The sequence below is a fragment of the Salmo salar genome, chromosome ssa11 (genome assembly GCF_905237065.1).
Source record: "Salmo salar chromosome ssa11, Ssal_v3.1, whole genome shotgun sequence".
In the NCBI taxonomy this organism is placed as follows: Eukaryota; Metazoa; Chordata; class Actinopteri; order Salmoniformes; family Salmonidae; genus Salmo; species Salmo salar.
In genome coordinates, this window is record NC_059452.1 from 93,932,269 (window position 1) to 94,004,357 (window position 72,089).

Consider the following 72,089-nt stretch of genomic DNA (forward strand, 5'->3'; position numbering starts at 1 on the left):
CAGACAGACACCCCAACACTATCAGACAGATACCACAACGCTATCAGACAGACAGCCCAACACTATCAGACAGACACCCCAACACTATCAGACAGACACCCCAACACTATCAGACAGACACCCCAACACTACCAGACAGACTCCTCAACACTATCAGACAGACACCCCAACACTATCAGACAGACATCCGAACACTATCAGACAGACACCCCAACAGTACCAGACAGACACCTCAACACTATCAGACAGACACCCAACACTACCAGACAGACACCCCAACACTACCAGACAGACACCCCAACACTATCAGACAGACACCCCAACACTACCAGACAGACACCCCAACACGACCAGACAGACACCCCAACACGACCATACAGACACCCCAACACTATCAGACAGACACCCCAACACTATCAGACAGACACCCCAACACATCCAGACAGACACCCCAACACTATCAGACAGACACCCCAACACTACCAGACAGACACCCCAACACTATCAGACAGCCACCCCAACACGACCAGACAGACACCCCAACACTATCAGACAGACACCCCAACACGACCAGACAGACATCCCAACACTACCAGACAGATACCCAAACACGACCAGACAGACACCCCAACACTATCAGACAGACACCCCAAAACTACCAGACAGACACCTCAACATGACCAGACAGATACCCCAACACTATCAGACAGACACCCCAACACTAACAGACAGACACCCCAACACTACCAGACAGACACCTCAACACTATCAGACAGACACCCCAACACTAAAAGACAGACTCCTCAACACTATCAGACAGACACCCCAACACTATCAGACAGACATCCGAACACTATCAGACAGACACACCAACAGTACCAGACAGACACCTCAACACTATCAGACAGACACCCAACACTACCAGACAGACACCCCAACACGACCAGACAGACACCCCAACACTATCAGACAGACACCCCAACACTACCAGACAGACACCCCAACACGACCAGACAGATACCCCAACACGACCATACAGACAGCCCAACACTATCAGACAGACACACCAACACTATCAGACAGACACCCCAACACTATCAGACAGACACCCCAACACTACCAGACAGACACCTCAACACTATCAGACAGACACCCCAACACTATCAGACAGACACCCCAACACATCCAGACAGACACCCCAACACTATCAGACAGACACCCCAACACTACCAGACAGACACCCCAACACTATCAGACAGCCACCCCAACACTACCAGACAGTCACCCCAACACTATTAGACAGACACCCCAACACTACCAGACAGACACCCCAACACTACCAGACAGACACCCCAACACTACCAGACAGACACCCCAACACTATCAGACAGACACCCCAACACTACCAGACAGACACCCCAACACTATCAGACAGACACCACAACACTATCAGACAGACACCCCAACACTATCAGACAGACACCCCAACACTATCAGACAGACACCCCAACACTATCAGACAGACACCCCAACACTATCAGACAGACACCCCAACACTATCAGACAGACACCCCAACACTACCAGACAGACACCCCAACACTACCAGACAGACACCCCAACACGACCAGACAGATACCCCAACACGACCAGACAGATACCCCAACACTATCAGACAGACACCCCAACACTATCAGACAGACACCCCAACACTATCAGACAGACACCCAACACTACCAGACAGACACACCAACACAACCAGACAGACACCCCAACACTATCAGACAGACACCCCAACACTACCAGACAGACACCCCAACACGACCAGACAGATACCACAACACGACCAGACAGACAGCCCAACACTATCAGACAGACACCCCAACACTATCAGACAGACACCCCAACACTACCAGACAGACACCTCAACACTATCAGACTGACACTCCAACACTACCAGACAGACACCCCAACACTACCAGACAGATACCCCAACACTACCAGACAGACACCCCAACACTATCAGACAGACACCCCAACACTATCAGACAGACACCCCAACACTACCAGACAGACACCTCAACACTATCAGACAGACACCCCAACACTACCAGACAGACACCACAACACTATCAGACAGACACACCAACACTACCAGACAGACACCCCAACACTACCAGACAGACACCTCAACACTATCAGACAGACACCCAACACTACCAGACAGACACACCAACACGACCAGACAGACACCCCAACACTATCAGACAGACACCCCAACACTACCAGACAGACACCCCAACACGACCAGACAGATACCCCAACACTATCAGACAGACACCCCAACACTATCAGACAGACACCCCAACACTACCAGACAGACACCCCAACACTATCAGACAGACACCCCAACACTACCAGACAGACACACCAACACGACCAGACAGACACCCCAACACTATCAGACAGACACCCAAAACTACCAGACAGACACCCCAACACGACCAGACAGATACCCCAACACTACCAGACAGACACCCCAACACTATCAGACAGACACCCCAACACTATCAGACAGACACCCCAACACGACCAGACAGACACCCCAACACTAACAGACAGACACCCCAACACTACCAGACAGACTCCCCAACACTATCAGACAGACACCCCAACACTACCAGACAGACACCCCAACACTACCAGACAGACACCCCAACACTATCAGACAGACACCCCAACACTACCAGACAGACACCCCAACACGACCAGACAGACACCCCAACACTATCAGACAGACACCTCAACACTACCAGACAGACACCTCAACACGACCAGACAGATACCCCAACACTATCAGACAGACACCCCAACACTATCAGACAGACACCCCAACACGACCAGACAGACACCCCAACACTATCAGACAGACACCCCAACACTATCAGACAGACACCCCAACACTACCAGACAGACACCCCAACACTATCAGACAGCCACCCCAACACGACCAGACAGACACCCCAACACTATTAGACAGACACCCCAACACGACCAGACAGACATCCCAACACTACCGGACAGATACCCCACCACTATCAGACAGACACCCCAACACTATCAGACAGACACCCCAACACTATCAGACAGACACCCCAACACTATCAGACAGACACCCCAACTCTATCAGACAGACACCCCAACACTACCAGACAGACACCCCAACACTATCAGACAGACACCCCAACACTCCCAGACAGACACCCCAACACGACAAGACAGATACCCCAACACTACTAAACAGACACCCCAACACTATCAGACAGACACCCCAACACTACCAGACAGACACCCCAACACTATCAGACAGACACCCAACACTACCAGACATACACACAAACACTACCAGACAGACACCCCAACACTATCAGACAGACACCCCAACACTACCAGACAGACACCCCAACACGACCAGACAGATACCCCAACACGACCAGACAGACAGCCCAACACTATCAGACAGACACCCCAACACTATCAGACAGACACCCCAACACTACCAGACAGACACCCCAACACTACCAGACAGACTCCCCAACACTATCAGACAGACACCCCAACACTATCAGACAGACACCCCAACACTACCAGACAGACACCCCAACACTACCAGACAGACACCCCAACACTATCAGACAGACACCCAACACTACCAGACAGACACACCAACACGACCAGACAGACACCCCAACACTATCAGACAGACACCCCAACACTACCAGACAGACACCCCAACACTATCAGACAGATACCCCAACACTACCAGACAGACACCCCAACACTATCAGACAGACACCCCAACACTACCAGACAGACACCCCAACACTATCAGACAGACACCCCAACACTACCAGACAGACACCTCAACACTATCAGACAGACACCCCAACACTATCAGACAGACTCCCCAACACTATCAGACAGACACCCCAACACTACCAGACAGACACCCCAACACTATCCAGACAGACACCCCAACACTATCAGACAGACACCCCAACACGACCAGACAGACACCCCAACACTATCAGACAGACACCCCAACACTACCAGACAGACACCCCAACACGACCAGACAGATACCCCAACACGACCATACAGACAGCCCAACACTATCAGACAGACACACCAACACTATCAGACAGACACCCCAACACTATCAGACAGACACCCCAACACTACCAGACAGACACCTCAACACTATCAGACAGACACCCCAACACTAACAGACAGACACCCCACACTACCAGACAGACACGCCAAAACGACCAGACAGACACCCCAACACTATCAGACAGACACCCCAACACTACCAGACAGACACCTCAACACTATCAGACAGACACCCAACACTACCAGACAGACACCCCAACACGACCAGACAAACACCCCAACACTATCAGACAGACACCCCAACACTACTAGACAGACACCCCAACACTACCAGACAGACACCCCAACACTATCAGACAGCCACCCCAACACGACCAGACAGACACCCCAACACTATTAGACAGACACCCCAACACTATCAGACAGACACCCCAACACTATCAGACAGACACCCCAACACTACCAGACAGACACCCCAACACTATCAGACAGACACCCCAACACTATCAGACAGACACCCCAACACTACCAGACAGACACCCCAACACTACCAGACAGACACCCCAACACTACCAGACAGATACCCCAACACTACCAGACAGACACCCCAACACTATCAGACAGACACCCCAACACTACCAGACAGACACCTCAACACTATCAGACAGACACCCAACACTACCAGACAGACACACCAACACTACCAGACAGACACCCCAACACTACCAGACAGACACCCCAACACTACCAGACAGACACTACCACTACCAGACAGATACCCCAACACGACCAGACAGACAGCCCAACACTATCAGACAGACACCCCAACACTATCAGACAGACACCCCAACACTACCAGACAGACACCCCAACACTACCAGACAGACTCCTCAACACTTTCAGACAGACACCCCAACACTATCAGACAGACACCCCAACACTATCAGACAGACACCCCAACACTACCAGACAGACACCTCAACACTATCAGACAGACACCCAACACTACCAGACAGACACCCCAACACAACCAGACAGACACCCCAACACTATCAGACAGACACCCCAACACTACCAGACAGACACCCCAACACGACCAGACAGATACCCCAACACGACCAGACAGACAGCCCAACACTATCAGACAGACACACCAACACTATCAGACAGACACCCCAACACTATCAGACAGACACCCCAACACTACCAGACAGACACCTCAACACTATCAGACAGACACCCCAACACTACCAGACAGACTCCTCAACACTATCAGACAGACACCCCAACACTATCAGACAGACACCCCAACACATCCAGACAGACACCCCAACACTACCAGACAGATATGTCCCCAACTGACTGTCTGGCTTTTGGTGAGACAGACACGCCAACACTATCAGAGGCAGACACCCCATTTACTATCTACCAGACAGACTCCCCAACACTATCATACAAATACATCCAACAAGATGCTGGACCAGACTCAAGGCACCCCAACTACTACCAGTACAAACACCTCAACACTATCAGACAGACACCCCAACACTACCCAGACAGACACCCCAACACGACCAGACAGTTACACCCCAACACTACCATACAGCTACACCCCAACACTACCAGCCACGGAGACACCTCCAACACGACCAGACAGATTACCCCAATTAAGCACTTTGTCAAATCAAAGGCAGACAGTTCCTCCCCACAATTGCCACTATCAGACAGACACCCCGGCCTATGAGAGAGTGGTTTGAGGTTTATTTGATCGAATAGAAGTTTCGTAATGTTTAGGCTGTTACAAATGTACTGATATAAGTGGATGCACGTGGCATTCTGTCAACTTTGAGAAAAAATACTTAGTTGTGCCTGTTGTTCACAAGTTTATCTGCCCTCTCATTGTCTAGAATGGTCCCACCTGATCTCGCATGCCTTCCATCGTTGAGGCAGACACCCCAACACTATCAGACAGACACCCCAACACGACCAGTATGTCCATTGTTAGAGCGGTCACTCGGCTATCTTGTCAAAATAATAGATCATCTTTGGTCAAACGAAGGAATCTGTAATTATTACAACATTCCTATTCTAAACTGGTTTACTGTTATTTGCATACAAGTTTGATTTTAAGGCACATGACAGTTCATACGTTTGTGAAGGCATTTCTGCCAAAAACACATTTTGATATAAAACTTTTTTTTTTACGTTCAAACAGCTCTCCTGTGAAGTCGTGACTTGCTACATAAGCCTTGTTTCCTGAATCGGGTCACATTTGAAAATGACTTCATTATCGTATGTCTAAACTGAAAGACACATCTTGGAGAATCTCTGTGTGTGTGTGTTTGTACAGTTGATTCATTGTGTGCTCAGTGTTGTCTGAATGGCTAATGGACTCTCTCTGTGTGTGTGTGTGTGTGTCAGAGGAGGAAGGTGGGAGGAGCATGTATGTGTATATGTGTGTGTACTGTACATGTGTGTGCATGTGTGATCTGGCTGTGTGTAGTCTTTGTTCCCAGGATACAGATAAATGTGTGATCTGGCTGTGTGTGGTCTTTGTTCCCAGGATACAGATAAATGTGTGATCTGGCTGTGTGTGGTCTTTGTTCCCAGGATACAGATAAATGTGTGATCTGGCTGTGTGTGGTCTTTGTTCCCAGGATACAGATAAATGTGTGATCTGGCTGTGTGTGGTCTTTGTTCCCAGGATACAGATAAATGTGTGATCTGGCTGTGTGTGGTCTTTGTTCCCAGGATACAGATAAATGTGTGATCTGGCTGTGTGTGGTCTTTGTTCCCAGGATACAGATAAATGTCTTCCTGCTGTGTCCTCTTCCATAAAGAGGCTAGAATGGTCTGCATTGGCGTGACCGGGCTCTCTCTCCGTCGCCTGGGGATGGGCCACAGTTACACAAACCCTCTGAGTTCCTCACATATTTCCTCACATATAGTTGGTGAGGACTGAAATCAGCACAACCCTGACCTGAGCTCCATGCTCTGGACTGACATGCTTAATGAACTTGATTGGCAATCTTCACTCGCTCTCACTCACTCTAACAACCTAACACGCAGCCATCACTGGCAGAGCTCATTTCCTAGCAACATGGACACTCTCCCTTACTCCACCTCTTCCCCCTCCCCCCTTACTCCCCCTCCTCCCCCTGTAACTGTGGCCATCCCAGAACGCCAAACCGAACACCCCACAGGCAATAACAGCCATCATGTGCTTGCAACATCTACGGTATCCTGGCAACCACAATGATTGGAGTGGTCACAGCTCACAGAGGCCATGTTGGCTGAGCCAGCCAATTGACGCAGCTGCAGGTGTTGTTGGTGCTGATGGTGCCCCCTAGAGACACTACACCCTCCAACACTGTCTAGGAAACTACCCATATATCTTGAGCTGCTTGTTTTCCTGTCACATGGGCTCCTAGACAGTGTGGAGTAGAGTCCCATCCCTGTTCCACATTAGACCCTCAGCATGGCAACACTAGACCCAACGCCTGTCTCCTAGCAACGATGATCGCGTCCCCTGACTGCGTCCCCTGCCCCAGGAGGAATCTGGTGGTCTGTACACTACCACTCACATGGTGCAGTTCTTGGAGGGCAAGTCAAACCCCCACCCCCCTGTCACCCACATCCCCCCTCCCCTTCTCTCCCCCCCTCTCTCTCCGTGACTCTCTCTCTCCCTTCCTCTCTCTCTCTGCTTCCCTCTCTCCCCCTCTCCCTCACGCTGGTCTACTCCAACTGGCTCCTACGCCAGGATTTGGAAGTACTCTCTCACACAGTCCTCTGCATGCATGCAATAACAAGGCCACAACAATGTCCCTCCCTGCCTCACAGAGCCTCACAGAGCCTCAGAGGGCCTCACAGAGCCTCAGAGGGCCTCACAGGTTCTCACAGAGCCTCAGAGGGCCTCACAGAGCCTCACAGAGTCTCAGAGGGCCTCACAGAGCCTCAGAGTGTCTCACAGAGCCTCACAGAGCCTCAGAGGGTCTCACAGAGCCTCACAGAGCCTCAGAGGGCCTCACAGAGCCTCAGAGAGACTCACAGAGCCCCAGAGGGCCTCACAGAGCCCCACAGAGCCTCAGAGGGCCTCACAGAGCCTCACAGAGCCTCAGAGGGCCTCACAGAGCCTCACAGAGCCTCAGAGGGCCTCACTGAGCCTCAGAGGGCCTCACAGAGCCTCACAGAGCCTCACATAGCCCTCCTTCTTCTGGTTGGACATGCAGTAACGATGATGTACCGTCTCTCCAACACAGTTGGTCTCTCAGGATCACTGGATAATGACCCTCCCAGATGACTCTGCTGAGAATCACAATATCAGTTTAGTCTTCCAATTTTCAATCCTATATTAGACCACAATGAGGAAGAATACTATTTCACCCTGATTCAGGACTGTTTTGTCTTCCTTTTAATTTCTGCTATGTTTTGTACCATGTTTTGTAAAGAGTGACAGGATTGGTATCTTTCCAGGGGTAAATTAAGGTCTGTGTTCATTATTTATAAGGTAATTTTGAGGGTTTGATAATGTAAAAAGAGAAAATGTTTTCCCTGACCCTGCCTGACCCTTTGTTGTTCTTATATTTGGGTGAAAAGGAGAGTAAAAAACAAAGGCAAACAGATCAACTCTAGCGAGCACCCCATGGAACAGGGGCTAGCTCATTAAAGCTGTCTCCACACCTCTCTCCATGCGTGTGAGTCTACCCCCCCACCACCAAATCGCTATTCCCAGAGAATTCCCTGGACTCTTGGCTGCTCCCCCTCTCTTCTCTCGGAGGGCCCAGCTTTCCCACTCGGCAGAGGGGCTGCCTGCGTCGGCGATCCGCTCAAGCCCACCTTCCGCACATCTGAGAACCTCTGTGAAATCCTAATCCCCAGAGCGGGGTGAAGCGCAGGCCCAGCTTGCCTGACCTCTCCGGTTGCCATGGATACAGCGCACTATAAATAAAACCAATTTTTTTCCTTGAGCAGTTTGGCAGGGCTGTACGGCCTGCTCGCTGGTGGGGCTTATTTTCTCTCTCCCTCCCTCTCCACCTCTCTCTGTCTACTCTCTCCCCCCTTCTCTCCTCTTGATCATGAGGTGTCCATCAGTTTCCCTTATTCTCCCTTTTGCACTTGACTCTCCTCTTACACTTTTTAGACCGAGACACTAACCGTGACACTACCAACTTTTTGACACAACATTGTAAAAATCCTGGTAACCTAAAGCACGGTGTGAGAGAGTGAGAGAAAAAGTGAAAGGGGAGAGGGAGTATGGACCTTGTGAGAGGGGAGTTGTTTTGTGTGGAGGCCCTTTCTAAAAAAAAAGGACGCCTATTTTCTTCAAAGTGGCGGCAGAGAGGCGTTGACAGACGAGGGAGGCTGCGTGTTTGTGCACTGAATCAGGACTGTGCTGAAGATTTTTGTCTGGCGAGGCGAATCTCGGGAGGCTAGAAAATAATTTGGTCACGGCTGTGGGAGGTTGCTGGGGGCAGGCGGGCGGGGTGGGGGGGGGGTGAGGGTGGTGGAGGGACGGCTGGGAGGAGGCGGGGTTTAGACCGTCTCACTGCGGTGAGAACACGCTTGACACTTCATTCCTTTCCAGTTAATGCGGAGCGGACTGCAGGATGTTAACCCTATCCCTGCCTGCCTCCCTGGCTGGCTGCCTGGTCACTGGCCTTGTGCTGTGCTAAGCACCTCAACCAACCTGAAGACACCTTAACACCAGGCCTGGACATCACCATAATGAACCAGTGGCCAAATATAGGACACTGTATGTAAGAATGTGATTATTTGTATTGTGTGTGTATTGTGTGTGTGTCATGTCAAGTTGGTGAAGATCTGAGTCACTTTTTAAGACAACATTATGTTGCCTCGGTGCTGAGTGTCTGTCATTGGGATTTGACCATGACATAACTGGAGCCCCCTGTCTGAGAGATAAGGAGCAGTATGACACATCTCTCTGTCTGCCTCAGGTGAATTAGACAGAAAAACACCCTCACGAGGAGATGATGGTCACAGAGCTGGAGGCCAATCACATGGTCCCTCTGAGGTTCCTATCCACGTCATAGTATCAGTATATAGTCCTGTCCAGCCCATAGATAGGCTTTCATTAGCTTCTTTATTCTATTCTTTATTCTATTCTTTATTCTCCCAGGCATGTCTAAGGCCATGCCTGGGAGCCCATTCTGTAGGTAGAAACAACAGTACCAGTGTCATTGGATATACTGTATGTTGCTCCGTGAGTGACTTTGGGGGACTTGTGCCTCTAGGCTGGCTTAAGAAAAGCTACAGTACAGCAGGACACCAGAGGAGCTGAATGTGAGACTCTATACAGGGGAATCCACCTACATTAGTCTACAGCTATACTCCGAGGTGTGAGATCCTGTGATTGTTTAGGTGTACATCGCCGCGTCTGTGCCAGTGTGTGATGTGTGCCAGTGTGTGCTATGTGCCAGTGTGTGCTATGTGCCAGTGTGTGCTATGTGCCAGTGTGTGCTGTGTGCCGGTGTGTGCTGTGTGCCGGTGTGTGCTGTGTGCCGGTGTGTGCTGTGTGCCGGTGTGTGCTGTGTGCCGGTGTGTGCTGTGTGCCAGTGTGTGCTGTGTGCCGGTGTGTGCTGTGTGCCAGTGTGTGCTGTGTGCCAGTGTGTGCTGTGTGCCAGTGTGTGCTGTGTGCCAGTGTGTGCTCTGTGCCAGTGTGTGCTGTGTGCCAGTGTGTGCTGTGTGCCAGTGTGTGCTGTGTGCCACTGTGTGCTGTGTGCCAGTGCTGTGTGCCAGTGTGTGCTGTGTGCTAGTGTGTGCTGTGTGCCAGTGTGTGCTGTGTGCTAGTGTGAGCGAGTGTGAGGACATGGTTAGCAGGGAGTTAACCAGGCAGGCAGGGCTGTGTCAGTCCTCCTGCCCCTCAGACAGATTAATCATGCAAGAGAGACATAGCAGGCCCCTGCTCGCTCTGCCTCGGGGTGAAGCCGTATCACATGGCCCCGGCCCCCCACTCTTTCCATGCTCTGCTCCACTCCTCCGGGCTGGGGTGCTGGGAATGGGGCTGGTGGGGGAAGAGGGGGGTGGCGGGGAAGAGAGGTGGTGGTGGATGGGCTGGTAGGGGAAGAGAGGTGGTGGTGGATGGGCTGGTAGGGGAAGAGGTGGTGGTGGTGGATGGGCTGGTAGGGGAAGAGAGGTGGTGGTGGATGGGCTGGTAGGGGAAGAGAGGTGGTGGTGGATGGGCTGGTAGGGGAAAAGAGGTGGTGGGGGGTGGGCTGGTAGGGGAAGAGAGGTGGTGGTGGATGAGCTGGTAGGGGAAGAGAGGTGGTGGTGGATGGGCTGGTAGGGGAAGAGAGGTGGTGGTGGATGGGCTGGTAGGGGAAGAGAGGTGGTGGTGGATGGGCTGGTAGGGGAAGAGAGGTGGTGGTGGATGGGCTGGTAGGGGAAGAGAGGTGGTGGTGGATGGGCTGGTAGGGGAAGAGAGGTGGTGGTGGATGGGCTGGTAGGGGAAGAGAGGTGGTGGTGGATGGGCTGGTAGGGGAAGAGAGGTGGTGGTGGATGGGCTGGTAGGGGAAGAGAGGTGGTGGTGGATGGGCTGGTAGGGGAAGAGAGGTGGTGGGGGGTGGTAGAGGTCAGTGGAACGCCTCATAACACAGTGCTTTTCTTCCTCGCCTTTTAATCTTTAACTTCTCATTCTGTGGGCATCAGGAGATAGAGGCAGAGAGAAGGAGGAAAACAGAGGCGTCCATCTCTCCTGTCAACAACAACAGTCCCTTTTTATCTCTCATCGAGGGCCCTGATGGTGGGGGGAGGGATGAGAAGTGGGGGGTGTGGGGGTGAGGAGAGAGGAGAGGTGGGGGGGCCTCCTGCACTCGCCTGGAAATTGCTCAGCGACATCTCTGTGCGTCAGAGAACAGCCATTGTTGCGCACACAGGGAGAGAGATCTAGTTAGGCGCCGTCTCATAGTTGTGTGTATCACTGTGTGTCTCTCTGTGTGTGAGTGTCTGCATCCATGGCTGTGTCAGTATGTGTGTGTGTTTCAGTGTGAGTGTCCGTGTGTGCACAAGCGTGTTTTGATATGTGAATGTGTGTGTGCGTGGGATGTGTGAAAATTCTCCACAAGGCTGATGTGCGGACTTCCAAAGAGTCTCATCCCCCTGACTGTGTTGAGATAAAACCTTGCGTGACATCACAAGGCCGTGCTGCCTCCTCGTAAAAATTTACATCACTCCTCCTCATCCTCCCTAACAATAGAACTACCTCCACTCTGTCTGGATGAGTAATCAAACACATGGGTCCGAAGAAGACATATTTACCACACTGAGGTTACAGGCTATTGTTTGTTTATGTAGCTGGCCATGTACTTACAAAACTCTAATGCAAAAAAATATTTGTTGAATACAATGCAAAATAAATGATTATTTTTGTGGTTTGGGAAACTGATTATAACATTAATGATCAACAGGGTGCTAAACGCTTCCTGTCATCTCAAATGTTTCATAGCTTGTCACAATATGTGTAGGGCTGATCAGAACTGCTTCACTCTCTCGCCGTGTCCCTCTCCTCCTCTCTGTCCTAAAGCTACTCTCCTCCTCTCTGTCCTAAAGCTACTCTCCTCCTCTCTGTCCTAAAGCTACTCTCCTCCTCTCTGTCCTAAAGCTACTCTCCTCCTCTCTGTCCTAAAGCTACTCTCCTCCTCTCTGTCCTGAAGCTACTCTCCTCCCCTCGGTTGGTGTCCCTCTCCTCCTCTCTGTCCTGAAGCTACTCTCCTCCTCTCTGTCCTAAAGCTACTCTCCTCCTCTCTGTCCTAAAGCTACTCTCCTCCTCTCTGTCCTAAAGCTACTCTCCTCCTCTCTGTCCTAAAGCTACTCTCCTCCTCTCTGTCCTGAAGCTACTCTCCTCCTCTCTGTCCTGAAGCTACTCTCCTCCTCTCTGTCCTAAAGCTACTCTCCTCCTCTCTGTCCTAAAGCTACTCTCCTCCTCTCTGTCCTAAAGCTACTCTCCTCCTCTCTGTCCTAAAGCTACTCTCCTCCTCTCTGTCCTAAAGCTACTCTCCTCCTCTCTGTCCTAAAGCTACTCTCCTCCTCTCTGTCCTGAAGCTACTCTCCTCCCCTCTGTGTCCGCTACTCTCCTCCTCTCTGTCCTAAAGCTACTCTCCTCCTCTCTGTCCTAAAGCTACTCTCCTCCTCTCTGTCCTAAAGCTACTCTCCTCCTCTCTGTCCTAAAGCTACTCTCCTCCTCTCTGTCCTGAAAGCTACTCTCCTCCTCTCTGTCCTGAAGCTACTCTCCTCCTCTCTGTCCTAAAGCTACTCTCCTCCTCTCTGTCCTAAAGCTACTCTCCTCCTCTCTGTCCTAAAGCTACTCTCCTCCTCTCTGTCCTAAAGCTACTCTCCTCCTCTCTGTCCTAAAGCTACTCTCCTCCTCTCTGTCCTAAAGCTACTCTCCTCCTCTCTGTCCTAAAGCTACTCTCCTCCTCTCTGTCCTAAAGCTACTCTCCTCCTCTCTGTCCTAAAGCTACTCTCCTCCTCTCTGTCCTAAAGCTACTCTCCTCCTCTCTGTCCTAAAGCTACTCTCCTCCTCTCTGTCCTAAAGCTACTCTCCTCCTCTCTGTCCTGAAGCTACTCTCCTCCTCTCTGTCCTAAAGCTACTCTCCTCCTCTCTGTCCTAAAGCTACTCTCCTCCTCTCTGTCCTAAAGCTACTCTCCTCCTCTCTGTCCTAAAGCTACTCTCCTCCTCTCTGTCCTAAAGCTACTCTCCTCCCCTCGGTCCGTGTCCCTCTCCTCCTCTCTGTCCTGAAGCTACTCTCCTCCTCTCTGTCCTAAAGCTACTCTCCTCCTCTCTGTCCTAAAGCTACTCTCCTCCTCTCTGTCCTAAAGCTACTCTCCTCCTCTCTGTCCTAAAGCTACTCTCCTCCTCTCTGTCCTAAAGCTACTCTCCTCCTCTCTGTCCTAAAGCTACTCTCCTCCTCTCTGTCCTAAAGCTACTCTCCTCCTCTCTGTCCTAAAGCTACTCTCCTCCTCTCTGTCCTAAAGCTACTCTCCTCCTCTCTGTCCTAAAGCTACTCTCCTCCTCTCTGTCCTAAAGCTACTCTCCTCCTCTCTGTCCTAAAGCTACTCTCCTCCTCTCTGTCCTAAAGCTACTCTCCTCCTCTCTGTCCTAAAGCTACTCTCCTCCTCTCTGTCCCTAAAGCTACTCTCCTCCTCTCTGTCCTGAAGCTACTCTCCTCCTCTCTGTCCTAAAGCTACTCTCCTCCTCTCTGTCCTAAAGCTACTCTCCTCCTCTCTGTCCTAAAGCTACTCTCCTCCTCTCTGTCCTAAAGCTACTCTCCACCTCTCTGTCCTAAAGCTACTCTCCTCCTCTCTGTCCTAAAGCTACTCTCCTCCTCTCTGTCCTAAAGCTACTCTCCTCCTCTCTGTCCTAAAGCTACTCTCCTCCTCTCTGTCCTAAAGCTACTCTCCTCCTCTCTGTCCTGAAGCTACTCTCCTCCCCTCGGTCCGTGTCCCTCTCCTCCTCTCGGACCGTGTCCCTCTCCTCCTCTCTGTCCTAAAGCTACTCTCTTCCTCTCTGTCCGTGTCCCTCTCGGCCCGTGTCCCTCTCCTCCTCTCGGTCCGTGTCCCTCTCCTCCACTCTGTCCGTGTCCCTCTCCTCTTCTCAGTCCTAAAGCTACTCTCCTCCTGTCTGTCCGTGTCCCTCTCCTCCTGTCTGTCCGTGTCCCTCTCCTCCTCTCTGTCCGTGTCCCTCTCCTCCTCTCTGTCCGTGTCCCTCTCCTCCTCTCTGTCCATGTCCCTCTCCTCCACTCTGTCCGTGTCCCTCTCCTCTTCTCAGTCCTAAAGCTACTCTCCTCCTCTCTGTCCGTGTCCCTCTCCTCCTCTCTGTCCGTGTCCCTCTCCTCCTCTCTGTCCGTGTCCCTCTCCTCCTCTCTGTCCGTGTCCCTCTCCTCCTCTCTGTCCGTGTCCCTCTCCTCCTCTCTGTCCGTGTCCCTCTCCTCCTCTCTGTCCGTGTCCCTCTCCTCCTCTCTGTCCGTGTCCCTCTCCTCCTCACCGGTCCTAAAGCTACTCTCCTCCTCTCTGTCTTAAAGCTACTCTCCTCCTCTCTGTCCTGAAGCTACTCTCCTCCTCTCTGTCCTGAAGCTACTCTCCTCCTCTCTGTCCTAAAGTTACTCTCCTCCTCTCTGTCCTAAAGCTACTCTCCTCCTCTCTGTCCTAAAGCTACTCTCCTCCTCTCTGTCCTAAAGCTACTCTCCACCTCTCTGTCCTAAAGCTACTCTCCTCCTCTCTGTCCTAAAGCTACTCTCCTCCTCTCTGTCCTAAAGCTACTCTCCTCCTCTCTGTCCTAAAGCTACTCTCCTCCTCTCTGTCCTAAAGCTACTCTCCTCCTCTCTGTCCTGAAGCTACTCTCCTCCCCTCGGTCCGTGTCCCTCTCCTCCTCTCGGACCGTGTCCCTCTCCTCCTCTCTGTCCTAAAGCTACTCTCTTCCTCTCTGTCCGTGTCCCTCTCGGCCCGTGTCCCTCTCCTCCTCTCGGTCCGTGTCCCTCTCCTCCACTCTGTCCGTGTCCCTCTCCTCTTCTCAGTCCTAAAGCTACTCTCCTCCTGTCTGTCCGTGTCCCTCTCCTCCTGTCTGTCCGTGTCCCTCTCCTCCTCTCTGTCCGTGTCCCTCTCCTCCTCTCTGTCCATGTCCCTCTCCTCCTCTCTGTCCATGTCCCTCTCCTCCACTCTGTCCGTGTCCCTCTCCTCTTCTCAGTCCTAAAGCTACTCTCCTCCTCTCTGTCCGTGTCCCTCTCCTCCTCTCTGTCCGTGTCCCTCTCCTCCTCTCTGTCCGTGTCCCTCTCCTCCTCTCTGTCCGTGTCCCTCTCCTCCTCTCTGTCCGTGTCCCTCTCCTCCTCTCTGTCCGTGTCCCTCTCCTCCTCTCTGTCCGTGTCCCTCCCCTCCTCTCTGTCCGTGTCCCTCCCCTCCTCTCTGTCCGTGTCCCTCTCCTCCTCACCGGTCCTAAAGCTACTCTCCTCCTCTCTGTCTTAAAGCTACTCTCCTCCTCTCTGTCCTGAAGCTACTCTCCTCCTCTCTGTCCTGAAGCTACTCTCCTCCTCTCTGTCCTAAAGCTACTCTCCTCCTCTCTGTCCTAAAGCTACTCTCCTCCTCTCTGTCCTAAAGCTATTCTCCTCCTCTCTGTCCTAAAGCTACTCTCCTCCTCTCTGTCCTAAAGCTACTCTCCTCCTCTCTGTCCTAAAGCTACTCTCCTCCTCTCTGTCCTAAAGCTACTCTCCTCCTCTCTGTCCTAAAGCTACTCTCCTCCTCTCTGTCCTAAAGCTACTCTCCTCCTCTCTGTCCTAAAGCTACTCTCCTCCTCTCTGTCCTAAAGCTACTCTCCTCCTCTCTGTCCTAAAGCTACTCCTCCTCTCTGTCCTAAAAGCTACTCTCCTCCTCTGTCCTAAAGCTACTCCCTCCTCTCTGTCCTAAAGCTACTCTCCTCCTCTCTGTCCTAAAGCTACTCTCCTCCTCTCTGTCCTAAAGCTACTCTCCTCCTCTCTGTCCTAAAGCTACTCTCCTCCTCTCTGTCCTGAAGCTACTCTCCTCCTCTCTGTCCTAAAGCTACTCTCCTCCTCTCTGTCCTAAAGCTACTCTCCTCCTCTCTGTCCTAAAGCTACTCTCCTCCTCTCTGTCCTAAAGCTACTCTCCTCCTCTCTGTCCTAAAGCTACTCTCCTCCTCTCTGTCCTAAAGCTACTCTCCTCCTCTCTGTCCTAAAGCTACTCTCCTCCTCTCTGTCCTAAAGCTACTCTCCTCCTCTCTGTCCTGAAGCTACTCTCCTCCTCTCTGTCCTAAAGCTACTCTCCTCCTCTCTGTCCTAAAGCTACTATCCTCCTCTCTGTCCTAAAACTACTCTCCTCCTCTGTCCTAAAGCTACTCCCCTCCTCTCTGTCCTAAAGCTACTCTCCTCCTCTCTGTCCTAAAGCTACTCTCCTCCTCTCTGTCCTAAAGCTACTCTCCTTCTCTCTGTCCTAAAGCTACTCTCCTCCTCTCTGTCCTAAAGCTACTCTCCACCTCTCTGTCCTAAAGCTACTCTCCTCCTCTCTGTCCTAAAGCTACTCTCCTCCTCTCTGTCCTAAAGCTACTCTCCTCCTCTCTGTCCTAAAGCTACTCTCCTCCTCTCTGTCCTAAAGCTACTCTCCTCCTCTCTGTCCTGAAGCTACTCTCCTCCCCTCGGTCCGTGTCCCTCTCCTCCTCTCGGACCGTGTCCCTCTCCTCCTCTCTGTCCTAAAGCTACTCTCTTCCTCTCTGTCCGTGTCCCTCTCGGCCCGTGTCCCTCTCCTCCTCTCGGTCCGTGTCCCTCTCCTCCACTCTGTCCGTGTCCCTCTCCTCTTCTCAGTCCTAAAGCTACTCTCCTCCTGTCTGTCCGTGTCCCTCTCCTCCTCTCTGTCCGTGTCCCTCTCCTCCTCTCTGTCCGTGTCCCTCTCGGCCCGTGTCCCTCTCCTCCTCTCTGTCCATGTCCCTCTCCTCCACTCTGTCCGTGTCCCTCTCCTCTTCTCAGTCCTAAAGCTACTCTCCTCCTCTCTGTCCGTGTCCCTCTCCTCCTCTCTGTCCGTGTCCCTCTCCTCCTCTCTGTCCGTGTCCCTCTCCTCCTCTCTGTCCGTGTCCCTCTCCTCCTCTCTGTCCGTGTCCCTCTCCTCCTCTCTGTCCGTGTCCCTCTCCTCCTCTCTGTCCGTGTCCCTCTCCTCCACTCTGTCCGTGTCCCTCTCCTCCTCTCTGTCCGTGTCCCTCTCCTCCTCACCGGTCCTAAAGCTACTCTCCTCCTCTCTGTCCTAAAGCTACTCTCCTCCTCTCTGTCCTAAAGCTACTCTCCTCCTCTCTGTCCTAAAGCTACTCTCCTCCTCTCTGTCCTAAAGCTACTCTCCTCCTCTCTGTCCTAAAGCTACTCTTTTCCTCTCTGGCGGGCACTGCGTCTCCTCAGAGGTATAATGCTTTGCTTTGACTGGCAAGCAGGGGGCAGCCAAGAGAGGTTAAATGAGGCAAGTGATGTTTTATATTAACTACCAAAATAGGGAGCTGTGAGGGAAAGCCTATAGGGAGTTTCTCCTCTTTTCTGGCTCTGAATTTCACCTTTGGAATCTAAAAGGAACAAAAGTTTGCTGGGTGGATATTTCTGTGCCACAAAAAAATGGTGGTTATAAAGTGGATGAAGAGAGAGGATTATATAGTACACACACACACACACACACCACTTTTTCTCTGAGAAAACTCACATCACTAGCGCCTGGATGAGTCAAATGATTTTATTGTTCCGCTGTGATTGCGCCACACAGGCCTGAGATCACACACAAAGTGCAGCACACATTCCATGTAGGACAACACTCATCACACAAGACAACACAGATCATCCCCATAAACACAGTAAAAAACAACAAAGAGTGCAACCAATCAGAAAACTGAGAGAATAATAACAAAGGTAAGACAGAACTGAGGAGTATTATTTAGCATGGACCGTGTGGCTTGCCAGAACTGAGGAGTATTATTTAGCATGGACCGTGTGGCTTGCCAGAACTGAGGAGTATTATTTAGCATGGACCGTGTGGCTTGCCAGAACTGAGGAGTATTATTTGGCATGGACCGTGTGGCTTGCCAGAGCTGAGGAGTATTATTTAGCATGGCCCGTGTGGCTTGCCAGAACTGAGAAGTATTATTTGGCATGGACCATGTTGCCTGCCAGAACTGAGGAGTATTATTTAGCATGGCCCGTGTGGCTTGCCAGAACTGAGGAGTATTATTTGGCATGGCCTGTGTGGCTTGCCAGAACTGAGGAGTATTATTTAGCATGGCCCATGTGGCTTGCCAGAGCTGAGGAGTAATATTTGGCATGGACCGTGTGGCTTGCCAGTGTTTGGTCCACTGGGACACAGAGAGGTGGCATTTGACACTGTCATTGTCCCATCTCAGGTAGGTAAGTCGCACACCGTGCTGCTTTGGCAAGGTTAAAGTCATGGGAGAAGTGACAGTAAACAAGCGGAGGGGGCTGTTCCCAGGGATCTAGGAGGAACCACCTCACTGATCCTGTTCGACCGGTCTGTTCATACTGTAATCCATCCATCTCCTTGGTCATGACATTATGTATGAACTATTTGTCCCTGTCAACATTAGCACAGTTTCTCTCTATGTAGTAGCCAACACCTCTTAATGACGAAATAAATATTACTGCATGTACTATGTCATTCAAGTTTACATTTGTCATACTTTTTGGGGATCACAAGTACAGGTTATGACCTTGATAGCATTGTACAGGCTTTGTGAATGTATTGTATGATAAGTGTATCAATGAAGTAGGATTTGTACATGATAATATTTCAGAAACAATATCAACAGGTGAATACATGGTCTGATATGGTCAATGATACGGTTGTTCCATGAAATTAGGGATATTTTAAGAAGGAATTGTGCACAAATAATTAACTTTAAAAGCCGGTTATATTAAATGAAGTGCCTTTTAATATAGACCACATGGAAAATTCAAGAATCCAATATGAATAAAAACTTGCTAAATTGCCAAAATTCTGCATTTTGACATGTCTCTCTGTGCACCCTCTAGCCACTGTGCTTCTACACCTACATTGCTTGCTTTGATTGATTGATTGTAACTTCTAGACTTTAACCCACTTAACCCCAAGATGTATCCACATTTACACCATCATTGTAAAGCCCTAGTTATTTTGTTGCTTTGATAAAGTCATTTCTAAAGATTATTATTTATTTCATGTGATTAGTTATTCCTTTTAAAGGTAAAAAAAACCTGTCCATTTTAAGGTCAAGTCTGTTACATGAACTGAACTCTCGTTTTAATACACTAAAACTAATCATTTTAAAATATGTTATTTTTAAAGAAACATTGAACATCTAATAGTCATTGTCCATTTTCTGGTGTTTTGTGGTGGAGAACTGAGCAGAACACGTCAACCCTGTTACCTATAGACAGACAGGCTAGAAATGTTTTAGAGGCCCGGTGCAGTCAAAAATGTGATTTTATAACGTTTACACACTTTGAGGTTGAAATAATACTGTGAAAAAGATGATAATGCCGTTTTAGAGTAAGAACTGTTTGAAGAAGAAAGAAAAAAAATGAAATTTCTGCCTGTTTTGGTGGAATGGCGTTCTGGCCTGCCTGGTGACATCACCAGGCCATAAATGAGTAAATAGACCAATAAGAAAGAGAGTTCCAAACCTCTCTGCCAATAACAGCTAGTTTTACATTTTCCCCAGCCTACTCAGACCACTCTCAGACAGTCCTAGCAAAATTCTTGCTTAAGAAATTGTTCTTTGCTAAGAAGCTATTTTTGTTTTCTTGTTGACCATTTTAATTGAAAACTGTTACATTAAGGTACTTCACTGTTACCCAGAAATGATTTGATATTGAGATAAAAACAGCTGCATTGGATGTTAACAAAAAAATATAATTGTGAAGCTTGCATTCAATTGTCCCTCCCTGTTGCACACAAAAAGCTTCCATTCCCTCTGTCACAAGGGGAGTTATGGCTGATTTAAGGTGAATTTGTCAATCCTGTTACTTTATTTAGCACTTAATAGGCCTTACTATAGTCATATTCTTTTACCTCTTGAGATGGGAAAACACATTTTTTATTAAGATGAACATTGTCCGAATGTTAAAATGAGGTGAAATAAAATTCTAAAATATAGTTACACTACTCAAAAAGGCATCTAATTGGTGGAACCAGCCAATACCTTTGTGAATATAAAAGGGCAAAAGCAGGATACAAAGGAAGATGCTGTTTACAATCAACGCTATTGGTTCTTCTTTCCCACAGAGAGAATTTACAGTACTGTACAATTTAAAATAAAACATGGTAAACATTTTTTAAAAGTAAACAAAAGTAAACATTTTAAAATCTCTATACCATTGCATTGCTTTTGGAGTAATAGCAATTGAGTCAAAGGTTTGGTTGTGTTCCTGAGAGACTCATGTGGCCTGCATGCCTGTCCCCAGTGGCTGAGGCCCCAGGCTGGATGTCCAGCAGCGTCCAGTGGGGCCTGGGTGGGGATGGAATGGGGGACAGGGGGTGGGCCTGGTGGTCTGGTCCTGTCCTGTGGATTACCTGAGTGAGGGGCTGGCAACGAGACGCAGGTGGCTGGGTTTGGTGGGGATGGAGGGCTTGTTGCCGTGGGGGAGAGGGGTCTGTGTGGAGGGAGTGGGGCATGTCACACTGAAGGTCTTCATGAGCTGAGCTACCCGGCCACGCCCTGTACAGGTGTCCCCTCCCCCATCAGGCACCACATCCTCAGACATGGTCCTGCGAGAGGCTGCCATCACACGGATATCTGGGAGAGGGAGACAGAGACAGAAAGAGAGAGGAAGAAAAAATATAAAAAGAAAGAAAGAGGGATTGACAGAAAGAAAGAGAGAAAGAAAGTGAGAAAGAAAGAGACAGACAGACAGACGGGGGAGACAGAGAAAGAAAGAGAAAGAGAGAGAAAAAGAGAGAGAGAGATGAACGGTTAGAGGTGTCTTGCATCAACTAATAGAGCTGAAGCGGACTATGGTTACTACGTCTTGGTGTGTTGGTTACTACGTCTTGGTTACTACGTCTTGGTGTGTTGGTTACTACGTCTTGGTTACTACGTCTTGGTGTGTTGGTTACTACGTCTTGGTTACTAAGTCTTGGTGTGTTGGTTACTACGTCTTGGTGTGTTGGTTACTACGTCTTGGTTACTAAGTCTTGGTGTGTTGGTTACTACGTCTTGGTGTGTTGGTTACTACGTCTTGGTGTGTTGGTTACTACGTCTTGGTGTGTTGGTTACTACGTCTTGGTGTGTTGGTTACTACGTCTTGGTGTGTTGTTTACTACATTTTGGTGTGTTGGTTACTACGTCTTGGTGTGTTGGTTACTACGTCTTGGTGTGTTGGTTACTACGTTTTGGTGTGTTGGTTACTACGTCTTGGTGTGTTGGTTACTACGTCTTGGTGTGTTGGTTACTACGTCTTGGTGTGTTGGTTACTACGTCTTGGTGTGTTGGTTACTACGTCTTGGTGTGTTGGTTACTACGTCTTGGTGTGTTGGTTACTACGTCTTGGTGTGTTGGTTACTACGTCTTGGTGTGTTGGTTACTATGTCCTGTTACTACGTCTTGGTGTGTTGTTTACTACATTTTGGTGTGTTGGTTACTACGTCTTGGTGTGTTAGTTACTACGTCTTGGTGTGTTGGTTACTACGTCTTGGTGTGTTGGTTACTACGTCTTGGTGTGTTGGTTACTACGTCTTGGTTACTAAGTCTTGGTGTGTTGGTTACTACGTCTTGGTTTACTACGTCTTGGTGTGTTGGTTACTACGTCTTGGTGTGTTGGTTACTACGTCTTGGTGTGTTGGTTACTACGTCTTGGTGTGTTGGTTACTACATCTTGGTGTGTTGGTTACTACGTCTTGGTGTGTTGGTTACTACGTCTTGGTGTGTTGGTTACTACGTCTTGGTGTGTTGGTTACTAAGTCTTGGTGTGTTGGTTACTACGTCTTGGTGTGTTGGTTACTACGTCTTGGTGTGTTGGTTACTACGTCTTGGTGTGTTGGTTACTACATCTTGGTGTGTTGGTTACTACGTCTTGGTGTGTTGGTTACTACGTCTTGGTGTGTTGGTTACTATGTGTTGGTCAGTTGCAAAGCCTCCCTGTAACTGGGAAAGCTAATGATAGAGGTCTGGTTATTCATGGAATATTGTTCCTGATTCCATCTCCTCACTATTTATTCATGGAATATTGTCCCTGATTCCATCTCCTCACCAATTATTAATGGAATATTGTCCCCGATTCCATCTCCTCACCAATTATTCATGGAATATTGTCCCCGATTCCATCTCCTCACCAATTATTCATGGAATATTGTCCCTGATTCCGTCTCCTCACCTATTATTCACAGAATATTGTCCCTGATTCCATCTGCTCACCTATTATTCACGGAATATTCTCCCTGATTCCATCTCCTCACCTGTTATTCACAGAATATTCTCCCTGATTCCATCTCCTCACCTATTATTCATGGGATATTCTCTGATTCCATCTCCACCTATTTCTGTGCTTTCCCGTTCTCCTGTTCTCTCTACCCCTTCTCCCTCTTTTCCTGCTCTCCCTTTCTCTCCAACTCGTTCTTCCTGGGCTGTGGTCTGCCAGACTGGAGGCCATCCTCAGAGGAAGTGGAGCAGGGACGCAGCTGGGTGTAGTGTGTGTGTTTGTGAGAGAGAGAGGCCACAGTGTTTGTGAGGGGGTGTAATTGAGGGATGGCGGGATGGGAGCGGAGGAGCAGAGGAGAGGAGGGCTACAGGGACAACGATGGAGAGCAGACAGACACCACAAGGCTTGAGGAGCAGAGTATTTTTAGCGCCGTCCCCGGGGAACACAGATGTGAGCACACACACACTCACGCATATACACACACACAAGTTCATTTTACAACACATATAGATTGGTCAGACACATGGTCGCTCACACCACATTTTCTCTAACACACGCATAACCACACACACACACACACACACACACACACACACAAAGACAGACTCAGTCACGCATGCGCCCATCTCTGACTAACCCCACCCCATAAAAGTCAGAGACACACCTAGAAGTTCTGTATGCAGCCCAGGACAGGCAGTCAGTTCTATGGCCAAAGAAGATTTGAAGTGAACACTTGATAGCGGTGAGGCATGAAAGAGAGAGGCCTAAACTAGCTTTAAAAGGTTTTCCTTTTCGTTTGTTGTTTTTTCTCCTTTCCTTCTCTTGCCCTCTCTCGCTCCCCCCCTCCCTCAGCCTTCCTCTGCCGCCCTCCCTTCCTCTCCGTCTCTCCCTCAGCTCCCTGACCCGCGGTTCCTGTGTTAATGTCCTCTCGCCGCGCTGCGTGGGCCTGCTTCTGATTGTCTCGCTGTGTTGTGTGGTCGCCACGGAAACCCTGGATAGGCTCCAGCAATTGAGGCGGACACACAAACACGCTCGCATACACACACACACAGGCACAGAGTAACACAGATATTCATGGTCAGAGGCTTTTTCGCGCTTGGGATTTTGGTATTGGTTCTGCGTGGAATGCTTAATGCAAGGAGTACATGTACAGTATATGCGTGTGTGTGTGTGTGTGTGTGTGTGTGTGTGTGTGTGTGTGTGTGTGTGTGTGTGTACGCGCGCTTGCATGTGTTTGAGAGTGCCAGTGTTCAATGTGTTGACTTTTTTTTTTTTTCATTTATATTTATATCCCTCTGCGTATATATCCATGTGAGGAAGGTTAAACTGATACCTCTCTGGAGGTAGAAATTAGACACCAGACCAACCTGTCTTAACAAACCAAAAACTGCCCAAACCCAGGCCGAATATTCTGCCTGAAATCCAAAGCCAAACATCAAGCTGATGAACTCTCAGCTCTGTCAACGCAAACGGAGCGGAAAAAAGCAGTCCGCTCCGCGGGTTAACTGACTGTGCAGCCATTTGTAGAAAACCTTGGCAACACCTGATCACAGTTGCATGACTTTCCTTCTGCTCTCAAGCCACTGGTCAACACAACGGTGACTGTGTCTGTCTCACTGTGTCTTCAGACAGACCACTGAGACAGGTCGCTGCCACTCTTCACACCCCAGCCCAGCCAATACAAAGAGTAGGAGGAGAAGGGGTGCTGCATTGTCACCCATCAGCACCAAAATATAAGCAGGCCTATCTCTTTAAATACCTCCTCCTTTCTGTCAGGGAGGGAAGGGGCAGAAGTGGGGCACAGGGTAGAATTCCGGAGCGGCTCGTCTGTGCAATGAGCCAGGCCGCGGGAAGGGGGGGGGGTCAGGGTTAGGAGGAGGGGGGATGGTGGGGGGGAAGGAGGGGGGTGTACGGCATGGCGCTGTGTGGAGGCTGGGGGCCCCATAACTTATTAGCTCCGGCCGAACGTCACCCAGGGCCAGTCGCCCAGGGCCAGAGTCGGGAAGTAGCACTGGAATGTGTGTCCTTCCCTCTGAAGGTGAAGAGAGAAGAGAGGAGAGGAAAGCCGAGGGAGAAGAGCACACAAACACACACTCCACGAGCCAGCAGCTGCAGGAGACTGATACACTCGCATGCATGCGTATAAACAATATTCACTACCCCAACCCCCCACCATTGACGGGCATGACTCTAGGTCAATATACACACACATATCTTATACATCAACACATATTAAACCCAAATAAAACCTGTGGAAACACAGAGTAAAATCCCATACATAAAATATGGGCACCTACATGTACAACATTTTACAATTTAGTAATTTAGCAGACGCTCTTATCAAGACTGACTTACAATTAGTGCATTCATCTTAAGATAGCTAGGTGGGACAACCACATATCACAGTCCTAGTAAGTACAACCCCAAATAAATAGAGTATGTACACACAGACATAGCAGTCTCTCTCTGTTTGCCCAGCTCTCATTTGAGAACAGTTGAATATATGCTTTTTTGGTTACAACAGCATTCTGCAGCGATACACCATCCCATCTGGTTTGCGCTTAGTCGGACTATCATTTGTTTTTCAACAGAACAATGACCCAACACAACTCTAGGCTGTTTAAGGACTATTTTACCAAGAAGGAAAGTGATGGAGTGCTGCATCAGATGACCTGGCCTCCACAATCACTTGACCTCAAGCCAATTGAGATGGTTTGGGATGAGTTGGAACACAGAGTGAAGGCAAAGCAGCCAAGAGGTGCTCAGCATATGTGGGAACTCCTTCAAGACTGTTGAAAAAGTATTCCATGTGACTACCTCATGAAGCTGGTTTGAGAGAATGCCAAGAGTGTACAAAGCTGTTAAGGCAAAGGGTGGCTACTTTGAAGAATCTCAAATATAAAATATATTTTTATTTGTTTAAACCTTTTTTGGTTACTATTTGATTCCATGTGTTATTTCATAGTTTTGATGTCTTCACTATTATTGTACAATGTAGAAAATAGTAAAAATTAAGAAAAACCCTTGAATGAGTAGGTACATCCAAACTTTTGACTGGTACTGTATATCACCTGAATGTAAACATGCATGTGTATTTATTCATTTTCTTTACAACAACAACCTCAAACAAATATTCCAATCACATGAACATAATTATGCTGTGTCTTTTCAAGTGCTCAAAGTGGTCACATGGCCATAGCCACTGGAAGAAGGGGTGCTATACCCCCTGAAAAATCTGAATCAAACATATTAATAAAGAATTTAATAAATAGTGCACTGGGCTTTTTACTAGTATTAGCGAACTAATATACAGTGCAATTGGAAAGTATTCAGACCCCATGTCTTTTTCCACATTTTATGTTAGACTTATTCTAAAATGTATTAAATACATTTCTTTCCTCATCGATCTACACACAATACCCCATAATGACAAAGTGAAAACAGGATTAGACATTTTTGCAAATATATTGAAAATAATTAACAAAGTATTTTAAAGTATTCAGACCCTTTGCTATGAGACTTGAAATTGAGCACAGGTGCATCTTGTTTCCATTGATCATCATTGAGATGTTTCTACAACTTGATTGGAGTCCACCTGTGGTAAATTCAAATGATTGGAAAGGCACACCTGTCTATATAAGGTCCCACAGTTGACAGTACATGTCAGAGCAAAAACCAAGCCATGAGGTCGAAGGAATTGTCCGTAGAGCTCCGAAGACATGATTGTGTAGAGTCACAGATCTGGGCAAGGGTACATTGAAGGGAAGCATTGAAGGTCCCCAAGAACACAGTAGCCTCCATCATTCTTAAATGGAAGAAGTGTGGAACCACCAAGACTCTTCCTAGAGCTGGCCACCTGACCAAACTGAGCATTCAGGGGAGAAGGGCCTTGGTCAGGGAGGTGACCAAGAACCCAGTGGTCACTCTGATAGAGCTCTAGAGTTCCTCTGTGGAGATGGGAGAACCTTCCAGAAGGACAATCATGTCTGCAGCACTCCACCAATGGCCAGACGAAAGCCACTCCTCAGTAAAGGCACATGACAGCCCGCTTGGAGTTGACGAAAGGCACCTAAAGGACTCTCAGACCATGAGTAACAAGATTCTCTGGTCTGATGAAACCAAGATTGAACTCTTTGGCCTGAATGCCAAGCGTCATGTCTGGAGGAAACCTGGCACCATCCCTATGGTGAAGCATGGCGGTGGCAGCATCATGCTGTGGGGATGTTTCTCAGGGGCAGGGACTGGGAGACTAGTCAGAATCGAGAGAAAGATGATTAGAGCAAAGTACAGAGAGATCCTTGATCTTCGAACAGGACAATGAACCTAAGCACACAGCCAACACAATGCAGGAGTGGCATCGGGACAAGTCTCTGAATGTCCTTGAGTGGCCCAGCCAGAGCCCGGACCGCTTAAGGATCCGCCCCTTTTTTTTCAATTTTCACCTAAAATGACATACCCAAATTGAAATGCCTGTAGCGAGGATATGCATTTTCTTGGTACCATTTGAAAGGAAACACTTTGAAGTTTGTGGAAATGTGAAAGGAATGTAGGAGAATATAACACAATAGATCTGGTAAAAGATAATACAAAGAAAACAAAACAACTGTTCTTTTGTATTTTTTTGTAACATCTTTGAAATGCAAGAGCAATGCCATATTGTATTATTCCAGCCTAGGTGCAGTTTTGATATGCAAAGTAGTGCATGTGCAAAGTTTTAGACTGTTCCAATTAACCATTGCATTTCTGTTCAAAATGTATCAAGACTGCCCAAATGTACCTAATTTGTTAATTAATAACTCTTCATGTTTAAAATTGTGCACTCTCCTCAAACAATAGCATGGTATTATTTCACAAAAATAGCTACTGTAAATTGGACAGTGCAGTGAGATTAACAAGAATTTAAGCTTTCTGCCCATATCAGATATGTCTATGTCCTGGGAAATGTTCTTGTTACTTACAACCGCATGCTAATCGCATTAGCCTTCGTTAGCTCAACCATCCCGTGGAAGGGACAACGATCCCGAAGATGTTTAACCAAATCTAACATCTCTGGAGAGACCTGAAAATAGCTGTGCAGCGACACTCCCCATCCAACCTGACAGAGCTTGAGAGGATCTGCAGAGAGGAATGTGAGAAACTCCCCAAATATTGCTGTGCCAAGCTTGTAGCGTCATACCCAAGAAGAAGTAATTGGGAGGCGTGTAACTATCACACAATCTATTATGGAAACCACTCATTAGGAATGGATTATGGTTGAGAAAAAGAAAGAAAGAGAGATTGTGAGAGGGAGAGAGAGACAATGAGAGGGAGAGACACAGTGAGAGGGAGAGAGAGAATGTTCCTGACTACAATTGTATCCTATGTGTTGCTCCTCTCCTCTGTTACTCTAGGTCAGTGAAAGAAAAGGAAGTGATGTGGAGAATCAGGGCTCAGCAGCAAAAGGCAGGGAGGAAAAGGAGTTAGAGATGATTGGAGGGATAGAGATGTGGAGTGGGGAGGGAGGAGTGGAGTGAAAGGAGACTGGAGGTAGAGAGAAAGAGGAGGGAGAATAGAGAGAGAGAGGATGAAGCAAAGCAAGAGGAGGAAGCAGAGGGAGAGGAGAAAGAGGGAGGGAAGAGGGAGAGCACACCCGACAGGGGAGCCTATGTTTACATGGCTTGTGTCTGTCCTAAGTCCCATCATTCACCCTTGTACCACACAGCCTGGGCCTAATGTGACAATGGCAGGGGTTTTGGGGTTGTTTCTTAAAATGGTAGGAACTTATACCTTTTCCAGAGCTTGTAATGGATTACACCAAGTAAAGGGGCGGGGTTGACCATCTTGACCAACTGAGGAGCTATTACAATGTTGGGACGCACAGGCAGAAAATGGTGGAAGTATGCCTTTTGGGGGATGCTCAACATTGTCATCATAAATGTGTACATTGTGTGGGGGACCCTGCAGATGCCCCTTCCCAAGAGTGTGGCAACAGAGGGTGTGGACCAAGTTTTAACACATTTGAAAGCAGGTGAAGTTTGAAGGGTGCAAGAGAGGGTGTGTGGTGTGCATCCGGAGTGGACGCAGGGAAAGGGTGGGAGATGTGTAGAAGCCTCCTTTGGGTGCTCAACATGTTCTGTGCCACTTTTCAAGATGGGGCCGTGCTTCCAGAAGTTCCATGACATGTTGTAGGCTAAATGCAAACAAAGTGACAGTGTGAAATAGGAATTTGTCTTACAAATCTTTTATCTCTGAACTGTTGTGTTTTGTATATTCTCGATCAGTCTCTATCTAATACTTGTTGCATTCCCTGAATTGTCAAAGTAGGCTACTATTTCTACATTTTGTGTCAGGCCTGATCTTTACTAAATCTTATTGAGGTAACCTACATTTTTAAATAGTCTGAATAGTTGTTTGCATTTTTTACAGAAGTAAGAATCGTTGTCCGTCAAATAGCTTACCTTGTGTGGGACTTGAAATACTTTCTGAATATTGTCCTCTGGTCACATTTTGGATAATTGTATTTATATGTAAATAATAATATATTATACTTTGAACATTTTAAATGAGTCATTTAGTGAAATTTACTACAATTTAAATACTTTTTGTTGAGTTTCAATAGTTTTTCTCAGTGTCTTCACACAACGGAAGACACAATGAGGGTTATTCCTGTTGACATGGATGTGGTGTCATATTAAAGAAGAGATTGTGCTCTTTAAAACTAAGTTAGCTCAAGAACAAATTACTATTGCAAGTTATTTTGGGTTTGAAATGTTTGAGAAAATTAGCTTTATATTTGAAAATTCTCAGTTATATGCAGCAGCATTCTACAATTATATTGGGTTCTAAAGGGATAAGAACAGTATCTGTCAGGATTCAATAGCTGGAATTGTAAGAGTTACCCTGTCCCTTTTCTCTGCGATTGTCATTCTAATGGATTCCAGAAAGAACAAAACCCTGTCCTCAAATATGTTATGGGCAAAGACAAGCCAACATCAAATATTTTTCTTGATCAAATAACATGGAAAACAACCACTTTATGTGCAGTATTAATTGACCATCCTTACAAACCACTTAGTGCCTTGAAAAAGTATTCACCCCCTTGGCATTTTTCCTATTTTGTTGCATTACAATCTGTAATTTAAATGGATTTTATTTGGATTTCATGTAATGGACATACACAAAATAGCAAAGGGGGTGAAGTGAAATGAAAAAATAACTTGTTCAAAAAAATTCTAAAAAATAATAAACGGAAAAGTGGTGCGTGCATATGTATTCACCCCCTTTGATATGATGCCCCTAAATAAGATCTGGTGCAACCAATTACCTTCAGAAGTCACATAATTAGTTAAATAAAGTCCACCTGTGTGCAATCTAAGTGTCACATGATCTCAGTATATATACACCTGTTCTTAAAGGCCCCGGAGTCTGCAACACCACTAAGCAAGTGGCACCACCAAGCAAGTGGCACCATGAAGACCAAGGAGCTCTCAAAACAGGTCAGGGACAAAGTTGTGGAGAAGTACAGATCAGGGTTGGGTTATAAAAAAAGATCTGAAACTTTGAACATCCCACGGAGCACCATTAAATCCATTATTAAAAAATGGAAAGAATATGGTACTACAACAAATCTGCAAAGAGAGGGCCGCACACCAAAACTCACGGACCAAGCAAGGAGGGCATTAATCAGAGGCAACAAAGAGACCAAAGATGACCCTGAAGGAGCTGAAAACCTCCACAGCAGAGATTGGAGTATCTGTCCATAGGACTACTTTAAGCCGTACACTCCACAGAGCTGGGCTTTACGGAAGAGTGTCCAGAAGAAAAGTATGGTGTTCACCAAAAGGCATGTGGGAGACTCCCCAAACATATGGAAGGAGGTACTCTGGTTAGATGAGACTAAAATGTAGCCATTTGGACATCAAGGAAAATGCTATGTCTGGTGCAAACCCAACACCGCTCATCACTCCGAGAACACCATCCCCACAGTGAAGCATGGTGGTGGCAGCATCATGCTATGGGGATGTTTTTCCTCGGCAGGGACTGGGAAACTGGTCAGAATTGAAGGAATGATGGATGGTGCTAAATACAGGGAAATCCTTGAGGGAAACCTGTTTCAGTCTTCCAGAGATGTGAGACTGGGACGGAGGTTCACCTTCCAGCAGGACAATGACCCTAAGCATACTGCTAAAGCAACACTTGAGTGGTTTAAGGGGAAACATTTAAATGTCTTGGAATGGCCTAGTCAAAGCCCAGACCTCAATCCAATTGAGAATATGTGGTATGACTTAATGATTGCTGTACACCAGCGGAACCCATCCAACTTGAAGGATCTAGAGCAGTTTTGCCTTGAAGAAATGGGCAAAAATCCCAGTGGCTAGATGTGCCAATCTTATAAAGACATACCCCAAGAGACTTGCAGCTGTAATTGCTGCAAAAGGTGGATCTACAAAGTATTGCCTTTGGGGGGGGTGAATAGTTTTGCACGATCAAGTTGTTTTCTTGTCTTATTTCTTGTTTGTTTCACAAGAAAAAATATTTTGCACCTTCAAAGTGGTAGGCATGTTGTGTATTCAAATGATACAAACCTCCCCCAAAAAAATAAATTTAAATTCCAGGTTGTAAGGAAACTAAATAGGAAAAATGCCAAGGTGGATGAATGCTTTCGCAAGCCACTGTAAATGTACATTGCTGTATTGTACATAGGCTGGTCATCTAGTTTTGTACCGTCACCATGAAGAAAAACAATGCACAACACAGTAACTGAGTACATCAAGAGGTCTGTGATGATGTAGCCCAGTTGGTAGAGCATGGTGCTTGCAATGCTAGGGTTGTGGGTTCAATTCCCACAGGGGACCAGTACAAAAAAGCATTACAAATGTATGCAAACTTCTGTAAGTTGCTCTGGATAACAGTGTCTACTAAATTGGAAAAGCAATGAATACACCATTTCAGTTCCCCAGCAAGAATGGCGCTCTAACAGATGGCGGAATTAACAAAGAGTCACTGACAACAACCAAACAAAACAGGTGGGGTTGGCCTGCCATACTACTAAGATGGCCTGCCATACTACTATCGTGAGCCAACCTCAGTATCTCTAGTTGGAGCGTAACTGGAACGACAATTTGAGATACACTGGGCCAATCGTCTTGCCCAGAAGTGGCGCGAGAATGCCGTCTCTGTCAAACTAACCCACACAAACTTTATCAAACACCTCCTCTGGACGCATCTCAGCAACAACAGGGGAGAGGGAAACATCTTTACACTGTTCCGCAATCAGCTGCATCCTAGACATCAAAGTTTCAACTTTAGGGACCCTCTCTTCCTTCAGCGGTACTACAAACTCGCACATCTTTCAGTTTTGAAAGGAGAGGTCAACCCAGGTTTAGCAAAATCAGGATCGCCCATAAACATAAGACAGATCGACCATGGTGAGATTGCTGACATCCTCCTCAACACTAGACTTGATCCCGGCGACTTTCTTAGGCAAGGCACGTGTAACAGCACGCGTTGGGAACACTCTAGGGTACTTTTCTGATAACCTAATTCCTCTTCTCTGGGTTCTTTACAAAACTACAGGATTTTGCACGACCTTCCCGCCAGCCAAATTGTTTCCCAAAATTAATGAGACCCCCTTCATCGGTAGGCTAGGCGTCAACGGAACCAGAAAAAAGATCAGACTTGAGTTCCATATTTTACAAAGGAACTTCCATGCAACTTATCTCCATGCTTGTACTAACACACTAGCCAGTTGCTGAAGTGTCAGACAAAGGCAAAACACCCTCCAAAATGAAGGATTCTCACTGGCTGCTTAACAGCATCGCCACTCTGCAGAGACACAAACCCGTTTGAAACAAAGGGTTCATCTGATCTAAAATCTTGTTTAGGAGATACACTGCTCCCAACCAGAGACTTAATGGGCTGGAGTGCTCCCACAAGAAGAAACTGCTTTTTCTCTCTCATTCTTTGGCTTCAACTTAGGACACAGAGACAATGTGTCCTTTCTCATGGTAGTAATGACTAACTGGCGGATACGAAAACCCAGTTTTCTGACGATCTTTATCTTTGGGCACTGTAGAAATGGACTGAAACCTTGCAGTAGGAGGTGACTTCTCTGGATTTCTTTTTGCGTAGGGATAACTACTGGATGTTTTGTATGTGAAGGTAGTTTGAACACTAACTAATCTGCAAGAACTGCAGCTTTCTCAAAAGTGAGATCCTTGTGCTCATAAATGTAGGTTGCAACCCTTTTGTGAAGGGAATTTAACTGCTTGAGAATTATGAGTGTCTTTAAATCCTCAAGGTCCATGACCTCTTGAGAACCACACCACCGATCAAAAAGCCGTGCTTGTTCCCTTTAAATTCAACATGCGTTGTGATTGTCTTTTGTAATTTACAGAACTGTTGTCTGAATGCCTCTGGGACCAACTCGTAAGCCCGAAGGATAGCCCAAAGGATAGCAGCTTTAACAGTGTCATAATCGGAACTCTGGTCAAGAGATAAAGCGCCGCACACTTTCTGAACCTTTCTCAAAAGAACACTTCGGAGGAGCAGTGACCAAATATCTCGCAGACATTTTAGGGATGTGGCAATTTGCTCAAACAGAGTAAAATATACATCCACCTATTTTTCATTGAAAGGCAGTACAAGCTTGCTGTTCAGACCAAGATCAAACTCTGTTAAGGGTGCAGGATGGCCTGACCGTGATTTGGAGTGTTTCCAGATCTACAGTGCATTCGGAAAGTATTCAGACCCCTTGACTGTTTCCACATTTTGCTACATTACAGCCTTATTCTAAAATTGATTTTTTTAAATTATAATAATCTAACGTCATACACAAGACTCAAGGCTGTAATCGCTGCCAAAGGTGCTTCAACAAAGTACATAGTACAGGGTCTGAATTCTTATGTAAATAAGGTATTTCAGTTTTTTTAAATTAGCAAACATTTCTAAACCTGCTTTTGCTTTGTCATTATGGGGTATTGTGTGTAGATTTATGAGGAAAAAAGTAATTGAATCAATTTTAGAATAAGGCTGTAACGTAACAAAATGTATAAAAGTCAAGGGGTCTGAATACTTTCCGAATGCACTGTATCTCTTGTAGGCGAATGGCATGCATACGTTCCTGATGTCTTTCCCTGTGCTCAAGCTCATTTATTTTGCTTCAATTTTGCCTTTAGTTCTACCTCTCTCAGTTGCATGTCTATGGGGTGTACTCTACGACCTGTAGGACCCTTTTCATCAACCTCCCTCTCCGGAAGGATTTCCTCCTCCACCAAAGCAGTACCAATCAACTCTTTGACTACTGCTTTTGGATCGCCAGGTGCCACCTTGATGTCATAATGTTTTTGGATCACCAGGTGCCACCTTGATGTCATAATGCTTTGAAATGACACACAGATTTGCCTTTGTACATTTAGCTAGCATCTCCCATGTAGGGTTTTCCACAAATGCTTCCAACTTAAAGTCTATGGCTTTAGTTTTAAGCCTGTGTGTTCATGCAGCTTGCAAAAGGATTTCAATCTTATAACACATTTGGGTGGATGTCAGTAACAGAAACTCTACCACAAAAGTGTATTTTGAACACAAATATCTGAGCACAGCAGAGCTTCATAGTAGGTGATTAGAGCGACTACCATACTCATGGGAAACTATATCTGACAGTTGTGGCTGCTTTGCGTGATGTATTGTTGTTTCTACCATCTTGCCTTTGTGCTGTTGTCTGTGCCCAATAATGTTTGTACCATGTTTTGTGCTGCTAACATGTTGTGCTGCTGCCATGTTGTGTTGCTACCCTGTTGTTGTTATGTGGTGTTGCTGCCATGCTATGTTGTTGTCTTAGGTCTCACTTTATATAGTGTTGTGGTGTCTCTCTGGTCATGATACGTGTTTCGTCCAATATATTTATTTGTAATCCCAGCCCCTGTTCCCGCAGGAGGCCTTTTGCCTTTTTGTCTGCTGCTGGATAAACATGTGTTATGGCTTTACACCCCCTGCTATATTGTGGATAAAGAGTTACCCGTCTACCAGAACACAGAGGGTGTTCTTAAATGGAAGTCTCTCCAACATAATCCAGGTAGAATCAGGAATTCCCCAGGGCAGCTGTCTAGGCCCCTTACTTTTTTCAATCTTTACTAACGACATGCCGCTGTCTTTGAGTAAAGCCAGTGTGTCCATGTATGCGGATGACTCAACACTATACACGTCAGCTACCACAGTGACTGAAATGACTGCAACACTTAACATAGAGCTGCAGTTAGCACACAGCTCAGACACCCATGCATACCACACAAGACATGCCACCAGAGGTCTCTTAACAGTCTCCAAATCCAGAACAGACTATGGGAGGTGCACAGTACTACATAGAGCCATGACTACATGGAACTCCATTCCACATCCGGTAACTGATGCCAGCAGTAGAATCAGTTAAGAAAAAAATATATACACCTCATGGAACAGTGGGGACTGTGAAGCAACACAAACATTAGCACAGACAAATACATACACACATGATAACATATGCTCTATTCATATACGTACACATGGTTTTTGTGCTGTAGTTATGTGGTAGTGGAGTAGGGGCCTGAGGGCACACAGTGTGTTGTGAAATCTGTTCTACAATTTTAAAAACATTACAATACATTTATAACTGCCTTACTTTGTCCGGACACCAGGAAGAGTAGCTGGTGCCTTGGCAGCAGCTAATGGCGATCCATAATTAATACAAAATACATAGAAATAAGTTGCATTTGCAAAGTATTTCAAGAAATTGGAAAACATATCAAGTAAGCATTTTTATATTCCACAAGTATGAACTGTTTTGTACAGATAATTATCAAATCAAATTTTAAGTCACTTGCGCCGAGTACAACAGTGAAATGCTTACTTACGAGCTCCTAACCAACAGTGCAGTTTCCAAAAAATGCAGATAAGAATAAGAGATGGAAGTAACAAGTAATAAAGTAAAAAGAAATAACAATATATACAGGGGGATGCCGGTACAGAGTCAATGTGCGTGCACCGGTTGGTTGAGGTAGTATGTACAGTTGAAGTCGGAAGTTTACATACATTTAGGTTGGAGTCATTAATACTGGTTTTTGAACCACTACACACATTTCTTGTTAACAAACTATAGTTTTGGCAAATCGGTTAGGACATCTACTGTGTGCGTGACACAAGTAATTTTTCCAACAATTGTTTACAGACAGATTATTTCACTTATACTTCACTGTATCACAATTCCAGTGGGTCAGAAGTTTACATACACTAAGTTGACTGTGCCTTTAAACAGCTTGGAAAATTCCAGAAAATTATATCATTGCTTTAGAAGCTTCTGATTGGCTAATTGACATCATTTGAGTCAATTGGAGGTATGTATTCAAGGCCTACCTTCAAACTCAGTGCCTCTTTGCTTGACATCATGGGAAAATCAAAAGAAATCAGCCAAGACCTCAGAAAAAAATGGTAGACCTCCACAATTCTGATTCATACTTAGGAGCAATTTCCAGACGCCTGAAGGTACCATGTTCATCTCTACAAACAATAGCACGCAAGTATAAACACCATCGGACAAACAGCCGTCATACCGCTCAGGAAGGAGATGCGTTCTGTCTCCTATAGATGAACGTACTTTGGTGCGAAAACTGAAAATCAATCCCAGAACAACAGCAAAGGATGCTGGAGGAAACAGGTACAAAATTATCTATATCCACAGTATGACGAGTCGTATATCGACATAACCTGAAAGGTTGCTCAGCAAGGAAGAAGCCACTGCTCCAAAACCGAGATAAAAAAGCCAGACTACGGTTTGCAACTGCACATGGGGACAAAGATTGTACTTTTTGGAGAAATAACCTCTGGTCTGATGAAACAAAAATATAACTGCTTGGGCATAATGACCATCGTTATGTTTGGATGAAAAAGGGGGAGGCTTGCAAGCCGAAGAACACCATCCCAACCGTGAATCAAGGGGGTGGCAGCATCATGTTGTGGGGGTGCTTTGTTGCAGGAGGGACAGGTGCACTTCACAAAATAGATGGCATCATGAGGCAGGAAAATTCTGTGGATATATTGAAGCAACATCTCAAGACATCAGTCAGGAAGTTAAAGCTTGGTCGCAAATGGGTCTTCCAAATGGACAATGACCCCAAGCATACTTCCAAAGTTGTGGCAAAATGGCTTAAGGACAACAAAGTCAAGGTATTGGAGTGGCCATGATAAAGCCCTGACCTCAATCCTATAGAAAGTGTGTGGACAGAACTGAGAAAGTGTGTGCGAGCAAGGAGGCCTACAAATCTGACTCAGTTACACCAGCTCTGTCAGGAGGAATGGCCCAAAATTCACCAAACCTACTGTGGGAAGCTTGTGAAAGGCTACCCGAAATGTTTGACCCAAGTTAAACAATTTAAAGGCAATGCTACCAAATACTAATTGAGTGTATGTAAACTTCTGACCCACTGGGAATGTGATGAAAGAAATAAAAGCTGAAATAAATCATTCTCACTACTATTATTCTGACATCTCACATTCTTAAAATAAAGTGGTGATCCTAACTGACCTAAGACAGGGAATTTTTACTAGGATAAAATGTCAGGAATGAGTTTAAATGTATTTGGCTAAGGTGTATGTAAACTTCTGACTTCAACTGTACATGTAGGTAGAGTAATTAAAGTGACTATGCATAGATGACAACAGAGAGTGGTGTGGAGAGGGGGGGGCAATGCAAATAGTCTGTGTAACCATTTGACTAGATTTTCAGGAGTCTTATGGCTTGGGGGTAGAAGCTGTTTAGAAGCCTCTTGGACCTAAACTTGGCGCTCCAGTATCGCTTGCCGTGCGGTAGCAGAGAGAACAGTCTGAGACAAGGGTGGCTGGAGTCTTTGACAATTTTTAGGAACTTCCTCTAACACCGCCTGGTATAGAGGTCCTGGATAGCAGGAAGCTTGGCCCCAGTGATGTACTGGGCCGTACGCACTACCCTTTGTAGTGCCTTGCGGTCGGAGGCCCGAGCGGTTGCCATACCAGGCAGTGATGCAACCAGTCAGGATGCTCTCGATGGTGCAGCTGTAGAACCTTCTGAGGACCCATGCCAAATCTTTTCATTCTCCTGAGGGGGAATAGGTTTTGTCGTGCCCGCTTCACGACTGTCTTGGTGTGCTTGGACCATGTTAGTTTGTTGGTGATGTGGTTACCAAGGAACTTGAAGCTCTCAACCTGCTCCACTGCAGCCCTGTCAATGAGAATGGGTGCGTGCTCGGTCCTCTTTTTCCTGTAGTCCACAATCCTCTCCTTTGTCTTGATCACGTTGAGGGAGAGGTTGTTGTCCTGGCACCACATGGCTAGGTCTCTGACCTCCTCCCTATAGGCTGTCTCGTTGTTGTCAGTGATCAGGCCTACCACTGTTGTGTCATCGGCAAATGTAATGATGTTGTAGGAGTCGTGCCTGGCCGTGCAGTCATGAGTGAACAGAGAGTACTGGAAGAGGCTGAGCACGCACCCCTGAGGGGCCCCTGTGTTGAGGATCAGCGTGGCGGATATGTTGTTACCTACCCTTACCACCTGGGGGCAGCCCGTCAGGAAGTTCAGGATCCAGTTGCAGAGGGAGGTGTTGAGTCCCAGGGTCCTTAGCTTATTGATGAGCTTTGAGGGCACTATGGTGTTGAACGCTGAGCTGTAGTCAATGAATAGCATTCTCACATAGGTGTTCCTTTTGTCCAGGTGTGAAAGGGCAGTGTGGAGTGCAATATCTGTGGATCTGTTGGGGTGGCGATATGCAAATTGGGTGGGTCTAGGGTTTCTGGGATGATGGTGTTGATTTGAGCCATGACCAGCCTTTCAAAGCACTTCATGGCGAGCCATTCTCAAGTTACAAATGCTGGTAAGTACTGAATTACCTGAATTACAGGTACCTCAGCCAAGACAAATAAACACAATCATTCACCTCGTTGTAAGGTTAGTATATTTCCAGCCGGTAGAGACTAGAGGCTGGGTTTTGTTCCTACTAACTCCGGTGGAGGACTGGCTGCAGTGTGATCAGTCTTCCACTGGGTGGTGCTGGTCTAGCTCCCCTGTCTGTCGGTCTGGTTTGTGAACTGGGCCAGGGATGCGGGCAGCTTATCAAAACCACCAGCCTTTTCCTGATCAGCTAGAGGAACATGGTCCAAACACTGCTAATTAGACTGACACTAAACTCACTCCTAATATTAGATAGTTAGGGAAAACTAGACAACCTAAGATACTGAGGATTTCTATGGAAAAGGGGAGGCCAAATGAACTCAGTTCCTGCAACAAGAAACATAGTTAAGCTCCAAGGGCAAAGCCATGAAAACTATATGTGAGGGTCAGAGACATAAGATATCTAATCACAATCATACACTGATACAAGTCATGTTGTAGGGACTGTGGAAAACTACAGACAAGGAGACATAAGAAAGAAAGAAAGAAAGAAAGAAAGAAAGAAAGAAAGAAAGAAAGAAAGAAAGAAAGAAAGAAAGAAAGAAAGAAAGAAAGAAAGAAAGAAAGAAAGAAAGAGAAAGAGAAGAGGGGATGTGTGACCATGACACAATCACAGTCACACTGGTTTCCTCCCCCTAAGGCTGGCCTGCTTTTAGTCTGCCAGTTCATAAAGACTCCAGTGGGCTGAGGCAGTGATTGGCTAGGACACTGGGCTAGGAAAATAAACCCAACTCACTAACCACAGTAAGAACCTACACTGAAGGTGTCTGCAGCAGAACCATGAACTGTCCATTATTCAACACACCAGGTGAAAGTGCTTCAAAGACAGATAATCATTCTCACATAGCCCCCAGGTGGCAGGGAAGAGAACTGCCTGTCATGACTTCATTAACATTGTGTGAAAGTGTGAAGTAAAACTGTGCAGGTGCTCTGGTGTCTACATGCTTCCGGATTTTGAGGCCAGAATCTGTTTCTCCCACCATAATCATTCACAACAATCTCAATATATTCAGCTCAGTGTTGTAATGTGAGGGGACTCAATCACCCATGCTGCTCCACTATCTTACCTCTGCTGCTGGGCGTCTCCTGGGGGTGGAGTCTGGTTGTAAAGGACAGCGGTGTGACAGTGGTCTTCTCTGCAGTATGTGTTTTGGCGGTGCTCTTCTTCAGAGCTTCTCTTATGGCCGTGCTGCTAGCCACAGGGGATGGAGTGACGGTCCTGTGGAAAGGGGACGGTGTATAGATGCTAGGGACAGGGGACCGAGTGGTACTGGGGACAGGGGACCGAGTGGTACTGGGGACAGGGGACCGAGTGGTACTGGGGACAGGGGACCGAGTGGTACTGGGGACAGGGGACCGAGTGGTACTGGGGACAGGGGAGGGTGAGACACTGGGGACAGGGGACCGAGTGGTACTGGGGACAGGGGACCGAGTGGTACTGGGGACAGGGGAGGGTGAGACACTGCGGACAGGGGACCGAGTGGTACTGGGGACAGGGGACCGAGTGGTACTGGGGACAGGGGAGGGTGAGACACTGGGGACAGGGGAGGGTGAGACACTGGGGACAGGGGAGGGTGAGACACTGGGGACAGGGGAGGGTGAGACACTGGGGACAGGAGACATTTTGACACTGCTTGGGACATTGGACAGTGTGATGGGGCTAGGGACAGGGGACAATGTGATGGGACTAGGGACAGGGGACAGTGTGACGGTCTTCTCTGACGCGTGTGATTTGGCAGTGCTCTTTTCTAGAGCATCTCTGATGGCATTACTGCTGGGGACAAGAGGCAGTATGACACTGCTACTGGGGACAGGAGAAGGTATGACACTGCTGCTGGGGACAGGAGAAGGTATGACACTGCTGCTGGGGACAGGAGAAGGTATGACACTGCTGCTGGGGACAGGAGAAGGTATGACACTGCTGCTGGGGACAGGAGAAGGTATGACACTGCTGCTGGGGACAGGAGAAGGTATGACACTGCTGCTGGGGACAGGAGAAGGTATGACACTGCTGCTGGGGACAGGAGAAGGTATGACACTGCTGCTGGGGACAGGAGAAGGTATGACACTGCTGCTGGGGACAGGAGACGGTATGACACTGCTGCTGGGGACAGGAGACGGTATGACACTGTTGGTTACAGGGGATAGTGTTATGATGCTAGGGAAAGCAGACGGTGTGATGGTTTTGGGGACAGAAAACGGTGTGATGGTAGGAACAGGGGTTATGGTCTTGGGGACATGAGACGGTGTGACAGTGGGGACAGGGGATGGAGTGGAGCTTGGTACAGAGGACGGTGTGATGGTCTTGGGGATAGAGGACAGTGTGGTACCCAGCCTCAGGTTGGAAGGGCCAGCTCTGGGGTGAGGTCTGTAGGACAGGAGGACTGGAGTTTCCTGTGGACCATCTACTTCTACATCCTGCTGCAACTCAGCCTGCTGGGGAACAGGAAAAAACAGTCAGATTCATATGCATCATTTTATATATAACATTTCTTCTACCGGAACCAAATGTATTTATGTTACTGAAAGGTTTGATGGAATGCTTCCAGTGACAACATCACACTCCACCCAAATTGAATACTTCAATATTCTCTCTCTCCCCCCACCCCCCACTGTAGCAGCAGCACCAAATACAACTACATCAGCAGTACCAAATCAGTCCCCTCTCTCGATCTCACAAACAAATATCAACCACAAATAACCACTGCCAGATGTCTGAGTCACTGAGCCATTTGTACAGTTAAGATTGACAACCTGAATTCTACAAACCATAGAATCTCTGTCTCTTAGTTCAATCAGATGAAATAAAAGTGTGGGGTTGTGCATTGAGACATTGACATGGGTTGGGCAGAGACGTGCAGTGGCATGTTTGCGATGAGTCTTGGGTAAGGATGAAGTGATAGAGGGAGAGTTTTGTCCTGCGGTTCAGCTTGGCTGCATTAGGAGAAGAGAGGAAAGGAGAGCTCCCCTGCCCAAACCTCAGGAGACAATCCCACAATCCCATCCATCTGTGACTGACGCACTCCTCGTCTCTGGTGTTTCAGTTCCCTGATCAAGTTTAATAACCATCTGCTCCAGGGGAGTGTGTGTAAGTTGCTCTTACACACACACACACACACACACACACACACACACACACACACACACACACACACACACACACACACACACACACACACACACACACACACACACAACAATCAAAATACCCCCTTTCCCCAGTCCCACCCCAGTCCCATTGCAGCCTGTGGTAGAGAGTGATGACAGACATACTGGAGGGCCGCTACAGATCAGCTGCTCCCCCAAACAGACAGAGAAAGATGGGTGAGACGGCAAGGCCAGAACAGAGAGACAGGAGAGAGAGGTTAGAGAGGCAGGAGAGAGAGGTTAGAGAGGCAGGAGAGAGAGGTTAGAGAGACAGGAGAGAGAGGTTAGAGAGACAGGAGAGAGAGGTTAGAGAGGCAGGAGAGAGAGGTTAGAGAGACAGGAGAGAGAGGTTAGAGAGACAGGAGAGAGAGGTTAGCGAGGCAGGAGAGAGAGGTTAGAGAGACAGGAGAGAGAGGTTAGAGAGACAGGAGAGAGAGGTTAGAGAGACAGGAGAGAGAGGTTAGAGAGACAGGAGAGAGAGGTTAGCGAGGCAGGAGAGAGAGGTTAGAGAGACAGGAGAGAGGTTAGAGAGGCAGGAGAGAGAGGTTAGAGAGGCAGGAGAGAGAGGTTAGAGAGGCAGGAGAGAGAGGTTAGAGAGGCAGGAGAGAGAGGTTAGAGAGGCAGGAGAGAGAGGTTAGAGAGACAGGAGAGAGAGGTTAGAGAGGCAGGAGAGAGAGGTTAGAGAGACAGCGGTGAGAAAGAGGACCTGGAGAGAGAGTGGGAGAGAGAGTGGGTGCCACTGTCCAGAAGCAATGCGTGATAGCTGTAACCTGCCACTACTTTTTATTTATTGTCACATACGGTACAGGTGCAGTTTTACAGGGTCAGCCATAGTAGTACCTCACCCCTGGAGCAAATTAGATTAAAGTGCCTTGCTCAAGGGCACATCAACAGATTTTTCACCTTGTCGGCTTGGGGAATCCAACCAGCAACCTTTTGGTTACTGGCCTAATGCTCTAACCACTAGGCTACCTGTAGCCCATAATGTGTTACTTTCTCAACCCCATACCTGGCCAGAAATACTAGAAGCTTAACATTGTGCTTTCCCGTCGTTGGTTACATGACAATTGATGGTATGCCACAGATGATATCATTATTGCTGTTCAGGAAGTGACAATAAGATGACCTTTCCCGTCACTAACTCAACCTTACTCAGAAACTGTGCATAGCGTTATACCTTAAAGGGGCAATCTGCAATTGCAACATACATTTTTGGACTTCTAAATTAACGATATTCTTGAAGAATATAACATATAAATGCCTACTATGGCTGACCCTGTAAAAACAACACATTTCACTGCACCTATCCGGTGTGTGACAAAACTTTTTTTATTTTTTATCTGTCGGAACCCAAAATATAAGCTTATTTTACTCCAATGTTTGTAAACAAAGTAAATCTATTGTAAACAAACACTTTATAGCCTCAAAACATGACTACAACTATAATTTTGATATCATGGATGGTCAGTCCTTGTATCCATAGCTCTGTCTATGAATTTGTGGTTATATTTCTCAAGCCCCATCACTCAGCTGTTTACTAAAACAAGTGGTGAAATGACCGCTTTGTTATTGAACTCCGGATTGGCCCTAAATTAATGTAGCATATATTTTTATCCAATCAACATAAGAGGTACCACACTAGTATATCTAACTTTAAACAAAAGTTAATCCTAAAAACAAATGCCCTTATAATGTAATAGTATAAGACAAACCCTTTACAGAACCCAAACTCAGAAATCCGTTATAATACTTACTTTTTCCACTGCTGCAGGTGGCTGCTGCTCACTCACTGCCACCTGTGGGTTGAACACACAAACACAGGCATTACAGAGCGAGCCAAGACACAGACAGTAACGTGCAGTACACAAACATACCTGTAGAGGGGGCAATGTCCTCACTTCCTCACTGTTCTCCTGTTGGAAAAGCAGGAACATGTCAGTTGAGCTGACAGATCAAAACACACTTTACATTTTCTGACAAGAACCTGCTAGGTGTTTGACATTTTTTGAATCAAGTATTCTTACTTAGAAAAATGTAAGCACACCGAAGACCACATAGGCATATTTAATTTAGATTCATTTCTTATGTGCTTATTCAGACTGTTCTACACAGAACAAAAATATATACGCAACATGTAGTGTTGGTCCCATGTTTCATGAGCTGTAATAACAGATCCCAGAAATTGTACATATGCCCCAAAACATTCTCAAAAATGTGCACAAATTTGTTTACATCCCTGTTAGCGAGCATTTCTCCTTTGCCAAGATAATCATTAAAATAAGCATGATCATTACACAGGTGCACCTTGTGCTGTGGACAATAAAAGGCCATTCAAAAATGTTCCGTTTTGTCACACAACACAATGCCACAGATGTCTCAAGTTGAGGGAGCATGCAATTGGCATGCTGACTGCAGGAATGTCCACCAGAGCTGGTGCCATAGAATATAAATGTTATTTCTCTACCATAAGCCACCTCCAACATGGTTTTTGAGAATTTGTCAGTACGTCCAACCAGCCTCACAACCACAGACCATGTGTATGGAGTCTTGTGGGCGAGGGGTTTGTTGGCGTCAACGTTGTGAACAGAGTGCCCCATGGTGGCAGTGGGGTTATGGTATGGGCAGGCACAATATGGTCAACGAACACAATTGCATTTTATCGACGGCAATTTGAATGCACAGACATACAGTGACAAGATCCTGAGGCCCATTGTCGTGCCATTCACCTCATGTTTCAGCATGATAATACACGTCCCCATGTCGCAAGGGCCTGTAGACAACTCCTAGAAGCTGAAAATGTCCCAGTTCTTCCATGTCCTGCATACTCAGACATGTCACCCATTGAGCATGTTTGGGATGCTCTGGATCAACGTGTATGACAGCGTGCTCCAGTTCCCGCCAATATCCAGAAACTTCTCACAGCCATTGAAGTGGAGTGGGACAACATTCCACTGGCCAGAATCAACAGCCTGATCAACTTTATGAGAAGGAGATGTGTCGCGCTGCATGAGTGATATGGTGGTCACACCAGATACTGACTGGTTTTCTGATCCACGCCCCTACTTATTTTTTTAAGGTATCTGTGACCAACAGATGCATATCTGTATTCCCAGCCATGTGAAATCCATGATTAGGGCCTAATGATTTGTTTTTATATTATTGACTGATTTCTTTATATGAACTGTAACTCAGTAAAATCTTTGAAATTGTTGCATGTTGCGTTTATATTTTTGTTCAGTATATAAACATTTGTGAATTTATGTTTGAAGGACCAGCTGTGGGTGCCTGGAAGGAGCCACATCTGAGTGGTCAATACTGTGCTCTACAGAATGGAGGATCCTGGTCAATACTGTGCTCTACAGAATGGAGGATCGTGGTCAATACTGTGCTCTACAGAATGGAGGATCATGGTCAATACTGTGCTCCACAGAATGGAGGTTCCTGGTCAATACTGTGCTCTACAGAATGGAGGATCATGGTCAATACTGTGCTCTACAGAATGGAGGATCCTGGTCAATACTATGCTCTACAGAATGGAGGATCATGGTCAATACTGTACTCTACAGAATGGAGGATCATGGTCAATACTGTACTCTACAGAATGGAGGATCAGGGGCAGGTGAGACAGTGTCCACCCTGGCTCGCACTTGCTATGTGCACAGGGTTGCCATGACAACGCAGAAAATCTTCTCCCTCTTTTTAAGATAGCTGAAAATGGAGTTAACCCCCCCCCACATCCACAACAACAACCCCCCCTTCACACACACACTTATGCACAATACATGTGACAACCACACTTGCCAATTGAAAATGTGCAGGGTTCACTATAACACAAAATAAACAAAATCACTCTACCTCCTACACACTTAACTAAAACAGCTAATGTATACATATAAATTGGCACATACACACATTAATGACAGACAGACAGACAGACAGACAGACAGACAGACAGACAGACAGACAGACAGACAGACAGACAGACAGACAGACAGACAGACAGACAGACAGACAGACAGACAGACAGACAGACAGACAGACAGACAGACAGACAGACAGACAGACAGACAGACAGACAGAAAGGAAGGAACTGGACAAAAAAAGTGGAGAGAATGGAAAGGACAGGATAGAGGGAGAGAAGAGAGGAGGATGTGATTGAAAGGACGGGATAGAGGGAGGGAAGAGAGGAGGGTGTGATTGAAAGGACGGGATAGAGGGAGAGAAGAGAGGTGGTTGTGATTGAAAGGACAAGATAGAGGGAGAGAAGAGAGGAGGTTGTGATTGAAAGGACGGGATAGAGGGAGAGAAGAGAGGTGGTTGTGATTGAAAGGACGGGATAGAGGGAGAGAAGAGAGGAGGTTGTGATTGAAAGGACAAGATAGAGGGAGAGAAGAGAGGAGGTTGTGATTGAAAGGACAAGATAGAGGGAGAGAAGAGAGGAGGTTGTGATTGAAAGGACAAGATAGAGGGAGAGAAGAGAGGAGGTTGTGATTGAAAGGACAAGATAGAGGGAGAGAAGAGAGGAGGTTGTGATTGAAAGGACAGGATAGAGGGAGAGAAGAGAGGTGGTTGTGATTGAAAGGACGGGATAGAGGGAGAGAAGAGAGGAGGTTGTGATTGAAAGGACAAGATAGAGGGAGAGAAGAGAGGAGGTTGTGATTGAAAGGACAAGATAGAGGGAGAGAAGAGAGGAGGTTGTGATTGAAAGGACAGGATAGAGGGAGAGAAGAGAGGTGGTTGTGATTGAAAGGACAAGATAGAGGGAGAGAAGAGAGGAGGTTGTGATTGAAAGGACAAGATAGAGGGAGAGAAGAGAGGAGGTTGTGATTGAAAGGACAAGATAGAGGGAGGGAAGAGAGGAGGGTGTGATTGAAAGGAGGGGATAGAGGGAGAGAAGAGAGGAGGGTGTGATTGAAAGGACAGGATAGAGGGAGGGAAGAGAGGAGGGTGTGATTGAAAGGACGGGATAGAGGGAGGGAAGAGAGGAGGGTGTGATTGAAAGGACGGGATAGACGGAGAGAAGGGTGTGATTGAAAGGACAAGATAGAGGGAGAGAAGAGAGGAGAGTGTGATTGAAAGGACAAGATAGAGGGAGAGAAGAGAGGAGGTTGTGATTGAAAGGACAAGATAGAGGGAGAGAAGAGAGGAGGTTGTGATTGAAAGGACAGGATAGAGGGAGAGAAGAGAGGTGGTTGTGATTGAAAGGACAAGATAGAGGGAGAGAAGAGAGGAGGTTGTGATTGAAAGGACAAGATAGAGGGAGAGAAGAGAGGAGGTTGTGATTGAAAGGACAAGATAGAGGGAGAGAAGAGAGGAGGTTGTGATTGAAAGGACGGGATAGAGGGAGAGAAGAGAGGAGGTTGTGATTGAAAGGACAAGATAGAGGGAGAGAAGAGAGGAGGTTGTGATTGAAAGGACGGGATAGAGGGAGAGAAGAGAGGAGGGTGTGATTGAAAAGACGGGATAGAGGGAGGGAAGAGAGGAGGGTGTGATTGAAAAGACGGGATAGAGGGAGAGAAGAGAGGAGGGTGTGATTGAAAAGACGGGATCGAGGGAGAGAAGAGAGGAGGGTGTGATTGAAAAGACGGGATAGAGGGAGAGAAGAGAGGAGGGTGTGATTGAAAAGACGGGATAGAGGGAGAGAAGAGAGGAGGGTGTGATTGAAAAGACGGGATAGAGGGAGAGAAGAGAGGAGGGTGTGATTGAAAAGACGGGATAGAGGGAGGGAAGAGAGGAGGGTGTGATTGAAAGGATGGATAGGATGTGGTTGAGTTGGAAAGAGAAGATCAAGGGAGAGGGTCTTTGCTGTTGTTGAAGGCAATAATGGAGAGTAAAAGGAAAAAGAGATGAAGGGATATAAGAGTCCGGAGAGGGAGAGCTAGGTGTGATTTATTTGGCCACTGAGCGATGACTCTCCCTGGAGAACGTGCGTCTCACTGGCCCTCGGCTGTGCCCGAGATTAATGACAGCAACAGGAAGGTCACCTCCACACACACACACACACACACACACACACACACACACACACACACACACACTCTCACCTTTAAATTGAGTTGTATCCCTGACTGTGTTTTGGGAGGCAGATCCTCTCTCCGAGTTCTGACAGGTTCTGAGGCTGGTCTGTTTACCAGGTTGCTCTTCAGGGAGGTTGTCTGGTGGCTGCAGAGACAGACAGGACCAGGCAGGACCAGACAGGAAAAACAAAAAAGGAATGATCGAAAATGTCAAACTCAGAAACGAACCTCTCACTCAATTTGATACCATTATCACAGCTCCACAGAACTGGAGGTAAAATCCCTGCTTGTGGTGCTGAGGTGTCCGTACAGTGCGTTACTGTGCAGGCTTGGTGGTGCTCTTCTTTCCGCAGGCCCAGTGCAGATGAGTTTGGAGGTCTTCAGCTCGTCCACCTCTCCAATCGCCATGACCGCCACATCTCCGTCCCTGCCCAGCAACCAGCTCACTTTCTTACTGTTGGCTACAGGAGACAAAAACACACTGGAGTTCTATTACTGGAAGCAACAGAGAAGAGACATTCTTGCCAAACTTGTAAAAACATTGATTTGTAATATTTATATTTCTGTGGTAAACAGACAATGCTGGGCTCCTTTTATGGACAGCAGTGGAAGAGATGGCAAAAAAAAATAGAAAAGTCACCACATCCTTAAATAGCATGACATGGCAACATTGGGTAAAGGCTGAGAAATGTTCCTTTATGGGAATAAAGCAGCACACACACACACACACACGCTGAGTCGAGGACCAGTAGAGGCACTTATTCAGCCTACTTGACTGTAAATACCCTTCGCTGTTCTAATGTTGTTTATAAATACGTGTTTTTTGTATGTACTGTATGTATTGTGATTGCTGCAAAAATGTATTGGCTCATTGACAAACGTTTTCTGAATCTGAACTGAGGGTTTGGGTTGAAAACAAGGAGAGGCACCCTTCCAGAGCAGACTACCAATTAACTGGTTCTGCCAGCCCATCCTGTGGCAACGGCACCACATTCCACCTGGGGCAAACCCCGACGACAAGCCCTGAACTACATGTACATATTACCTCTACTACCTCGTACCCCTGCACATTGACTCAGTACCCGTACTCCTTGTATATAGTCCCATTATTTTACTATTTCATACTTCTTAACTCAGCATTGTTGGGAATGGGCTTGTAAGTAAGTATTTCACAGTAAAGTCTACACCTGTTGTATTTGGTGCATGTGACAAATACAATGACATTTTATTTCATTGTATTTTATTTGAAACCAGACAATTTTCTCAACACGCAAGACATTTACATGAATGGCATGTGGGACTTGGGATATGACTTCACACTTGTCAAACTGGTAAGAGGTGTGTCCCTCTTGACTCTTGGAACCACGTCCTTGTCACAATAGTCCTGTTACTTCACCCCATGACTCTGACCACACCCCTCTCTAAAGACCAGGCCTCAATCATATTCCTCCACATATTGAACAGATTGAAAAGGGAACGGTGCCGATGTAGTACATACAGAAACCGGTATACTGTGGTACGTTCATGGAAGGACAGGTCTAGTTACTGTGGCAATAAGGTGACCATGACTTGCACTACATTCTATCATCTGCCACTAGCAAACGTCACCAGTCTGTCACGTTCTGTGCTCGGAATGGACATAACCCCACACACAGGAACACATAGTGGTGAACACATAGTGGTGAACACATAGGGGTACTAACACACCAAAACATGTACTGCAAAGCTGTCATACCAGTTGTATAGCCTACATGTTACAAATCATGCATGTACACATGCTACAGAAATGCAGGGACAGACATTCAGTAACACACTAACTACATACACCCCACACTAAATGACCTAAATATAATTGAACAGATGAATAACACTAAACCACTATCACACATTGCCTTATGCCTCCTGCAGGCTTCCTACTCTGCTCACACTTCATTGTTGGAAGGCATGGACCAGTGGGCCTGGAGTCACTTCCTGCTTTGCACAGACACCCGGGTCCTGCGCTTTAACAGACCCTTATTTTATTCTGCTTCACACCAACAACAACCAAACTAGGTCTGCAACAACTGTGGCTATAACATATGCTACAATGTCGTCTCTAACCCTATGGTCCAGTGGTGTGTGTAACTCTGCACTCTGTATCAGGGTGTGTGTGTGTGTGTAACTCTGCACTGTGCATCAGGGTGTGTGTGTGTGTGTGTAACACTGCACTGTGTATCAGGGTGTGTGTGTGTGTGTGTGTGTGTGTGTGTGTGTACACAGCAGTGATCAAATTATATTTCAACAAAATAATGTTGCAGGAATGCTAATCTTATCTGTTTCTATAGAAATTATTTCAGAACATTCTGAGATGGTGACTTGCTGAAATGACATGGAACGACCCAGTGTGTATCGGGGGAACGTTGACTTGTAGTAATAGCTGCCCTGGTCGTTAGCCGATATAGAGGCCTCTGTTCTCCCACCTCCCTGTCTGACATTCAGATGCTCGATAATCAGTGCTTTGTTGTCCAATGTCTATTGCAGCCAAAACCAGACTTCCCCTGATCCTATTGACACGTCAAGCAGAATGAATGCAAAAACGGACATGTGCTACAGTGACCTACAGCCAGCCATCATAGACTCATTTTCCTCCACTGTTGCATCTCTCTCTCTCTCAAACTTCTCATGAGAAGCTCTGTGATTTGTCTTGTGATCTCAGATTCCTCCTGTGGAATGTCAAGGTAAAGCACATTGTGAACCGAGTCATAATTATGACACAAATTCCTCACTCAGGGACTGGCTACTTGCAACGGAGAAAATGCAGACGGGCAAGATTTTGCAGTACACCAAACCAGTTTCAGGATAGAATTACAGCCTGCCTGCGTTTGTAGCATGTGCGTAATTACCCTTTTATTGCAGCTGATTTAAACAATAGAAGAACAGTTGAGTTCCTCTCTAACATAGAAAATAACAGTCTACTCTCTGTGAAACACTAGCTGGTACTATTTCTGTCTATCGCAAGTTCCTCTGTTCTGTTATCTTTTTTTTCCGACACACACACATTCCAGACAGCAGACCTCTCCCTTCACTGGGAACAAAATAATCTAAAGCATAGCCCTGTATATATATATATATTTACACACACAATCAGACCTCTCCCTTCACTGGGAACCAAATAATCTAAAGCATAGCCCTGCATATATATATATATATATATATATATATATATATATATATATATATACATACTGCTCAAAAAAATAAAGGGAACACTTAAACAACACAATGTAACTCCAAGTCAATCACACTTCTGTGAAATCAAACTGTCCACTTAGGAAGCAACACTGATTGACAATAAATTTCACATGCTGTTGTGCAAATGGAATAGACATCAGATGGAAATTATAGGCAATTAGCAAGACACCCCCAATAAAGGAGTGGTTCTGCAGGTGGGGACCACAGACCACTTCTCAGTTCCTATGCTTCCTGGCTGATGTTTTGGTCACTTTTGAATGCTGGCGGTGCTTTCACTCTAGTGGTAGCATGAGACGGAGTCTACAACCCACACAAGTGGCTCAGGTAGTGCAGCTCATCCAGGATGGCACATCAATGCGAGCTGTGGCAAGAAGGTTTGCTGTGTCTGTCAGCGTAGTGTCCAGAGCATGGAGGCGCTACCAGGAGACAGGCCAGTACATCAGGAGATGTGGAGGAGGCCGTAGGAGGGCAACAACCCAGCAGCAGGACCGCTACCTCCGTCTTTGTGCAAGGAGGAGCAGGAGAAGCATTGCCAGAGCCCTGCAAAATGACCTCCAGCAGGCCACAAATGTGCATGTGTCTGCTCAAACGGTCAGAAACAGACTTCATGAGGGTGGTATGAGGGCCCGACGTCCACAGGTGGGGGTTGTGCTTACAGCCCAACACCGTGAAGGACGTTTGGCATTTGCCAGAGAACACCAAGATTGGCAAATTCGCCACTGGCGCCCTGTGCTCTTCACAGATGAAAGCAGGTTCACACTGAGCACGTGACAGACGTGACAGAGTCTGGAGACGCCGTGGAGAACGTTCTGCTGCCTGCAACATCCTCCAGCATGACCGGTTTGGCGGTGGGTCAGTCATGGTGTGGGGTGGCATTTCTTTGGGGGGCCGCACAGCCCTCCATGTGCTCGCCAGAGGTAGCCTGACTGCCATTAGGTACCGAGATGAGATCCTCAGACCCCTTGTGAGACCATATTCTGGTGCGGTTGGCCCAGGGTTCCTCCTAATGCAAGACAATGTGGCTGGAGTGTGTCAGCAGTTCCTGCAAGAGGAAGGCATTGATGCTATGGACTGGCCCGCCTGTTCCCCAGACCTGAATCCAATTGAGCACATCTGGGACATCATGTCTCGCTCCATCCACCAACGCCACGTTGCACCACAGACTGTCCAGGAGTTAGCGGATGCTTTAGTCCAGGTCTGGGAGGAGATCCCTCAGGAGACCATCCGCCACCTCATCAGGAGCATGCCCAGGCGTTGTAGGGAGGTCATACAGGCACGTGGAGGCCACACACACTACTGAGCCTCATTTTGACTTGTTTTAAGGACATTACATCAAAGTTGGATCACCCTGTAGTGTGGTTTTCCACTTTAATTTTGAGTGTGACTCTAAATCCAGACCTCCATGGGTTGATAAATTGGATTTTCATTGATTATTTTTGTGTGATTTTGTTGTCAGCACATTCAACTATGTAAAGAAAAAAGTATTTAATAATATTATTTCTTTCATTCAGATCTAGGATGTGTTGTTTAAGTGTTCCCTTTATTTTTTTGAGCAGTATATATATATATATATATATATATATATATATATATATATATATATATATATATATATATATATATATATATATATATATATATATATATATATAACACACACACACACACACACACACACAATCAGACCTCTCCCTTCACTGGGAACCAAATAATCTAAAGCATAGCCCTGCATATATATATATATATATATATATATATATATATATATATATATATATATATATATATATACACACACAGACCTCTCCCTTCACTGGGAACCAAATAATCTAAAGCATAGCCCTGCATATATATATATATACAGACACAATCAGACCTCTCCCTTCACTGGGAACAAAATAATCTAAAGCATAGCCCTGTATATACATACACACACACACACACACACACACACACACACACACACACACACACACACACACACACACACACACACACACACACACACACACACACACACACACACACACACACACACACACACACACACACACAGAGAGAGATTAGACATTCTGCTCTGTTGTTGAGCATCAAACCTGCATGGCACCTGTTTCAGATGTTTGTTGTCTTACACTAAGATGGGCTTTGTGTTCACTGATAAGGTCCCTTTAAAAACAATTGATTATTGAACCAACGATTCAATCAACTGTGGGTGAGTCAGCTGTAAGTATGTCATTTCCTCAAACGAGATAGCAGAGCCACATCCTGGTCTGGCAGTAGGACTACTCTTTCAGACATAGTTACTGGAAGTGACTAGAAAGCCGAGTTGAAGACCTCCTCCTTTCTCTCACCTCGGTGATGCTACACGAGGCAGGGCTACTTCCTCATAGCCTCCAGTGTCCCTATTGTGACAGTACATGGTAACCCTGGTAACTGCAGGTAGTCATTTGACAAAAGACACAAGTAGCCTTTTTAGCCATTACCTACTCTCAGGCCTGCTTATCATAATATAAACAGGTAATGCCATCTCATTGAAACAAAGTGCATAACCTTGCAGGCAGACACACACACAGAGGGCCTGCAAAAAGCAGCAGTTGATAGTGACAACGTTTTCAGTAGACACATCATCACAGGATGTCTGTCAGAGGTAAACCACATGCTTGCAGCTCAACTTTACATGGCAGCTTCCTATTGGTTAATCCACAGCAGAAGATACACCAACATGTCTAAGACTTGTCTAAAGTACCTGGCTTCAGAAAGACCAGCCAGGTAGATTTCAATGGAACATGTTTGAAGGCTTATTTCATAAGCAGGTAATGATACTTTCTGGCACATAGGTACTATGGCTCTTGTCAGCCCCAGTATGTGAAGATGTAGTAGAAAAGGTAGAGAGGGGTGAGTGAGAGGAGTTGGTACCTGTCTTTGACTTTGGCCTATGGTCCGCTTCTTTCTCCTCACGTTCTGTCCAGCGCCGCACCTGCTCCTCTCTCATCTTCAGGAACAGGGTCTTCTTCTGGTCCTCATTTAGGGCCTCCAACACATCTGGGTCGATGTACATGTCCTTTAAGATCTGCTGCAGCATGGTGGCGGCGGTGGTGGGCTGGAGGTGGAGGGGTACTGTCCTGACTCCTTAAGCCAACAGTTTCCTGAAGATGAGTTGGTTTCTAAACGAGCCTCATGAGGAGAAGAAGAAGATCGTGGCTCGTCTGTCACAAACACACACACACACACACACAAGCTGAAGACTGCTTCCTCTGTCGTCCTCTGAGCTGACACTTCCTCCTCCCTCGACACACACACACACACACACACACACACACACACACACACACACCGTCAGTCGTCATCAGCCCTCGTCAGGCACCATCACTGGGAGACTCTGCTTCAGGGAAAATGTTACATCACATCTGTCTGCACTGCAGATGATTGGCACTCCCTAGTCCCTACTGAATGCTAATCCTACTGCTGTCTTTACTTATCCTAGACAGTTTTTCTTGCCTTGGTTTTCTTTATCTGTTCTCCTCTTAAGATGTCACTACTTACTGTCTTCTATTTCATTTCTTAGTAATCTCAGTATTCTACTTTCCCCTCCATCAAACCCTGGTTTCCTCACTCAAGCCATGTCAGGGCTCCGAGAGTGTGTCTGACTCTAGATGGGAACCGATTCCAAAGGAATGGGTGGGTTTTTCTTCCTCCTTCACACACATCCCTTTCCAACCCCCCTTCCTTTTTTTCAAACTCCCAAGAGACAGCTGCTCCATTTTAACATGGCCGTTACTGGGCTGTAACCAAACTACAAGGTCACATCCCAGGACAGCATCAGCAGAATGCTGTAATAGCAGAGGGGCTGAATAGACTTCACTAGGCATGGTGGTCATATTAACAATGGAAACAGCACAAGCAACACTTGGAGGGAGACAAAGGTAGCCGGAGACTGAGAACTGTCACTGCTGGCAAACACATTGGTTTCTTTCTACTCAACGCTTAGTGTGGGGGGAAAAATGACAGAAAAGGAGAGGGATTCAGTAATAGAAAATTCAGCAGAATGTGAGAGAACGGATGTGTTATTTAAGTAGGATGTACTCACAGTGGGGGTGCAGATGCTCCACAGCAGAGTAACTATTCGAGCGAGTGTGCTTGTGTGTCCTCCTCCTTGCCTTTGTGTATGACTGAGCTGATGACATCACAGCATTCCATGAACTGTCTCTCTCTCACACACACACACACACACACACACACACACACACACACACACACACACACACACACACACACACACACACATTATCTTGGTGAAAAAAAAGAAAGTCAGGAAACAGAGCTCAGTTCCCCTAGCTGTTAAAGTAGTAACAGCATCCTGTTAGGCAGACAGACAGACAGACAGAGAGAGAAATCAAAACAAGCTGCTGTTTGAAAACCATGTTTCTATTGCCCAACTAATTGGATGGTTATTTAAAAAAATGCTTTTCAAAAAATGTAATTGCACATTGTGATTTTATTCCTCACATTTCTCCTCCTCAAACTCAGCCTCTTTTCTTTTTTCCCTAAAGCTCTACCACTCCTCTTCCCCTGACTACACAGCTCCTCCTCCCATAAAACTATGGTCCGTTTCATCCCCCTCCACTCTACTACTCCTGTAAACCTCTCTATCGCTTTCTAAAAACCAAACTAACAAACAGAAAACGCTTGATTCCAAAACACAACAACACATAGAATAAGATTAGTCTAGTTGTCTTCAGAAATGCCAACATCAATACAATACCCCACTTCCAAATCTAAGTAAATAGCACACTCTGGTGGTCAAACACCTAGGCGTGTCAATGAAGATTATTTTTTTCACCATATTTGCAATTGATCTGATTTAGTCACATCAGGTTAGAAAAATTATATCAATAGGTTAAGGCCAAAAATTATTCAATTTAAAAAATAATAAATGGTACATTTGAAATACGAACAATTGACTATTGTGCAGTAGGATTATTCAATCTTCTGTATGCGGTAAAGCTTTCCTGTACTTACTTTGGTGGGAAACTCTGACAGCAAGTAGTCACCTGCTGTTTCCCCAAATATACACTGTACTGAAATCAGTGGAGGCAGCTTTATGGAGGCATCGCTCCTCAAGGTCCCTCACGTCGCAACGTAACCAATTGCTTTAACCAATTGCACCATCTGCTGGTTGTATTTGAAAAAACTACAGTGAGGTTTTTTTTTTCTCTCCAGGTTATCAAATCACATTAGGGTTTATTTAAAAACAAAATGTTTTCAGGAGCTCTGTTTAATGGGACCACTCACGCAGACATCTTGTACCGTCCCCCAAATGGTTTTTGGGTGTAGAATCATCATCGTTAAACTAACCTAGTCCCCTAATTGGAAAATGCTATATGGACACTCGTGACCCGCAAACCGATATTTCATTTCAGAATTGTATCAAATTAGGTTAGGGTCCCATTTTAGGCTATTTAGCAGACGTGCTTATCCAGAGCGACTTACAGTAGCAATTAGGGTTAAGTGCCTTGCTCAAGGGCACATCAAAATATTATTTTCAACTAGTCGACGCAGGGATTAAAACGAGAGACCTTTCAGTTACTGGCCCAGGGCTCTTAACCGCTAGGCTACCTGCCACGGGTTAGGAGCTTGGTTAAGGTTTAGCTAAAGCTCGATGTTGGTTAGTTGTTTTGCAGGTCGGCAGTGTCCTTAAAGTCTCTTCCCCCCAATCAAATAGTGTGTGATTGTGGCCCGCAATTCGGGGCATCCCTGCATGTGGTGATTCCTGTTGGTCAAAAGATTCAATAAAAGTATTAACATACTTTTTCGCTCCCGCCTGCTATGTACCGGTGTCCAATATTTTAGCACATTTTATTGGTCACATGCTTCGTAAAAACTGGTGTGGACTAACAGTGAAATGCTTACTTATGGTCCGTTCCCAACAATGCAGAGAGAAATAATATAAAAGCAATAACACGTAATAATGTTAAGTATTAATAGATACACAATGTGTAACAATAACTTAGCTATATACAAGGGGTACCAGTAGTGAGTTCATGAGCATGGGTACGAGGTAATTGAGGTAGATACAGTGCATTCGGAAAGTATTGAGGCCACTTGACTCTTTCCACATTTTGTTACGCACCAGCCTTATTTTAAAATTGATTAAATCCCTCATCAATCTACACACAGTACCCCATACATTTTTGCAAATTTAAAGCAAATACAAAACTGAAATATCACATTTACATAAGTATTCAGACCCTTTACTCAGGACTTTGTTGAAGCACCTTTGGCAGCAATTACAGCCTGGAGTCACCTTGGGTATGACACTACAAGCTTGGCACACATGTATTTGGGGAGTTTCTCCCATTCTTCTCTGCAGATCCTCTCAAGCTCTGTCAGGTTGGATGGGGAGCGTCGCTGCACAGCTATTTTCAGGTCTCTCCAGAGATGTTCGATCAGGTTCAAGTCTGGGCTCTGGCTGGGCCACTCAAGGACATTCAGAGACTTGTCTCGAAGCCACTCCTGCGTTGTCTTGGCTTTGAGCTTAGGGTTGTTATCCTCACCCCAGTCTGAGATCCTGAGCGCTCTGGAGAAGGTTTTCCTCAAGAATCTCTCTTGTACTTTGCTCCAATCATCTTTCCGTCGATCCTGACTGGTCTATCAGTCCCTGCTGCTGAAAAACATTCCCACATGCTGCCACCACCATGCTTCACCGTAGGGATGGTGCCAGGTTTCCTCCAGACGTGACACTTGGCATTCAGGCCAAATAGTTAAACCTTGGTTTCATAAAACCAGAGAACCTTGTTTCACATGGTCTGAGAGTCTTCCGGTGCCTTTTGGCAAACTCCAAGTGGGCTGTCATGTGCCTTTTACTGAGGAGTGGCTTCCATCTGGCCACTCTACCATAAAGGCCTGATAGGTGGAGTGCTGCAGAGATGGTTGTCCTTCTGAAAGGTTCTTCCATCTCCACAGAGGAACTCTAGAGCTTTGTCAGAGTGATCATCAGGTTCTTGGTCACCTCCCTGACCAAGGCCCTTCTCGCCTGATTGCTCAGTTTGGCCGGGCGGCCACCTCTAGGAAGGGTCTTGGTGGTTCCAAACCACTTCCATTTAAGAATGATGGAGGTCTCTGTGTTCTTGGGGACATTCAATTCTGCAGAAATCTTTGTGTACCCTTCTCCAGATCTGTGCCTCAACACAATCCTGTCTCCGAGCTCTACGGACAATTCCTTCGACCTTATGGCTTGTTTTTTGCTCTGACATGCACTGTCAACTGTGGGACCTTATATAGACAGATTTGTGCCTTTCGAAATCCTGTCCAATCAATTGAATTTACCACAGGTGGACTCCAATCAAGTTGTTGAAACATCAAGGATGATCAATGGAACAGGATGCACCTGAGCTCAATTTCGATCTCATAGCAAAAGGTCTGAATACTTATGTAAATAAGGTATTTCTGTATTTCCTAAAAACCTGCTTTCGCAGGGTCATTTTGGGGTATTGTGTGTAGATTGACGAGGAATAAGGCTTTAGAATAAAGCTGTTACGTAACAAAATGTGAAAAAGTCAAGGGGTCTGAATACTTTCTGAATGCACAGTAATATAAATAAAAATAAATCACTAGGAAAAAAGTAACAGAGTAAACAGTAGCAGCAGTGTATGTGATGAGTAAAAGAAGTTAACACAAAAAGGGTCAATGCAAATAAACGCAGAAAAAAAAAGTCCTCTCACTGTCAGCTGCGTTTATTTTCAGCAAACGTAACACGTGTAAATATTTGTATGAACATAAGATTCAACAACTGAGACAAACTGAACAAGTTCCACAGACATGTGACTAACATAATTGGAATAATGTGTCCCTGAACAAAGGGGGGGTCAAAAGTAACAGTCAGTATCTGGTGTGGCCACCAGCTGCATTAAGTACTGCAATGCATCTTCTCATGGACTGCACCAGATTTGCCAGTTCTTGCTGTGAGATGCTACCCCACGCTTCCAACAAGGCACCTGCAAGTTCCCGGACATTTCTGGAGCAGTCAAGATGCTCTCAAATCTTTTCAGTCTCCTGAGGGGAAAGAGGCATTGTCGTGCCCTCTCCATGACTGTTTTGCTGTTTTTGGACCATGATAGATTCTTAGTGATGTGGGCACTGAGGAACTTGAAGCTTTCAACCCGCTCCACTACAGCCTTGTCCTATAGTGCACGATCAGCTCATTTGTCTTGCTGACGTTGAGGGAGAGGTTGTTGTTCTGGCACCACACTGCCAGGTCTCTGACCGCCTCCCTATAGGCTGTCTCATCGTCATCAGGCCTACCACCGCTGTGTCATCTGCAAACTTAATAATGGTGTTGGAGTCGTGCATGGCCACGCAGTCGTGGGTGAACAGGGAGTACAGTAGGGGACTAAGCGCGCACCCCTGAGCGGCCCCCGTGTTGAGGGTCCAGGATCCAATTTTAAAAAGGGAGATGTCAGTCCCAGGGTCCTTAGCTTAGTGATAAGCTTGGAGGGCACTATGGGGTTGCACGCTGACCTATATTCAGTGAACAGCATTCTCACATAGGTGTTCCTTTTGTCCAAGTGGGAAAGGGCAGCTTGGAGTGCAATAGAGATTGTGTCATGTGTGGATCTATGGTAGTCTGGATGCTTGCCAGCTGGTCGGAGCATACTCTAAGTACCTGTCCTGGTAGTCCGTCTGGCCTTGCGGCCTTGTGAATGTTAACCTGTTTAAAGGTACAGTTGAAGTCGGAAGTTTACATACACTTAAAACTATTTTTTCAACCACTGCACACATTTCGTGTTAACAAACTATAGATTTGGCAAGTCGGTTAGGACATCTACTTTGTGCATGACACAAGTAAACTTTTCCAACAATTGTTTACAGATGGATTATTTCACTTATAATTCACTGTATCACAATTCCAGTAGGTCAGAAGTTTACATACACTAAGTTGTACTGTGCCTTTAAAGAGCTTGGAAAATTCCAGAAAATGATGTCATGGCTTTAGAGGCTTCTGATAGGCTAATTGACATCATTTGAGTCAATTGGAGGTGTTCCTGTGGATGTATTTCAAGGCCTACCTTTAAACTCAGTGCCTCTTTGCTTGACATCATGGAAAAATCTAAAGAAATCAGCCAAGACTTCAGAAAACAAAATTGTAGACCTCCACAAGTCTGGTTCATCCTTGGGAGCAATTTCCAAACGCCTGAAGGTACCACGTTCATCTGTACAAACAATAGTACGCAAGTATAAACACCATGGGACCACGCAGCCGTCATACCGCTCAGGAAGGAGATGCGTTCTGTCTCCTAGAGATGAACGTACTTTGGTGCGAAAAGTGCAAATCAATCCCAGAACAACAGCAAAGGACCTTGTGAAGATGCTGGAGGAAACAGGTACAAAATTATCTATATCCACAGTAAAACGAGTCCTATAATCGACATAACCTGAAAGGTTGCTCAGCAAGGAAGAAGCCACTGCTCCAAAACCGCCATAAAAAAGCCAGACTACGGTTTGCAACTGCACATGGGGACAAAGATCGTACTTGTTGGAGAAATGTCTTCTGGTTTGATGAAACAAAAATATAACTGTTTGGCCATAATGACCATTGTTATGTTTGGAGGAAAAAGGGGGATGCTTGCAAGCCGAAGAACACCAACCCAACCGTGAAGCACGGGGGTGGCAGCATCATGTTGTGGGGGTGCTTTGCTGCAGGAGGGAATGGTGCACTTCACAAAAAAGATGACATCATGAGGCAGGAAAATTATGTGGATATATTGAAGCAACATCTCAAGGCATCAGGCAGGAAGTTAAAGCTTTGACCCAAGTGAAACAATTTAAAGGCAATGGTACTAAATACTAATTGAGTGTATGTATACTTCTGACCCACTGGGAATGCGATGAAAGAAATAAAGCTGAAATAAATCACTCTCTCTACTAGTATTATTTCACATTCTTAAAATAAAGTGGTGATCCAAACTGACCTAAGACAGGGAATTTTTACTAGGATTGAACGTCAGGAATTGTGAAAAACTGAGTTTAAATGTATTTGGCTAAGGTATATGTAAACTTCCGACTTCAACTGTATTACTCACATTGGCTACAGAGATCGTGATTACACAGTCGTCAGGAATGGCTGGTGTTCTCACGCATGGTCCAAACAAGCTTCAACACGATACAACACTCCTTCCGTGGCCTCCAACTGCTTTTAAATGCTAGTAAAACTAAGTGCATGCTCTTCAACCAATTGCTGCCCGCACCCTGCCGCCCGACTAGCATCACTACTCTGGACGGTTCTGACCTAGAATATGTGGACAACTAAAAATACCTAGGTTTCTGGTTAGACTGTAAACTCTCCTCCCAGACTCACATTAAGCATCTCCAATCCAAAATTACATCTGGAATCGGCTTCCTATTTTGCAACAAAGCCTCCTTCACTCATGCTGCCAAACATACAGTCGTAATCCTTGACTTCCGCGATGTAATTTACAAAATAGCCCCCAACACTCTACTTAGCAAACTGGATGTAGTATATCACAGTGCCATCCGTTTTGTCACCAAAGCCCCATATAATACCCACCACTGCGACCTGTATGCTCTCGTTGGCTATCCCTCACTACATATCCGTCACCAAACCCACTGGCTCCAGGTCATCTCTAAGTCTTTGCTAGCTAAAGCCCCGCCTTACCTCAGCTCACTGGTCACCATAGCAACACCCACCCGTAGCACGTGCTCCAGCAGGTGTATTGCACTGGTCATCCCTAAAGCCAACACTTCCTTTGGCCGCCTTTCCTTTCAGTTCTCTGCTGCCAATGACAGGAACGAACTGCAAAACTCACTGAAGCTGGAGTCTTATATCTCCCCCTCTAACTTTAATCATCAGCTGTCAGAGCAGCTTACCGATCACTGTACCTGTACACAGCCAATCTGTAAATAGCACACCCAACTACCTCATCCCATATTATTACTTACCCTCTTGCACCCCCGTATCTCTACTGGCACATCATCATCTGCACATCCATCACTCCAGTATAATTGCTAAATTGTAATTATTTCGCCTCTATGGCCTATTTATTGCCTACCTCCCTACTCTTCTACATTTGCACACACTGTACATAGATGTTTCTATTTTTTTCTCTCTGTTGTGTTATTGACTCTACGTTTGTTTATGTGTAACTGTGTTGTTGTATTTGTCGCACTGCTTTGCTTTATCTTGGCCAGGTCGCAGTTGTAAATGACAACCTGTTCTCAACTGGCCTACCTGGTAAATAAAGGTGAAATAAAAAAATAGAGCATAGAAGGTATTTAGCTCATCTGGTAGGCCTGCGTCACTGGGCAGCTTGTGGCTGGGTTTCCCTTTGTAATCTGTGATAGTTTGCCAGCACTGCCACATCCGGCGATTGTCAGAGCCGGTGTAGTAGAATTCGATCTTAGTCCTGTATTGACGCTTTGCCTGTTTGATGGCTCGTCGGAGGGCGTAGAAGGATTTCTTAAAAGCATCTGGGTTAGTGTCCCGCTCCTTTAAAGCGACAGCGCTGATGTTGCCTGTAATCCATGGCTTCTGGTTAAAATCACCAGCCACTAGAAGCGCCGCCTCTGGATGAGCATTGTCTTGTTTGTTTATGGTCCTAAACAGCTCATTGAGTGAGATCTTAGTGCCAGCATCATTTTTGATGGTAAATAAACAGCTACAAAAATATGGACGAAGTCTCTCTTTGTAAATAGTATGGTTACAGCTTATCATATGGTACTCTAACACAGCGAGTAGAACCTCCAGACTTCCTTAATATTGGAGATTGCGCACCAGCTGTTCAAAAGAGACACACACCTCCATCCTTGAGCTTACCTGACGCTGCCGTTCAGTCCTTCTGATGCATAGAAAAACCAGCTAGAATAATATCCATGTCCTTGTTCAGGATATTACGGTTCTTCAGGTCCCGTTGATAGGACAGTCTCAAAAGGAGCTCATCCAGTTTGTTCTCCTGTGATTGTACATTTGCCAATAGAATAGAGTGTAGGAAAATGATTTACTTGCCTCCGTAGTTTCATCAGGGTACCCCCACGTCGGCCTCTATGTCACCATCTCTTTCTCATGTCAGGGATTAAGACCTGGTCCGAGGTGAGAGTATGTCCTGTCAACTTATTGAAGTAGAAATCTTCATCCAAATCGAGGTTAGTGATGCTCTGATGTCCAAAAGCTCTTTTCGGTCATAGGAAATGATGGCAGAAAGATGTACAAAAAAAGTTAACAGTGGAAGAAAATACACAAAATAGTTTAGTAAGGAGCCCATAAAACATCCGCTATACATTCCAGCGCCATTCTCACCTGCTAACAGAACTGCGGGAAAACAGTGCCCAACAGGCGGGGGCAAAGGAAATGGTCTACCAGTCACTACCTGCTAGCTACTCTGGTACATAGTAGACAGGAGCGACACCGTGTGTTAGCTAATTAGCTAACTTGCCAGTTAGGGAAACCGTGTGCTCGCTAGCTTGGTAGTTAGCCAGCACACAGTGTCTCCCACGCCTCCAGCATGCTGTGTACCAGAGTCCTCCTAGGACTAGCTAGCTAGCACACAGTGTCCTTCGCTTCCACCACCCGAACACCTGCCCTCGTTGCCGTTAACAGAACTGCGGGAAAACTGTACCTGACAGGCGGGGGCGAAGGACACTGTCTACCGGTGTCACCCCCACCTCCCACTAGCTACTCCACTAGTACACAGCAGGTGGGAGGTAAGGGAGACACTGTGTACTAGCTATCTTGCTAGTTAGCTAGCTAGCACACAGTGTCCTTCGCTCACGCATGCTGAAATCTTGCCCTCGCCGTCATTAACAGAACTGCAGGAAAAAGGTGCCCGACAGGTGGGAGCGGAGGACATGGTCTACTGTTGTCGCCCTTGCGACTTCTTCTTCTATGGGGTTTTTAGCGGCGGTTGGTATCCAACGTTTTGGTACCTACTCTACTGGATCACATCCCACCTGTCCTATCTTAAAAATTGATCAATAGAAGTTTAAAGAGATGTTCTTGCAGATGCTGGAATGTAGGTGTGCCCAGAATTGTGGGCCGCAATTGCTGCACCAGATCTTATTTAGGGGCTTCATAGCAAAGGGGGTGAATACCACTTTTACGTTTTTTTTTAAATTTTTGAAACAAGTTATTTTTTTTCATTTAACTTCACCAATTTGGACTATTTAGTGTATGTCCATTACATGAAATCCAAATAAAAATCTATTTAAATTACAGTTTGTAATGCAACAAAATAGGAAAAACGCCAAGGGAGATGAATACTTTTGCAAGGCACTGGGAGGAATCTACTGGTAGGGATAACTAACCAATCATGAAATGGGAAATGGGATGAGGAGATGAACGCGGAATGGGATGAAAGCGGAATGGGAGCGGGATGGGGAGATGAGGAGATGAAGCGGGATGAGGCGATGAAAGCGGGATGAGGAGATGAAAACGGAATGGGGTCAGTTTCAGGAGTTGAGTGAACAGGAGCTGCTGCAGGTGGATCTCAGTGCAGATATAGAAACAGTGAATGATGCAGCCCCTACTATTGCTTCTTACTGCAAGGCAGGTGATACCCATGGGTACAGGGGGGAGAAGGAGGAAGGCAGGTGATACCCATGGGTACAGGGGGGAGAAGGAGGAAGGCAGGTGATACCCATGGGTACAGGGGGGAGAAGGAGGAAGGCAGGTGATACCCATGGGTACAGGGGGGAGAAGGAGGAAGGCAGGTGATACCCATGGGTACAGGGGGAGAAGGAGGAAGGCAGGTGATACCCATGGGTACAGGGGGGAGGAGGAGGAAGGCAGGTGATACCCATGGGTACAGGGGGAGAAGGAGGAAGGAAGTTCCCTGGTGGACTGAAGTGCAGAGAAGCTGTAAAGAGTAGGAACAGGGCTTTCATGATGTTGAAAAGGTCCCATAGCTACCAGCAATTGATACAGTTTAAAAAAGCTCAAGCAGTATTAAGGAGAACCATTAGGACAGCTAAGAGGGAGTATTGGTGTCGGTTCTGTGGAAACAGGCAGGATTACTCTTGTGGGAGAGGTATGGGGGATGATTAAGAGGATGAGTGGGGTCAGACGAGATTGGGATATCCCTGTGCTGAAAAGTGCGGAGACAGTTGCAGTGAGAGACATGGAGAAGGCAAACGACATTAGCCCAGGCATTTGTGAAGATGGACAGCTCAAATAATCTGACAGAGTGACAGCGTGCAAAAGAGAGTGTCAGAGGGGAGTGTCCAGGGATTCTGGATCAGAGAGAGGTGGTGGAGGATGCATTCAATGCCCCTTTTACATTGGATGAGATGAAGAGAGTGATAACTAAAGCTGGGGTAACATTTACTGGAAAGGATTAGATGTGTTACATCATGATGGCTCATCTCAGTGAGAACGCAATGACAAAAGTATTAGGCTTTTACAATAAGGTGTGGCAGGAAGGGAAGCTGCCTGACAGTTGCATGCAGGCAGTAGTGGTGCCGAAACGGAAAGCTGGGAAAAATCCTACTAATCCATCAGGTTATAGGCCAAAAGCATTGACACCTCATGTCTGTAAACTTATGGAAAGGATGATAACCGAAATGCTGACATACTTCCTGGAGAGCAGAGGCCTAATGTCACCAAATCAAATGGGTTCAGGAACGACAGATCCTGGGGAGGGGAACGACAGATCCTGGGCAGGGGAACGACAGATCCTGGGCAGGGGAATGATAGATCCTGTACTGGGTCTAGTCAGTTATATGGGAGGCACAGGCAAATAAGGAGGTGGTGGTAGCCATTTTCTTTGATGTAGAGAAGGCCTATGATATGTGGAAAGAGGGCCTGCTTATCAAACTGTAAAGCATGGGGGTTGGAGGAAGGGTTTTTTAACTGGATAAAGAACTTTTTGGACAATCAATACAAGTGAGGGTGAGGAGCTCCATGTCAAAACGTTACGAGGTAGAGAATGGTACCCTCCAGGGAAGTGTGATTAGTCCTTTGTTATTCTCTGTTATGATTGACCAGATATTGGGAGGTCATTGTTTTTGGATGGCGGTGCGCTGTGAAAGAGAGCGAGAAATATTCCCCATACAGCCGGGAGAGTTCAAAAAGTGATCAGAGAAGTTGACCGTGTTTTTTACTAAAAGGTAGGTTGGGGAGGAAATATGCCTGAAGCTGTACGGGAGGAATCTGGAGAGGGTGCGAGTGTTTAGGTAATCGGGGGTGTGGTTTGACACTCAAATTACATATACAGAACATATTAACAAAGTAGTTATCAAAAGGACAGAAAATATTGAATGTGATGCATTGCCTGTCAGGAATGGAGTGGCGGGGAGAAGAATGCCATTGAAAGCGTTTATATATAGTGCTATCAAGGTCATCACTGGACTTTGGAAGTGTAGCATATGGATCAGCAGCTCCGACATCTTAAAAAAAAAGCTAGATGTAATCCAGGCTCAAGCTTTAAGAATATGTAGTGGAACAGTCAGGACCTTCCCAGTGGCAACGCTGCATGCTTGACAGGGTAAGAGCTGGTGAAGAAGGAGTAGATACAGTAAATATTGTAAGTAAACATTTAAGAACTCAGTACTATGCTGTCTGGAATATATTCACTGATGGATCCAAGAACCCTAAAACAGGGAGGACAGGTGCAGCTTTTAGTGTTCCTGAGTTTAAGGTTGCAGTGACAAAAAGGGCAACGGATCATTTATCTGTTTACAAAATGGAGTTGCTGGCCATACTCTTCTTTGCAGAGTAGGTGGAGGATGTGAGGCCAGACATCTGCTCTGACTCCTGTGCAGTACTGATGAGCTTAAATTCATTTGGAGCAGACAGGATGTATTGTATGAGGTTTTGCAGTGCTTGTATGGTGAGACAGATGGGGGTATTTGTGATGTTCCTCTGGGTACCAGCTGATGTGGGAGTAGAGGGGAATGAGGAGGTGGATGTAGAGGGGAATGAGGAGGTGGATGTAGAGGGGGATGAGGAGGTGGATGTAGAGGGGAATGAGGAGGTGGATGTTATCACCAAGCAGGTTCTTAAACATTCTAATGTTGAAATGGAAATGTCCATCAGAAAAGCAGAAGCCAAGGGGTTGATAAAAACTGTGGTTAAAAACAAATTACAAGAGTTTTGGAAAAGAGATGGAAAGGGAAGACAACTACTTAAGATCCAGGAAAAGGTGGGGGCAGGGAGGTCCTCAGGTCGAGAGAGAAGGGAGGAAAGTGTGATTACAAGGCTGAGATGGCCTCCCGAGTGGCGCAGTGGTCTAAGGTCACTAGAGATTCTGGGTTCGAGTCCAGGCTCTGTCGCAGCCGGCCGCAACCGAGAGACCCATGGGGCGGCGCACAATTGGCCCAGCATCGTCCGGGTTAGGGGAGGGTTTGGCCGGCAGGGATGTCCTCGTCCCATCACGCTCTAGTGACTCCTGTGGCGGGCCGGGCGCAGTGCACGCTGACACGGTTGCCAGGTGTACGGTGTTTCTTCCAACACATTGGTGCGGCTGGCTTCCGGGTTAAGTGGGCCTTGTGTCAAGAAGCTTGGTTGGGTTGTGTTTCGGAGGACGCACGGCTCTCGACCTTCGCCTCTCCCGAGTCCGTATGGGAGTTGCAGCAATGAGACAAGACTAACTACCAACTGGATACCCCGAAATTGGGGAGAAAAAGGGGTAAAAAAAAAGTTAAAATTACAAGGCTGAGACACACAAGGCTCAACAGTACACTGAAATGGGTAGGAAAACATCCGACTGGGAGGTGTGATCACTGTTAGGAGGAGATGAAGACAGTGGAAGACGTGCTATTTCAGTGCCAGGAATATGGGAGAGAAAGGGAGAGATTGTTATCAGATATATGGAGTAATTGAGGAGCCAAGCATAAGTTAACTGCTGGGGAAATCTTCAGGGGATGTAGTATTTAATTATGTATTTTGTTTCCTTAGTAAGGAGACAAGAATAATGAATTCCATGTCTCTGGTCCACACTCCAGTCCAGTAGGTGGCGGTAATGCACCTTAAAGTTGGTTACCAGCCACCTTATAAAATCCACAGCAGCAATCACATTTCTCACAAGTAACAATGATATAATTACTTCTAGGTGACTTATATTTCCAAAGGATGAATGCACTAACTGTAAGACGTTCTGGATACGAGTGTTTGCTAAATGACTCCAATAAAATATATTTACCATATACGCCTTTTTAAAAGAATTGCAAAAGAATACAATATCAAGCATCTATGAAGTTTAAGCTTAGTCTAACTGACAATGGAGCTGCAAATTTCATAACTCAGCTGACTATGCTTTGTGGGAGCAGGGTACTGTAGGGAGGTCAGGGCATCTTGGTAACTTGGTTTATTTGTTACCTAGCCTGCTGTTAGAATCATATAATTAAGAGTTAGAATAGATAGTAATTTAATAGGATATCTATGGTTAAAATCACTTGTTTCATTTACTTTCAACAAGCCGGGTTGTCAGGCAAAAAGGAGGAAAGATGCAATCCAAAGCCAGAGCCATGCTGTCCTTTACAAAAAGCAAGTTCTGCAACTCCGATAGGTCTACAGGTATGGAAGCTTTTGATAAAGGTATTGCAACTGCTTACTGTTTATCTTCTGGTGTCATTAAAGTGAGAGATATACACCTGCAGTAGGCTATCACTTAGGTTGTGGCGTGGTCACATGGCTGCTTTAGACAGGCAGCCCAATTCTGATCGTTTTTTTTTCACAAATTGGTATTTTAACCAATCAGATCCGCTCTGAAAAAGATCTGATGTGAATGGTCAAAAGACCAATTAGTATAAAAAATATTTGAATTGGGCTGCCTATGTGAACGCAGTCTAGTCATTTCCTTCCATCACAATTTAATCAGGTTAGGACATATTCAAACCTTGGAAATTGGTTTTCATTTAAGTTTCTTCAGTTTATCCATAGGTAAAAGCTATTCAAATGTGCCCAAAGTCCGTTTTTTTATGACATAGTTTTGCAATGCATCTACCATTTGGGTTAAATGCGGAATACACATTTCAGTTTAATGCATTCAGTTGTACAACTGACTAGGTATCCCCCTTTCTATTTGTCCTTATGATATTGTAGCAAATGTAGAGGTAGCCCTATTGGGATTTGCACCCAATAGGTCCCTGTGACCAGAGGCGTCATGCCCAAAAGGGGCACGTGCCCCCTCAGATTTGTCCTGTTATATAAATAAATAAATAAATAAATAAATAAATAAATATGTGTTGTTTCTCTGAAGTACTACAGTACTAGCCAACTAGTAATTTAATGAAGTTTAATGAAGTTAGCTAGCCCAGATAGGTACCTAACCTCATAACTAGCTATGAAGAAGCCATTTCAGGCTATCAATCAAGTTAGAGATAGCTAGCTTGTCCAACTATCGTAGCTGGCATGCCTGCTGGCAAGGTTGTTAGTCTTTAGAAAAGCAAGCAATAACTAAATGAACTGAATAAGATTCTAATTCCTTTGTCTTTTACCCAGATTTTTGTAGAGATGCAGAGAAGCATATTTAGTTTCTTTAAAAAAAGAACCACCAGTCAGTCAGGAGGATACAGACAGCTCAAGAGGTACGCTTAGATATGCAGAAAAATACTTCTTTTTTTTTCACATAGAATTAGGCATAATTATTATTGCTCTAGATTTCAGAGAAAGACTGTTTCAGGTGTTTGAAAAATGCTAAATTCTCCAACTTCCGGACGGGGAACTTCCAAACGACCCCACAGCCATCCTCGCGCACTTTGTGCCCCCTCAGATTTTTGGGGTGCATGACCCCTGCCTGTGACTATCAGTCCAACAATTAACCATTGCACCAAGAGGCTCAGGCCTCTTGTCTTGTCACGGTCACTGTTGTACAGAGATTGCTACTCTCCCCTTCCATCAGAAGTGTCCCTACAAGTCCCTCGTGCTGTACAGAAAGACTCCAGGAACCCAACACAAGCATTTCAATTCAAATCAAATGTTATTAGTCACGTGTCAGAATACAACAGCTGTAGACCTTCGGGAAATGCTTACTTACAAGTCCCTAACCAACAATGCAGTTAAAAAAAAAATATGAATAATAAATAAAAAAGGAACAAGTAATTAAAGAGCAGCAGTAAAATAACAATAGCGAGACTATATACAGGGGGTATCGGTATAGAGTCAATGTGTGGGTGCACCGGTTAGTCGAGGTAATTGAGGTAATATGTACATGTAAGTTGAGTTAAAGTGACTATAAAATAACAGAGAGGAGCAGCGGTGTAAAAGAGAGGGTGTGTGGGGGGGGGGGGTAGCCATTTGATTAGATGTTCAGGAGTCTTATGGCTTAGGGGGGAGAATCTGTTCAGAAACCTCTTGTATCTAGGCTTGGCGCTCCGGTACCTCTTGCCGTGTGGTAGCAGAGAGAACAGTCTATGACTAGGGTGGCTGGAGTCTTTGACTATTTTTAGGGCCTTCCTCTGACACCGCCTGGTATAGAGGTCCTGGATGGCAGGAAGCTTGGCCCCAGTGATGTACTGGGCCGTAAGCACTACCCTCTGTAGTGTCTTGTGGTCGGAGGCCGAGCAGTTGCCATTCCAGGCAGTGACTCAACCAGTCAGGACGGTCTCAATTAACAGGTGTGCCTTCTTAAAAAGTTAATTTGTGGAATTTCTTTCCTTCTTAATGCATTTGAGCCAATCAGTTGTGTTATGACAAGGTAGGGGTGGAATAAAGAAGATAGCCCTATTTGGGAAAACACCAAGTCCATATTATGGCAAGAACAGCTCAAAAAGCAAAGAGAAATGACAGTCCATCATTACTAAGACATGAAGGTCAGTCAATACAGAACATTAAGAACTTTGAAAGTTCTTCAAGTGCAGTCGCAAAAACCATCAAGCGCTATGATGAAACTGGCTCTCATGAGGACCGCCACAGGAAAGGAAGACCCAGAGTTACCTCTACTGCAAAGGATAACTTCATTAGAGTTAACAGCCTCAGAAATTGCAGCCCAAATAAATGCTTCAGAGTTCAAGTAACAGACACATCTCAACATCAACTGTTCAGAGGAGACTGAGTGAAATCAGGCCTTCAAGGTCAAATTGCTACAAAGAAACCACTACTAAAGGACACCAATAAGAAGAGACTTGCTTGGGCCAAGAAGCACGACCAATGGACATTAGACCGGTGGAAATCTGTCCAAATTTGAGATTTTTGTTTCCAACCGCTGTGTCTTTGTGAGACGCAGAGCAGGTGAACGGATGATCTCTGCATGTGTGGTTCCCAACGTGAAGCTTGGAGGAGGAGATGTGATGGTGTTTTAGCAAATGTATGAAAAATTTAAAACAGAAATACCTTATTTACCTAAGTATTCAGACCCTTTGCTTGTTTCTACAACTTGATTGAAGTCCACCTGTGGTAAATTCAATTGATTGGACATAATTTGGAAAGACACACACCTGTCTATATAACGTCCCACAGATGACAGTGCATGTCAGAGCCAAGCCATAAGGTCGAAGGAATTATCTGTAGTGCGCCGAGACAGGATTGTGTTGAGGCACAGATCTGGGGAATGGTACCAAAACATTTCGGGAGCATTGGAGGTCCCCAAGAACACAGTGGCCTCCATCATTCTTAAATGGAAGAAGTTTGGAACCACCAAAACTCTTCCTCGAGCTGGCCGCCTGGCCAAACTGAGCAATCGGGCTCGGGCGAGAAGGGCCTTGGTCAGGGAGGTGACCAAGAACTCAATGGTCACTCTGACAGAGCTCCACTGT

The 72,089-nt window shown here is 46.2% G+C and overlaps 2 protein-coding genes across 8 annotated transcripts; both read right to left on the reverse strand.

The window, feature by feature from the left end:
- Window positions 1-18,377: 18,377 nt before the first annotated feature.
- LOC100195970 (fragile X messenger ribonucleoprotein 1) lies at window positions 18,378-19,190 on the reverse strand. The gene is given in 1 exon segment (NM_001140999.2): window positions 18,378-19,190. A coding segment is annotated over 1 exon segment (561 nt). The 5' UTR covers window positions 19,101-19,190; the 3' UTR covers window positions 18,378-18,539.
- Window positions 19,191-20,728: 1,538 nt separating this feature from the next.
- LOC106563646 (cell surface glycoprotein 1) lies at window positions 20,729-55,655 on the reverse strand. 7 transcript variants are annotated; one of them, XM_014129405.2, is made up of 8 exons: window positions 55,477-55,655; window positions 54,306-54,595; window positions 48,469-48,619; window positions 48,186-48,303; window positions 44,016-44,054; window positions 43,896-43,937; window positions 40,062-41,430; window positions 20,729-21,443 (listed from the first exon to the last, which is right to left on the reverse strand). In XM_014129405.2, exons 2-8 carry the CDS (start codon window positions 54,469-54,471, stop codon window positions 21,217-21,219), a joined length of 2,112 nt encoding a protein of 703 aa, XP_013984880.2. In that variant the 5' UTR covers window positions 54,472-54,595; window positions 55,477-55,655; the 3' UTR covers window positions 20,729-21,216. The 7 variants fall into 7 exon arrangements, with proteins under 7 accessions (XP_013984880.2, XP_013984877.2, XP_013984881.2 ...); XM_014129402.2 differs by having other exon boundaries at window positions 54,306-54,675; window positions 55,477-55,608; XM_014129406.2 differs by having other exon boundaries at window positions 54,306-54,664; window positions 55,477-55,600.
- Between the last annotated feature and the right edge of the window lie 16,434 nt (window positions 55,656-72,089).

What these genes read in the sequence shown, in the direction of transcription:
- LOC106563646 (XM_014129405.2), bottom strand. Translation starts at nt 54,471, where the DNA reads ATGCTGCAGCAGATCTTAAAGGACATGTACATCGACCCAGATGTGTTG. An exon ending in TAGGCCAAAGTCAAAGACAG is followed by an intron (nt 48,620 to 54,305) that starts GTACCAACTCCT and finishes TGTCTCCTGTAG; the next exon opens with CCAACAGTAAGAAAGTGAGC. An exon ending in GGAGACGCCCAGCAGCAGAG is followed by an intron (nt 21,444 to 40,061) that starts GTAAGATAGTGG and finishes TCCCTCTCCCAG; the next exon opens with ATATCCGTGTGATGGCAGCC.